Source organism: Amphiprion ocellaris, chromosome 21, assembly GCF_022539595.1.
Source record: "Amphiprion ocellaris isolate individual 3 ecotype Okinawa chromosome 21, ASM2253959v1, whole genome shotgun sequence".
Classification (NCBI taxonomy): domain Eukaryota; kingdom Metazoa; phylum Chordata; class Actinopteri; family Pomacentridae; genus Amphiprion; species Amphiprion ocellaris.
Genome location: NC_072786.1, coordinates 26,243,052 through 26,315,140, shown reverse-complemented (window position 1 = coordinate 26,315,140; position 72,089 = coordinate 26,243,052). Strand labels below are relative to the sequence as shown.

The following is a 72,089-nucleotide window of genomic DNA, read 5'->3' as shown; positions in this document are numbered from 1 at the left end:
TTGTCCAGCTAAGTTGATGCTAGCTTGCTAATTTTGACTTTGTCGAGCTAATGCTAGCTTGCTAGTATAGCAAGAAAAGAGTTAATAATTTGGAATAATTGGCTCCACAACATGATAGTTAATATTAGGGACGAGTTGTGTTGATGTGTAAAAGGTACAGAAACATGTTCTGGATGAAGGACCAGCAGAGCAGCTGAGCCTTCGCTGTAAGTAGATTTATCTGTGTGTTTTCATGATGTAAAACTGAAGCATATTTGAGAAACATTGTTTTATGAGGCACACGTAAACAGCAGCTTGGAGAGTTTTTGAATGTTGTAGAAAATCACCCGCCGGTACCGATGCTTCTACCAGCGTCACAGTTTGTGTTTCTACCATTGTATACCAGTTTGTACATCAAATACGACTTTCCCATTGTTTATTCTTGTAACACGGTTGTAGGAAACACACGGTTTGAATGGACTGGACCAAGTGTAGACTTTGAAATGGACACAAACGGCACAACCAGTAGCCAGAACTGGTCTGGACTGGACTGAAGCCCAAATCGGTGACTCTTCCGAGGAGAAGTGGGCTGAAAATCCAGATCTAGGAAGTCCAAATATCCAATAAAAGATGTTTATACAAATGGAAAGTGACCTCCTGCTGTTTGATTTTGCTTCATGAATAAACACGTGACCATATGTTTTATTTTAAGGTCAAATCAGGGTTAAAAATGATTCAAAGCTGAGATGAATACAATTACAAGACCAATACTTCTGACGGCCTTAGATCTCGAAGAAGTACTTCATTTCAAGTGTCTGTATGAGAACATTGAGGCAACAAGCCTCTTATGTTGTTAGATTTCAGCATAAAGACAACATGGAAGCAGCTTGTAATTATTCAGATAAAATGAAAACATATAGACCCATATACACACCAGTTCTTTCTACTAAAATCTAAAAAACATGTTTTTTTCTGGTGATCATTTTCTTAATTGTCTACAAAATAACAATATCTGAAACCCTTTGTATCATTGTTAAGAAATGTTCTATATAAATAAAGCTCATTACTCTTTATATTCTAAAACTGGTGCACAGCAGCAAAAATAGACCTTATATTATGTGAACTTTTATATATTTTTATTTCTTTATTGGATTTATGGCTGTTTCATTCTTGTTTTTTTAAATTCTTTTCTGGAACACATTGTAAAAGTAATAGGACACATACTATATAAATGAAGCTGTTATTATTGTCATTATTATTATTATTATTGCAAAACTGATGTACAATATCAGCAAAGTGCAGATTAGTCGATATGAAAGAAGCTATTAATTTATGAGTGGACAACTAATCGGTTAATGCTGCTCTATTTGCTGAATGATAAAAAGATATATATTAAATATTTTTTTTAGATTGTATATACCTCTCACTCCAATATATTTTAACAAACAGCAGCTGGCTTCATTCAGTGATTTATGTTTCTGTTCTAAAAATGAATTTAAATTAGGGCGTTTTCAATATATAATACCTCATTTGTACATTTAAGCATACATCTTCAGTTCAGAAAATCATTGTGTTCATATAAATGAGCAGCTGGGTGAGTTTCACGGTGAAATCTGTTAGTTTATCGATTATTTATGCAGCAAAAATAAACAATCTGCTATTTTGAGGAAACTGTCGGAGGATCTTACGTCACGCTCACGCATGCGCAGCTCACACTGTGTCGTGACGAAGCAGTGACGCGGACCGAAGCGGGATTATCGGTAAGTTTGTGTTTTAAAAGCTAAATTAATTAGAATTAAAGTTACAGCTAATAATTAATAACATAACCAGCCCGTGGGTTGGTGTAACTGGTCGCTAACTAACTAATTACACAGCTGGCGGCTAGTAATAATAATTAGCTAAACTCCGACAGTTAGCTTCGTGCTAACATTAGCAGGTGTCCGCTGATTGGCCTGATAGCAGCGCATACAGTCAGTTAAGGAACTCAGTGAAGCTGACCCCCCCACTGGGGTTGTCACCTTTCAGACATGGAGATAAAGTACCCTCACCACGGCTCCTCGGGGCCACAGTTCAGTAAAGTTGGAAAGATATTCACAGATTCAGAATTCCAGCATCAATAACTCTTTAGATAAATGTTGTGAAAACATAAACGATGCCTCTTTTCCATCATTATAAGGTACACAATGTGCTACTTGATAAAACTGGGCTTGTAGCACATTGTGTACCTACAGAGAACAAGATTGAAGTTATTGAATATTTGTGTCTCTTTGCTGTTGCAGTGGTTTTGCAGACAGTTCCTGTGCATTCGTCACACAGCAGGCTGCTCATAGACATCAGTGTTATTTGTGTAGCTTGAAAGACAGCTACTTTTGATAAAACTGGGCTTGTAGCACATTGTCTGCCTTGCAACAATGGGAAAGAGGCACCGTTTATGTTTTGACAACCTATATCTAATGAGTTATTGATGCTGGAAGTCCCAATCTGTGAATATCTTTCCAACTTTACTGAACTTGGGGCCACTACCACCTAAGGAGTGATATATTTAATTTTGAAAAAAGCATTTAGCCATACTTAAAGCTTTAAGTGCTTTATTAACACGAAACTAAGAGTTTTGTATTGTTTTATGATCACAGGTTCTGTCTGAACAGAAGTGGCATCATTTTAAACAGTGAAATCAAACTAATGAAATGTAACGAGCAACCAGTGAGCAATACTGGATTCTGCAAAACCATTAATGACTGAATGCAGAGAACTGGACAAAGAAATTCTCTACAGACATTTTTTTAATCTAAATCTTATCTTAACACAGTTAATGTATTAACTTATTTATGTGTGTGTGCATCTATTTGTTGATTTATTTAGTGCTGTTAGCATATCAGAGTTCTGAGTGAGTTTTTCTATAGATAGGCAAAGGCTATTTATTGATTACATATAGGCTGTTATATAAATGTTTATTAAAAACTATAAAAGCATAAAAAAATACTAAACAACTTAGGCATTTATTGAGTCACTAAAATACTGTAGAGTACAGACCACATCAGCATGATTCTAAGCATCCTCTGGTAAATGAACAACCAGATACTGATGTCTCTCACCATATGGACTTCAGGAGATGATTAGATGATGATAAACTGTGACCTACTGGTTGGGTTCTCTCTGTTCTCATGTTTCTTACATGTTGATGCTGCTTTACTTCAGCCAGTCCAAGAGCAACAGAAAACACAGTTTGCCTCGTACTGCCAGGGGTTCCAGTCTTCCCACTCACGTCTGTACATTTGCAAACATTTTTGCTTCTGTGGACGTGGTGGAGTTTCGGGTGTAAACATTTTTAAACACGCGGCTGCAGCGTGATCTGCTGGACCTGGCATCGGATCCTCGCTACGTGGGTCCTACGAAGTTTAAATTGGCTGCCCTTAGTATTTCCTGTGTTTTATTTTGGTCCTTATGCAGTTTTGATGGCTGTGTGACAGACGTGTATGGGGTGTTTATGAAAATACGGAACAATTAATTGTCAAATAAAGGACGATTCCGTATTATAAGGGACAGGTGGCAACCCTACCCCCCACCCACAAAAAAAATCAGAGCAAACCATGTTTGAGTCTTTTTGTATCATTTTAAAGTCATTTTGTACTATTTTAAAGTCATTTTGTACAATTGTTCAGTCATTTTGTACCATTTTTGAGTCATTTTGTACAATTTTTGAGTCATTTTGGATCATTTGGGGTCATTTTGTACAATTTTTGAGTCATTTTGAACCTTTTTAGGGTCATTTTGAATCATTTCTGAGTCATTTTGTACAATTTGAGTCATTCTGTACTTTTCTAGAGTCATTTTGTATCATTTTGAGTCATTTTGTACCATTTTTGATTCATTTTGGATCATTTAAGTAGATTTTGGATCAGATTTGGGTATTTTGGGGCAACTTGGATACATTGGAGATATTTTAGTAAATTTCTGGCTCAGTTTGAACAACTTTCCAGTTACTGTGGACACTGTTTGGTAACATTGCTTTATTTTTACCTCATTTTCAGATAGGTTTAGAATATATTTGGACAGTTTGTGGCATTTGAATGAATTTTCAAGTCATTTTTGACCTCTTTGACATGTTTTTGTTAAATTGCAGTTCTTGTTTGAGCAAAATATGTTAGAATAGAAGATCTTTATTGTCATTGTACATTAAATTATCTGCAAAACAGCAAAGTGCATCAGTCTGAGGTATCTAAAAATAAATAAGTAAATAAAATTGCTTTTAAAACTTCAAATAAAAAGATTATTTTTTTTAAAAAGGACAGACTTTAGAAAGAAAAGCTCCATTCTCACTCCTCTCAGGATAAACTGTCATTAAAATTGACTTTAAATTTAGCTTCAACACAAGATAAAAACATTTACTTTCATTACTGATGTCAAGTTTTAATAAAGTTCATGCTACTTTTATAAAATGATGAAAGTGAATAAATTGTATTTCTGTGATCTGTGTTTGATTTTAGTCTTTTCTCCCATCATCCAGATGTTCAGAGGGAGATGATGCCACATCTGGTCCAGGTGATGGAAGGTCTTGAAGTTCTCTGACTGGCCTGGACTGAAGATGGTCGTCTCACTGGATTTAAGGTTCAGATGCTCAGTAACAAACTCCACCAATGAGCCAACAGGGAAGCTTTAGGTTTATTAAATGTTGCTATGAAGGTTTCGCTGTTTTTCTTTGTGAATGCAATGTGCTCCAGCTGAAACTTGAATTAGAACTTAGAAGTAAATCCTTCCATCTGAAAGGATTTAGTTGCATTAATAACCTCATAACATTCTAATTTTTATTCCAGTCTTGGTTGGAAATAGAATCTCTGTATTGATTCAGGTAAAAACTGAACTTCACAGCATGTTGGAGCAAAACAACCAGATGAAAACTGTGATGGTGTTGGATTGTCAGACCGTAATGTTGCAGCTCAAAGCAGCTTTTCTAGCTCAGTTCATTCTGACATTCAGCTATGAATCAACACAGCAGATGGTGATCCATGCTGTGGAAATCTCACATCTCCTGATTTAATGGAGCTGCTTTACACTTTTTGCACTGTTTATTCACCAACACTTTATTTGATAAAAGTCCCATCTAGTTTTCATGAGGAATGTGATGTTTTAATTTCTCTGTGAATAACTGCAGTCTAATGGAACAGCTGGAGTTGTAACATCTGTCCTGATAATGATCATGAAGTATTGATCAGAATACTTATGGTCAGCAGTCATCCCTGAAGTTTTACATTCAAATCTTTACTTGTGTTGTGAACTTTGGTAAGAAGCATAAACTTTAGTGTTGCCATGGATACATGAGTGTTAAATTCTGTCCATGTTTCCATTTTGGGAAATTCAGTCCAGCAGATGAGTTTGTTTTTACTGCCAGCTACCATTCAGTCTGAGATATTAAGAATAAATAAATGTGCATAATGTGGAAATGAACAGATTCTATTTTTATTTATTCCTACAGCTGCTGCAGGGAAAGACCAGGCTTAAAACCTTCCTTTTTGACAAAGCTTATAGTTAGGGCTGACTGGGGGACCCTGACGGGGTATGCTGGTGTTTTCATTTGCAAAACTGACTTCCCCTCTTGACGTCCCTTTAGTTTGCCCCTAGTTATGCTGCTATAGGCCTAGACTGCTGGGGAACCTCTCTGGATGCACTGAGCTCTTCTCTAACTACCTATGTATTTACTACATATACCATTATTGCATTACACTCACTCTGTTTCTCCCTGTGTCCTTTATCTGCATGTCCCTGGTCCCCTCTACCTCCACCTCTCTATCTCTACCCCTCTATCTCTACCTCTATCCCTCTATCTCTACCTTTCTACCTCTTCTGTCCCTCTCAACCCGCCTGGCCAGCAGCAGATGGTTCCCCCACATTAGAGCCGGGTTCTGCTCGAGGTTTTTTTCCCTGTTAAAGGGTGTTTTCCTGCCACTGTCTCCTGAGGGCTGCTCTGGGGGTTCAGGCATATGGGTTCTGTAAAGCGTCTTGTGACAATTTGACTGTAATTTGTGCTATATAAATAAAATTGAATTGAAGTAAAGTTCCACAATGTGCGGGAATTTAGTCTCACAATCACAGACTATAAATATTATTTCAAAGTCGGGTTATTGTTGTTTATCAGCACAATACAAAAAGATTAATGTTGGACATATTCCAGTTAAGACTCTAGAATATCATGATTTATATAAATTTACCTCAATAATATGAATGTTCAGGTTAAGATTGTGCAGTGATATTTATTATGTAAGTTTAGCTGATTAAAGTTTATGACTCTGCACTACAATATTATTTATTACTTAGATTTACATCATTATTATAATATTTAGGGTCAGACTCTACAGGATTGAGATTAAGAAATCAAATATTCTATAAAATGTAGATACACAACTCATTTGGATATATTTAAGTGAGACTCAACAATATTATTTGAGACACAAATCTATCTAACTAATCCAAATTTTACTCATTTTTACTCCAAACATTTACTGGACTGATTTAAATATTAAAATCACTCCTTTCTAATCCTCTGCTGTACGTTCAAACCTGAGGCCTTAAATAGAAACACACAAGTATCTGATTGAAGGAACTTCTGCAGAGTCCTGGTTCCAGAACATGATAGAATTATAGACAAACTTTAACAAAAGCTGCCTGAGAGTTTACAGGTTTTTATGTTGGATTTCTTCAGTAATTTAATGAGTTATCAGCAAAAATCAAGTGTTCATTTGATGAACTTCATTTCCTAAAACATCCAGAATTGGAGCTCATATCTTTGGCAGCTGTAAAGTTTCTGCTCCTTCAAAGTTCACAACACAATGAATGAATTCCTAAAACACTCTCAATGCTGGAGAGCGTTTGTGATGCTGAAGCAGTGATCAGTTTTTCTGTTTCTTCTCTGGAGATGCACAATGAGGGACGTCTGCAGAGACTGAGAAAGAGTCTCACCACATCCTGACATGAGGAAAAAGACTTTATTGAAGACTACAAGGAGAAAAACTATCAGACAGCAGACGGCTGCATTCAAGGTGAGCTCTGAACATTTGATCTGGAACAGGAATTCAGTAACGGCAGCATGAGCTTCATTTTAGTCTGTAGCTGCTGAATTCATGGATGAATCATCTGGCACTAGAGAGGAAGACCATCAAACATCCACGTCAGCTGATGGAGGTCCAAGAGTCTCACCCAACAAACAACCTACAGAGTGAAGACCTCCAATCTGATTGGACGGCCTCCTATTCAGACACGTGTGAACAAATGCCTCTAAGCTGATTTGTTTTCAAAAATAAATCTAGTTTGAGTCCTAATCTATGCCTGTGTGTTTGCTTCTTTACATCGCTGTTAACAGTTTAGGCTGTTAGATTGTTCCAGATAAGACAAGTACAAGATTCTTCAGAGCTGTTCTACCACGAGCCTGACAGGAAGAACTCCAACAGCTACTGAATGTTCCTGTGGTTCCCTCAATGCTACAGGAGGAGCCCTACGAGGACGAGCCGGTCCACCTGATGGCGGCCAGTCGCTGCGGTTCAAAGCCAACACCGACTACGTGGACTTCTACTGGACCACATGGAGGCCTTCAAACCGGACCAACAAGTTCAGCGACTCCCCGACTCGTGGGTCTGAGGACGCCGCCGAGCCTCGGTCCAGCCGGCCTCCTGTCTGTGGGTGTTTGAGTGCTGAGAGGTTTGTGGATGTAAGTGAACGTTCTGTGTTGAAACAGCAGCTTTGGACTCAGTAACGCTGGGAAAAACCAAGAGCTCCTTTATTTGTGACTTCCACTAAAAAAACTGAAGAAAATAAGTTTGCCAGGGTTCTGACTGATAACAGATTATTAAATAATGAAAATAATAGTTTAAATATTCCTTTAAACAATCCTTTTAGGTCAACATTTCCTTTACACTGACTTCTTGGTATATGTACAAGTATTTTGGGTGGAATATACCATTAAGCCCAATGTTCAAGGGTTCTTCTGGGAATATACCATTAAACCAACCTCTTAGGTAAATGTTCCAGAATGTTGGGTAGAATATACCATCAGATAAACCTTTTAGGTCTACAATGGAAGATTTTAAAGTAGAATATTACTCCAAACCATCCTTTAGGTCTACAGTTAAGGTGGAATACTCCTTTACACCAAGATTTTTTGGTCTACATTGAAGGATTTTAGGTGGAATATTCCTTTTAACAAACTTTTTAAGTTTATGTTCAAGGATGTTGGGTGGAATATACCATCAGACCAACCTCCAAGGTCTACAGTAGTGAATTTTAGGTGGAATATACCATTAAACTCATCTTTTAGGTCTACATTGGAGGATTTTAGGTGGAATTTTCTTCCAAACCGTCTTTCAGTCTACATGTAAGGATGTTTAGGATGGTATATTCTTCCAAACCAACTTCTCAGGTCTACATTTCAGGTGGAATATTCCTCCATAATAACTTTTTTTGTCTACATTGAAGGATTTTTTCTAAACCACCCTTTGGGGTCTATATTTGAGGTTTTAGGTGGAATATTCCTTTTAACCAGCCCCTCAGGTCTCTGAGGATTTTGGATGGAATACTCGGTTAAACCAACATTTTAGGTGCATGTCCAAGGATTTTTGGTGGAATGTTCCTTTAAGGTGGATGTGTGAGGACCTTGTACGTGGAATACTTCCTGAAACCAACCTAAATTTCATGTTTTTTCAAACATCAAGTGAAAAACCTCCATCCAGACTCCTCATAATGATGTTTGAGATTTATGCTGCTGTTATTTGTTTAGTCCAGACTAAATGACAGAAATCTTTGTCAGTTTGCATCAGTTCTATTCAGATATTTGACGCCACAGCCCAAAAAAACACGGCAGCTAAAGGTCAACATGTCCATGGAGATGAGGTAAACGCATCGTGTTACAAACTGCATTTGACGTTTCAGATGTGTTTCTGTCTTTGTGCTTGTTGGGAATGTCTAATTATTCCAGGAAGTGAAAACTGGATGCAACAGGTTTGGACTTCTACCCCCAAAGACGATCCCACAGACCTGGCAGTGGTAGATCTGAGGTCCATGTCGGTACGAGGACTAACTTTAAAGCTTTATTCTTTCTGGAAAAAAACATCTTTGACCTGCTGTCCCTGTTCAGCTGTTTGTTGTGGAAACCTTTGGAAGAACATCAGATTTTCCTCCTGCTGATGGTAAGACGTGCAGTTTACTAATTTAAACTTTCAGGAATGATGTGTTCATGGGTCCGTCAGTGAATCTAACTGGTTGGTTTGTTCTGTGATGAGGAATGAGGAACCCGGGTTATTACCCAGATTACAATGATGGTTCTACTATGGAACCAGTTTGACATGTTCAGGTGTTCTTTGTGTGAAAACTCAGAGATTTCAGGGATCAGAAGGTGGTTTTCAACTTTCTTTGTTAACTTTCTGCTTCAACTTTAAACTAAATTTCCTTCAGTAACCCAGCCCTCTGGACTTCCAGGAAGCTGTGCTCCGATTGGCTGTCCAGGTGGCTGTGTTCCTATTGGCTGTCCAGGTGGCTGCTTGGTGTTATCAGTAACACCTGAGCAGCTCAGTGTCTTCCTGCTTTATTTAGCTGCAGACAAACATTTCCTCTGTTTCTCTTCACCAGTGAACTGGGTTTGGCTCCATTGCTTCAGTTTGTTCTTTAGGTGTTGGCTTGCAGCTTCCAGCAGTAAAATCATCTTTAATGTGTTTCTTGGTGTGTTTTAGGGCTTTGTACTGGATAGTTGTCTTGGTAAATGTGGTTCTTCAGCCACAGTTAGCACATGGTGCTAATGTGTGCAGTGATTAGTGGATTTGGTGCAGCTGAGTTGTGTCTTTATCTCGGCTGTAGTGAGTCTTTAGAGGTTTTTGCTCAGACACATTCTGTATTCTTGTGAACCAGCGTTGGTTGTCCAGAAGGTAAGAGTTCCTGTCCTGATTCTCTGTTCTCAGAGGTTCTCTGGTAGGCTGCAGGAGACTTTAGCGTTTGGGTTGTGCTAGTTTGGTTTTTGTATGGTTTCATTTGGACGATTATCTTGAGGCCCCTCCATGTGGTTTAGTGAGGTTTTCTGGAACAGTTCTACAAAGCAACCTGCAGCAGAAGAGACTTTGAGAGTTTTTAGGAAGTTCTGGAGACCAGACTTTAGAGCAGCAGAAACATTTGTCAGCAGTTTGAGCAGGAGAAGGTGATCTTCAGAGTAGAAATGAGACAGAAACCTTCTTGACCCGTGTGGTGAGGTCCTGTACCAAGAGTTTGAGCAGGTTGTGAAGAGTCTGTAGTTCTTTGTTCTGAAAGCACAAGAAGAGTCGACTCATTAAAGGAGAAAACAGGAGATATTGTTGGTTCTTCTGTCGCTCTGCTGTTTCCTTAGACTGAATATCAAGTTTATATGTTAAATGATTTCCCATGTGAGCCCAAGAAGACTTCAATAAACTCCCTCCATCCCCTGAACACATTTTATTACCATGTTAAATTTTTTATTTAAAAATGTTACTGAGTTTTAATCCTAGTTTTAGCATAGTTTTTTCTCTTTGCTTGTTTAGTTTTGTCATCTGTGTAAAAGGTGCTAAACAAATAAAGCTGAATTGATAAACAGAATTATTGACTAACTCATGATTGTGGCAACAAAAGTATTTTCTTTGTGATTTAAGGGTTTATTTCATTTTTAAGGTTGGGGTTAAAATCTTGACAGAAAAAAAATGAAAGAAATAAACTACATTAAAAAAGCAATTAAATCAAAGGGAAAAAGCATTTAATACAACAAAACTTTTATAAAGAAAATTAAGCATTAAAAACAATTCAATTATATTAAACAGACAGAATATTTAATTAGATAAAGAAGATACAAAACATGTAATTCTGAAAATAAATTTTTTCAAACAAAATATTAAACATTAAAGATGAAATATTTTAGATAATTAAACATTTAAAAAATACAATTAAACAAGAAGAATATTACACATTTAATTAGATTATTAAACCTTTAAAAAGACAAAACATTTAATTAAAAAATTGTGTTTAATTAGAAAATTAAATCTTAAAGACAATAAAACTTTTAATAGGAATTAAACAGAAATACAATGAAGCATTTAAAAAGAAAATTAAACATTAAAAAGTGGTAAAACATTTAAAAAGAAAAACCTTAATGATTTAATCGAAAAATTAAACATTGGGAAAGAAAAGGAAATTTTTCAAACGAGCCCATAAAACATTTGAAAAAACAACAATTAAACATTAAAAAGACAAAACATTTGGAAATCAAATCAGACATAAGAAAACAATAAAAGGTGAGAAAAGAGCAAAACTAAACATTTAAGAAGAATCAAACTAAAGACAAAACATTTGAAAAGACACCAGTTAGACTTTAGAAGATCAAATTAAACAGAAGAGACAATAAAACGATCAAAAAGAGCAACAACAGATAAAGTTCTTAAAGCGTTTTCTAGTCTGAAATGAAAACATCAAGTTGTTTTTTCAAATGTTTCCTCTTTCTATGTTCTTGGTTTGATTGTAGACAGATTTACTAAGAACTCATTTCAGAAAACTCCTTTCCAGATAAAGTCTACTAGTAGTTGAAGGCATTGATCAAACTAATGTTACCTTCTGATCTCCACAAACTTTACTGTTCAGTGAAGAGAATCAAAGTTTGTTGAGGATTTCTAAAAAACCCACAGGTGAAGGTCTGAGAAGAACTCAGATGGATGATCTAAATGTGAAATCAAGACTCATGGTTACAAGTTTTAAGGCTTCTGTTAAACATAAAGTTCAAACTAACAGAGAAGTACTGAGAAACTTTTAAAATTTCAGTCCTCAGACTGTCTAAAGGTTCAAACTAACAGAGAACTACTCAAGAACTTAGAGGACATCAGCCCTCAGACTGTCTGAAGGTTCAAACTAACAGAGAACTACTCAGGAACTTAGAGGACATCAGCCCTCAGACTGTCTGAAGGTTCAAACTAACAGAGAACTACTCAGGAACTTAGAGGACATCAGCCCTCAGACTGTCTGAAGGTTCAATCTAACAGAGAACTACTGTGGGACTTAGAAAATTTCAGCCCTCAGACTGTGTGAAAGCTCAGATCCTGAGGACTCGGGAGGTGTGGAGGCTTTGGAAAGTCTTGGAACTGAGGGTTCCACCCTCCAGAACAAAGGCTGAAGTCCCACCTCCTGAGAGAAACGGTCGAGTCGAGACTCGAGTTAAAAAAAAAACTCGAAAACGACAAAAAATAGATGATAAATGCGCAAAAAAAAGAAGAATTAGTATCTGAGCGAGTAGTTCAGGGGGATAAGAGGAGAGACTGCAGAGCGGGAGGTCGCAGGATCGAGACCCGCCAGAGGCAGTTTTCTTTCTTTGTCTTTGTCAGGATTTTGATAAAACTTAAGAAGTGTCTGGTCTTGAACCAGCGACCTGCAGCTCCATAGGCAAATCCTTAACTCACTGAGCTACAGATCAGATGAAAAGAAATAAATTCGTCGTCCCTTTGGCATCGTAGTTCCTCAAGTGACCACATGGGTGGAGCCAAGGCGGAGTCTGGGTGGAGTCAGGGCGGAGAGTAGGCGGGGAGGTGGGAGGAGTAGAGAGGGGGAGTCGGCCACCCACCTCCCCGCCTACTCTCCGCCTACTCTCCGCCCTGACTCCACCCAGACTCCCCCACCACCCACCACACCTTCCCCCGCCCGACGAGTTTTTCGAGTCTCCACGAGTTCCTCGAGTCTCCACGAGTTCTTCGAGTCTCCACAGGTTTTCCCGAGTTTCTGGAGTTTCCACCAGGTCAGAGGCAGAACAAGTTGTCATGAAGAGGTGTTGAAGTCGGCCAGGATGGACTGACTTTTTACAGCGACTAGAAGGAAGATGACTTGAAGAGCAGGTCTTTAACCACCATCCATAAAATCCATGGAGTCGCTCCAGAGAAATGAAGGGAGGTCAACTTTTATCAACCTCCATCCAGATGTTCAACTTGATATCTTTGACATTTTTAGTACCACAAACCTTTAGTATCACATTTTATTATCATTTATTAGGACTTTCATGGAATCCACCAGCAGATTTACTTTTTGTTGACAAACTTTATTCTTGTCGTCGTGGGACTGCAGTATTTAAAACTCTTCCTTCTATTTGACCTCATGTTTATTAGTTTTAGTGGAGAAAGTTATTTTAATTGTCCATTAGTCTCTTAAAAACCAAATAATAAATTGGATTAGTCAAGAGCTTTAAATTTCTTACTTTGTCATATTTTAAATATGACAAAAAAATATAAAAATAAAGCGTCTTCAGACAATTTGACCTGTAATTGGCATTATATAAATAAAATAGAATTAAAATTGTATGTATCTTGTAATGTTGGAGTAATTCAGCCATATATGTTGGAAAACACATTTTCTTTGTCCATTAATCTGTTGATTGTTTTCTCCAGTAATTCATTTGTTTTGGTTTATAAAATGTCAAACCCAAATATATTCAGTTTACTGTCATAAAAACCAAAAAGATTTACATTCATGATGCAGGAATAAGGCAGTTTTTTACTTTTTATCTTAGTTTAGTCAGAAACATAGTTGATAATGTGTGAATTGTTGCAGCTTGTGAGCCGTAAAAGGTTTTAATCTTTGGGGCCGAGTGTCAGAAAACATTTAGAAACCAACATCAACAAAACACTCAACAAAGATTTGAACATCATTAAAGGGAAATCCAACTTTTGCATGACAATGTTTAATTAAAGGACATTTATTTCCAACGTAAATGTGTGATATTCATCCTCTGGAGCTTTCTCTTCACATCGTCTTCCACCTGGACTGGTTCAGTCGGGAGCATGTGCAACAAACATTTGAAAAACTGCACTTTAACATCAATGAATGACACTGAAGTTTAATCTCTACATAAATGAGACTGAGTCTGGATGTGCTGCTCTGTCATTAACTCCTAAGTTTAGGGAAAGTTCAAACAAAAGAGGACAGTTCAGATCAGACTTGAGAATGAGCTTATTCTGAACAAACATCTCAGACTTTCTGAGCTTCAGCACCTTTAGCAAGATATTTTAACAACAAGCAACTCAAGAGATCCAGAAGTTGGAGAGAGTTAGCTTTAGCTGAGCCAAAGAACATGTGGGATGCTAACCTAGCAAACATTTCAGACTTTTCTCTGTGAATTCTGAGAAATAATTTCCTATTTAATGACAGAGCTACACATCTTAACTCAGTCTCATTAAAACAGACTCTAATTCAGTGTCATCCATCCATATTAAAGTGCAGTTACCCAAAATGTTTGTTGCATGAGCTCCAACAAAACCTGTCCAGGTAGAAGGCCACTTTGACAAACAGGAAGTGGAAGATTCCAAGCAGATTTATAGAAGGGGGAACCGGACTGTACTAAGTGTGGTCCAGTATAGAGGGGTGTTCTGTGGGTTTTTAAGGCTGATAATGATTATTAGTGAGACATTTGGAGTAGATATTCATTTGCAGTAAATGAAAGTATTTAAAATCTTGTTGTTAAACTTAGAAGAACTTTAACAGAAAACTTTGTTGTTACCGTGTTGTTTATTCATGTTTTACAGATGTTAAGGTAAAGGAGACTTTTTGTGACGTATAACCAATCAAATCACTCCAGAAGACAGAGCGACCACAGGTAGATAAAGGTTCAGAGCCAAAGTAAATGTATTTATTACCGGTAAAAAATACCAATAATCAGAAAATCAGTCAGCCCACAATTACTACAATTCTACAGTGTATGTCTCTTTGCTTTGACTTGTTATTTATACAATATACTATGTATATTTTATACTATACTACTACGTTTGTTTCCTCCTCCACTGTTGTTTTCTGGATTGTACTCAGCTTCATGCCTTCGTCCACCAGGCCTCCGTTGACTCGTCCCGCCTGCCGTCTCTGGAGCTGAAGCTGGATTGGAACAGACCAAAGTACAGTCCAATCACGATGCCAGCTGCCTCTCAAAAGGCTCCTTCATCTGGCAGGTGGCGCCACTTCTTCTGAGGTGAAGCTGAGCTGGTCCAGCAGAACTTTGGAGATGTGTTCCAGTGGCTGGTGGATGTGTGGGGAGATAGAGAGGGACCTTTGAATTGTTCACAAAGGAAAACAGGGAACACATTAGTAGTTTTAGTTTAGGCTGCTACTGCGGTGTGTTTTTGGGTTTTAAGAGGTGAACAGGAAGAGGTTTTTTCATATTGATTATCTTTTACTTTATTCCTGGTTGGAATGTCCATCAATGTCAACGTGAAGTTCACTTTTAGTTCTGTTTATTTATTTTGATTTTACTAACACCCATTTGCTTTTAACCCCCTCACATGTTCTGTTGTTGTAAACTTACTCTTTCAAATAAATTCTCATCTAACCCTCTGCAAACCAGCATTTGGACTGTTTTTGTGTTGCTCCTCACCTACTTCAGACAACTGGGACAAAACGTTTTGTGGACTAAAGGCTAACCTATGACATTTTTAGAACGACATGATAATGTCGACAAAAAAATGGTATTTTTCAAACATGTTGTAAAAAGGTGCCATAAGATGAAATAATGTAAAGGGGGGCGTGAAAAACACTCAAGAAAGGTTTTCTTTGAAAAAAAAATCATCATGAATTTTGCCGCAAAAAAACGCCTTACTATACTATGTGGAAAAAAAATGTGATTTTTCAACATGTTGTAAAAACGTGCCATATGATGAAATAATGTAAAGGAGTCCGTGAAAAACACTCCAGAAAGGTTTTCTTTAAAAAAAAAATCATCATGAATTTTGCCGCAAAAAAACGCCTTACTATACTATGTGGAAAAAAAATGTGATTTTTCAACATGTTGTAAAAACGTGCCATATGATGAAATAATGTAAAGGAGTCCGTGAAAAACACTCCAGAAAGGTTTTCTTTAAAAAAAAATCATCATGAATTTTGCCGGAAAAAAACGCCTTACTATACTATGTCGAAAAAAAATGTGATTTTTCAAACATGTTGTAAAAACGTGCCATATGAAGAAATAATGTAAAGGGGGGCGTGAAAAACACTCCAGAAAGGTTTTCTTTGAATAAAAAATCATCATGAATTTTGGCGCAAAAAAACGCCTTACTATACTATGTCGAAAAAAAATGCGATTTTTTCAACATCTTGTAAAAACGTGCCATATGATGAAATAATGTAAAGGAGGCCATGAAAAACACTCCAGAAAGGTTTTCTTTGAAAAAAAAAATCATCATGAATTTTGGCGCAACAAAAAACGCCTTACTATACTATGTCGAAAAAAAATGTGATTTTTCAAACATGTTGTAAAAACGTGCCATATGATGAAATAATGTAAAGGAGGCCATGAAAAACACTCCAGAAAGGTTTTCTTTGAAAAAAAAAATCATCATGAATTTTGCCGCAAAAAAAGCGCCTTACTATACTATGTCGAAAAAAAATATGATTTTTCAAACATGTTGTAAAAACGTGCCATATGATGAAATAATGTAAAGCGGGGCGTGAAAAACACTCCAGAAAGGTTTTCTTTGAAAAAAAATCATCATGAATTTTGGCGCAACAAAAAACGCCTTACTATACTATGTCGAAAAAAAATGTGATTTTTCAAACATGTTGTAAAAACGTGCCATATGATGAAATAATGTAAAGGAGGCCATGAAAAACACTCCAGAAAGGTTTTCTTTGAAAAAAAAAATCATCATGAATTTTGCCGCAAAAAAATGCCTTACTATACTATGTCGAAAAAAAATATGATTTTTCAAACATGTTGTAAAAACGTGCCATATGATGAAATAATGTAAAGGAGGGCGTGAAAAACACTCCAGAAAGGTTTTCTTTGAAAAAAAAATCATCATGAATTTTGGCGCAAAAAAACGCCTTACTATACTATGTCGAAAAAAAATGTGATTTTTCAAACATGTTGTAAAAACGTGCCATATGATGAAATGATGTAAAGGAGGCCATGAAAAACACTCCAGAAAGGTTTTCTTTGAAAAAAAATCATCATGAATTTTGGCGCAAAAAAAACGCCTTACTATACTATGTCGAAAAAAAATGTGATTTTTCAAGCATGTTGTAAAAACGTGCCATATGATGAAATGATGTAAAGGAGGCCATGAAAAACACTCCAGAAAGGTTTTCTTTGAATAAAAAATCATCATGAATTTTGGCGCAAAAAAAACGCCTTACTATACTATGTCGAAAAAAAAATGTGATTTTTCAAACATGTTGTAAAAACGTGCCATATGATGAAATAATGTAAAGGGGGGCGTGAAAAACACTCCAGAAAGTTTTTCTTTGAAAAAAAAAAAATCATGAATTTTGGCGCAAAAAAACGCCTTACTATACTATGTCGAAAAAAAATTTGATTTTTCAAACATGTTGTAAAAACGTGCCATATGATGAAATAATGTAAAGGAGTCCGTCAAAAACACTCCAGAAAGGATTTCTTTGAAAAAAAAATCATCATGAATTTTGGCGCAAAAAAACGCCTTACTATACTATGTCGAAAAAAAATATGATTTTTCAACATGTTGTAAAAACGTGCCATATGATGAAATAATGTAAAGGAGTCCGTGAAAAACACTCCAGAAAGGTTTTCTTTGAAAAAAAAAATCATCATGAATTTTGCCGGAAAAAAACGCCTTACTATACTATGTCGAAAAAAAATGTGATTTTTCAAACATGTTGTAAAAACGTGCCACATGAAGAAATAATGTAAAGGGGGGCGTGAAAAACACTCCAGAAAGGTTTTCTTTGAAAAAAAAAATCATCATGAATTTTGCCGGAAAAAAACGCCTTACTATACTATGTCGAAAAAAAATATGATTTTTCAACATGTTGTAAAAACGTGCCATATGATGAAATAATGTAAAGGAGGCCATGAAAAACACTCCAGAAAGGTTTTCTTTGAAAAAAAAAATCATCATGAATTTTGGCGCAAAAAAACGCCTTACTATACTATGTTGAAAAAAAATGTGATTTTTCAAACATGTTGTAAAAACGTGCCACATGAAGAAATAATGTAAAGGGGGGCATGAAAAACACTCCAGAAAGGTTTTCTTTGAATAAAAAATCATCATGAATTTTGGCGCAAAAAAACGCCTTACTATACTATGTCGAAAAAAAATATGATTTTTCAATATGTTGTAAAAACGTGCCATATAATGAAATAATGTAAAGGAGTCCGTGAAAAACACTCCAGAAAAGTTTTCTTTGAAAAAAAAATCATCATGAATTTTGGCGCAAAAAAACGCCTTACTATACTATGTCGAAAAAAAATGCGATTTTTCAAACATGTTGTAAAAACGTGCCACATGAAGAAATAATGTAAAGGGGGGCATGAAAAACACTCCAGAAAGGTTTTCTTTGAATAAAAAATCATCATGAATTTTGGCGCAAAAAAACGCCTTACTATACTATGTCGAAAAAAAATATGATTTTTCAACATGTTGTAAAAACGTGCCATATAATGAAATAATGTAAAGGAGTCCGTGAAAAACACTCCAGAAAGGTTTTCTTTGAAAAAAAAATCATCATGAATTTTGGCGCAAAAAAACGCCTTACTATACTATGTCGAAAAAAAATGCGATTTTTTCAACATCTTGTAAAAACGTGCCATATGATGAAATAATGTAAAGGAGGCCATAAAAAACACTATGGAAAGGTTTTCTCTGAAAAAAAAAAAATCACGAATTTTGGCGCAAAAAAACGCCTTACTATACTATGTCGAAAAAAAATGTGATTTTTCAAACATGTTGTAAAAACGTGCCATATGATGAAATAATGCAAAGGAGGCCATGAAAAACACTCCAGAAAGGTTTTCTTTGAAAAAAAAAAATCATGAATTTTGGCGCAAAAAAACGCCTTACTATACTATGTCGAAAAAAAATGTGATTTTTCAAACATGTTGTAAAAACGTGCCATATGATGAAATAATGCAAAAGAGGCCATGAAAAACACTCCAGAAAGGTTTTCTTTGAAAAAAAAATCATCATGAATTTTGGCGCAAAAAAACGCCTTACTATACTATGTCGAAAAAAAATGTGATTTTTCAAACATGTTGTAAAAACGTGCCATATGATGAAATAATGTAAAGGGGGGCGTGAAAAACACTCCAGAAAGGTTTTCTTTGAAAAAAAAAATCACCATGAATTTTGGCGCAACAAAAAACGCCTTACTATACTATGTCGAAAAAAAATGGTATTTTTCAAACATGTTGTAAAAACGTGCCATATGATGAAATAATGTAAAGGAAGGCGTGAAAAACACTCCAGAAAGGTTTTCTTTGAAAAAAAAAAACATCATGAATTTTGGCGCAAAAAAACGCTTTACTATACTATGTCGAAAAAAAATATGATTTTTCAACATGTTGTAAAAACGCGCCATATGATGAAATAATGTAAAGGAGGCCATGAAAAACACTCCAGAAAGGTTTTCTTTGAAAAAAAAAATCATCATGAATTTTGGCGCAAAAAAACGCCTTACTATACTATGTCGAAAAAAAATGTGATTTTTCAAACATGTTGTAAAAACGTGCCATATGATGAAATAATGTAAAGGAGGCCATGAAAAACACTCCAGAAAGGTTTTCTTTGAAAAAAAAAATCATCATGAATTTTGCCGCAAAAAAAGCGCCTTACTATACTATGTCGAAAAACAATATGATTTTTCAAACATGTTGTAAAAACGTGCCATATGATGAAATAATGTAAAGCGGGGCGTGAAAAACACTCCAGAAAGGTTTTCTTTGAAAAAAAATCATCATGAATTTTGGCGCAACAAAAAACGCCTTACTATACTATGTCGAAAAAAAATGTGATTTTTCAAACATGTTGTAAAAACGTGCCATATGATGAAATAATGTAAAGGAGGCCATGAAAAACACTCCAGAAAGGTTTTCTTTGAAAAAAAAAATCATCATGAATTTTGCCGCAAAAAAACGCCTTACTATACTATGTCGAAAAAAAATATGATTTTTCAAACATGTTGTAAAAACGTGCCATATGATGAAATAATGTAAAGCGGGGCGTGAAAAACACTCCAGAAAGGTTTTCTTTGAAAAAAAATCATCATGAATTTTGGCGCAAAAAAACGCCTTACTATACTATGTCGAAAAAAAATGTGATTTTTCAAGCATGTTGTAAAAACGTGCCATATGATGAAATGATGTAAAGGAGGCCATGAAAAACACTCCAGAAAGGTTTTCTTTGAAAAAAAATCATCATGAATTTTGGCGCAAAAAAAACGCCTTACTATACTATGTCGAAAAAAAATGTGATTTTTCAAGCATGTTGTAAAAACGTGCCATATGATGAAATAATGTAAAGGAGTCCGTGAAAAACACTCCAGAAAGGATTTCTTTGAAAAAAAAATCATCATGAATTTTGGCGCAAAAAAAACGCCTTACTATACTATGTCGAAAAAGAAATGTGATTTTTCAAACATGTTGTAAAAATGTGCCATATGATGAAATAATGTAAAGGAGGCCATGAAAAACACTATGGAAAGGTTTTCTCTGAAAAAAAAAAAAATCATGAATTTTGGCGCAAAAAAACGCCTTACTATACTATGTCGAAAAAAAATGCGATTTTTCAAACGTGGTAAAAACGTGCCATATGATGAAATAATGCAAAAGAGGCCATGAAAAACACTCCAGAAAGGTTTTCTTTGAAAAAAAAAAATCATGAATTTTGGCGCAAAAAACGCTTTACTATACTATGTCGAAAAAAAATGTGATTTTTCAAACATGTTGTAAAAACGTGCCATATGATGAAATAATGCAAAAGAGGCCATGAAAAACACTCCAGAAAGGTTTTCTTTGAAAAAAAAATCATCATGAATTTTGGCGCCAAAAAAACGCCTTACTATACTATGTCGAAAAAAATATGTGATTTTTCAAACATGTTGTAAAAACGTGCCATATGATGAAATAATGTAAAGGGGGGCGTGAAAAACACTCCAGAAAGGTTTTCTTTGAAAAAAAAATCATCATGAATTTTGGCGCAAAAAAAACGCCTTACTATACTATGTCGAAAAAAAAATGTGATTTTTCAAACATGTTGTAAAAACGTGCCATATGATGAAATAATGTAAAGGGGGGCGTGAAAAACACTCCAGAAAGGTTTTCTTTGAAAAAAAAATCACCATGAATTTTGGCGCAACAAAAAACGCCTTACTATACTATGTCGAAAAAAATATGTGATTTTTCAAACATGTTGTAAAAACGTGCCATATGATGAAATAATGTAAAGGGGGGGCGTGAAAAACACTCCAGAAAGGTTTTCTTTGAAAAAAAAAATCATCATGAATTTTGGCGCAAAAAAAAAACGCCTTACTATACTATGTCGAAAAAAAATGTGATTTTTCAAACATGTTGTAAAAACGTGCCATATGATGAAATGATGTAAAGTAGGCCATGAAAAACACTCCAGAACGGTTTTCTTTGAAAAAAAAATCATCATGAATTTTGGCGCAAAAAAAACGCCTTACTATACTATGTCGAAAAAAAATGTGATTTTTCAAACATGTTGTAAAAACGTGCCATATGATGAAATAATGTAAAGGAGGCTGTGAAAAACACTCCAGAAAGGTTTTCTTTGAAAAAAAAAAATCATCATGAATTTTGGCGCAGAAAAACGCCTTACTATACTATGTCGAAAAAAAATATGATTTTTCAACATGTTGTAAAAACGTGCCATATAATGAAATAATGTAAAGGAGTCCGTGAAAAACACTCCAGAAAGGTTTTCTTTGAAAAAAAAATCATTATGAATTTTGGCGCAAAAAAAACGCCTTACTATACTATGTCGAAAAAAAATATGATTTTTCAACATGTAAAAACGTGCCATATTATGAAATAATGTAAAGGAGGCCGTGAAAAACACTATGGAAAGGTTTTCTTTGAAAAAAAAAAATCATGAATTTTGGCGCAAAAAAACGCCTCGAAAAAAAATGCGATTTTTTCAACATGTTGTAAAAACGTGCCATATGATGAAATAATGTAAAGGAGGCCATGAAAAACACTCCAGAAAGGTTTTCTTTGAAAAATAATCATCATGAATTTTGGCGCAAAAAAACGCCTTACTATACTATGTCGAAAAAAAATATGATTTTTCAACATGTTGTAAAAATGTGCCATATGATGAAATAATGTGAAGTAGGCCATGAAAAAGTATGTCGTCCAAAATATGACAAAAATGTCATCGTTTAGTATGTCGTCCAAAATTTCTTGGCCGTGGTCTTTCTGGTCTTGCTCCAGAACACCTTCATCAACTGTGTTTTCCTTTGAAGAGGCCTTCAGATGCTTCTGTCTCTGACAACTAATATTTTCAGCTGAACTAAAGACAGACTTTGTGATTTTTCTGCTCACATGTTGTGTTATTGTAAACTTCCTCTTTCAAATAAATATCCTCCTAACCCCCTGGAAACCAACAATTGTCCTGTTTTTGTGTTGCTCCTCAGTGACCCTAGACAGCTGGGTCCTAATGTTTTTTGAGCAACACACCATAATATGACGTTTTTACAATGATGGTTCTACTACGGAACCAGTTTGACATGTTCAGGTGTTCTTTGTGTGAAAACTCAGAGATTTCAGGTATCAGAAGGTGGTTTTCAACTTTCTTTGTTAACTTTCTGCTTCAACTTTAAACTAAATTTCCTTGACTAACCCCGCCCTCTGGACTTCCAGGAAGCTGTGTTCCTATTGGCTGTCCAGGTGGCTGCTAGGTGTTATCAGGAACACCTGAGCAGCTCAGTGTCTTCCTGCTTTATTTAGCTGCAGACAAACATTTCCTCTGTTTCTCTTCACCACAGAACTGGGTTTGGCTGCCTTCAGTCTTGCCATAGGCTTTTTACAAACACACTGACTGCAACTCAGGAATAATGTCCACATGTGGCATCACATTTCTTTATAAAAAGCAAATTTTAAAAAAAAGTGCTTTAGTGCATAACCACCTAGTGCATGTAAACCTCTACACATTCTATGCTCGTTTTTGTGTATTGCTGGATAGATTTTACGGCCTGACAACCTGTATTATGAACCTGGAACATTTCAGTTTATGAACTTCTTTTATGTAAACTTAAGAACAGCAGTGAAATATTTTCTGCTTGATATTTCATACCTTGGCTCCAGAGATTGTAGCGTTTTTAGAAACCCTTCATTGTTGACCACAGTGTGCGGGTGGAGGTCCTTACAGATGAACCCAGAGATGGACGTAGTAATGCTGGGAAATGCAGCTTTGCTTTAAACGCCTGCAGGCTGAATGAAACCATAGACTGCATAGAAAGATAGATACAGTCTGTATAGAAAGATAGATACACAGACTGTAGGAGGATTCAGGATGGTGGCGCTGCAGGTAGTTTTGTAGGTAGTTTTGCAGGTAGTTTTGCAGGTTCCTGGTGTCGCCTTTCTTCTCTACTTTTACGAGGCACTTCTTGCATATCGCATCGTCTTTGGGGAGCTGTGCTTCTTCCCTCGGTGTTGCTGAAGCCACAATGGATCCACATGTTGGACTTAAACGCGGACAGGACGTCTCTTGCTGTCCGCTGTTTACCTGAACAAACTCTTCTTCAGCCGGTTCATTTCCGCCTCGTCCATGTGATTAATGCCGCTGTGTGGAGGCATGAAGTAGTGACGCTGGGAAATAGCAGCTGGCAGGGTTTACAGCGCATTATTATATTAATATTATTATTAATTATATCCATATTTGGCTCCAGCGCATCGACACTCATATGACACGAGGAAGAACGACGATATATCGCTGTATGGATATTTTAAAGGCAGACAGGGAACTCAACCTTCTTCCTCAATAGTTCCCCCTTTGTTTGGTGGTGTGTCAGGATTACTACATAGATGTGTAAATGACTGTAAGTTTAAAATAATCTGTCGATGTTGACAACTTGTTTTGATCATAGAGTTCTAAACTATATGGTTCAGTTCCAGATGACTAAATGTTGTGTTCCTTTGTAGACACTCTGTTCTGCTGTTGTCTAATAAATGAAACACTGGATGGTAGAACATCATCTGGACATTATATTCCTACAGTCTGACAGAATGAGTGTCCTCCTGAAACTTCTGCTACAAAGAATAAACTTCTTATTCCCTGAAGTTACTCAGTATATTGTGGAATATCTGCAGAATGCAACACTTGCTGGGTGGACAGAGTCTGAACACAGAATGAGTGATTCTAACTTCATCCTGGAAAGAAAAAACTTTTAAATCTAAATTCTCTGCAAAATAAAACAGCTGATGGAAGGACGGAGTAGCAGGTCCAGCCATGAACGAGTCTCTTTATTTCTTTATGTTGTGGAAAAAACTGAATAAATGCATGATGATTATTCTGAATATCAAATTATTATATATTCAAATAGGGAAATGAGTCACTGAGACACTAAAGAGCTGCAGCTCATTAATCAGGTTTACTCCAGTTATTCAAGAAGGAGGAGGAGGAGAAGAAGAAGAAGAAGAAGAAGAAGAAGAAGGAGGAAGAGGAGGAGAAGGAGGAAGGAGAAGAAGAAGAAGGAGGAGGAGGAGGAGGAGGAGGAGGAAGGAGAAGAGACTGAACCTCTACTGAGTTTTACTGCTGCTTATAGAAACTAAAAACATCTGCTCTAAACACATTATAATAATAGTAATTTAAACTAATAAAACACATAATTACACTGATTGCTTTTTTCTCTCAGAACTTCCACCTGACAAACCCAAGGATCAGACTCCTGCTCGTGCACATGAGTAAATATTTGTACTTTTACATTTATTTCTCTAATTTTACTAGAAAGTTTCACTATATTGAGGTGTTTATTCAGATTTAAAAGCTCAATATATTAGTTTATTATTGAGTAAGAAAACTTCTTAAAGCTGATATTTCTAAATTATTAATCAGGCAAAATGTAGAGATAAATGTGACAACGCTGCCTCTCTGCGTTCATAATAAGCAACTACACCTCTTTTATTTACTATTTACAATCAGTTGTCAACTATTAATCTCCAGCTATTTTGACAGATAATTCATCAGTTTGAGTCATTTTTTTAAGGAACAAAACTCTAAATTCTCTGACTCCAGCTTCTTAAATGTAAATAGTCTCTGGTTTATTTCCTTCTGTGTGACAGTAAACTGAGTATCTTTGGACAAAACATTTGTCATCTTTCATAAACGTTTCATCAACCAAACAACAAATCAGTAAATGGGAAAATATCAACAGATTAATTGATGTTGCTAATTTCGCTGCTTCCATCCTTATATACGTCTCATCTTTACTTCAGTCCTCATTAATAATATGCACTGATCTGCACTTTTCTGCTGCTGTGCACCAATTTTATATTATTAATAATAATTAGCTTTATTTATAGAACATATTTCTATCTGTAAGATCAGAAAAGATTTGAATGTTAGAATTTTATTTTTTATGTTCTTCATGTTTGGAGCCTCAGATTTATCTTCTAAATATACAACCGGATTTAAAGTCATTTGAGCTTTTAATAATCTAATAATACATCAGTCAGAGGGAACAAACCAGGACTTCAATGCCTCAACTACATGTTGCTGCTAATCTTAAGATACTTTTACTTCACAGTATTAAAAGATCTGAATCTTTCTAGGAAACCACTGACTTAATGTGCTGAATTTTAAAGTCAGATTTTAATCTTGAAAGTAACTAAAGCTGTCAGATAAATGCAGTGGAAGGACATAAAGTAGCAGAAAATGGAAATACTCACGTAAAGTACCTCAAAGTTGTACTTCAGTAAATAAATATACAGCACTGATTTCATTTCACCAATTTGCCAAAATGTAAACGAAAATAGGCTTTACCTGAACAAGCTGTAACTCTTATTTCCTGTTGATGTTCCCAAAGCATTATGGGAACTGTAGGCCCAAACCCGAAGCACAATTACCTCCAAATATAAATACACAAAGAGAAAAATAACTTTATAGTGTTTAAAATCCAGAAAAATGACCGACAGGTTAACGATGAGATCATAAACTTTAATCAGTTTCACAGAAAACATTAGAAATCTCCACTTCTTATTCTTATTGTCATTTCAAGAGCTCTTAGAAAAGCGTCTTAAATAAACTCAAGCATCTTAAATAAACAAATAATAAATAAAACTGTTCTTGGCTCACGCTTTATTTTAACGGCAGTAACTTTCTAGGAAATTTCCTGCAAATTAAACAAGACAGCATTTGGTACCAATAAAACAGAAAATAGAGAAATGTTCCAATATACTCGTATATTACACGGCTGATAAATTATACATGGAAATTTACTTCTTTCTTTGAAAGAACTGAAACGCCGGTAAAATAAAGCGTTGCCAGAAGTTGGAACGAGATTTAAAGCAACATTTTCAAAGAGAGCAGACATCAGAATGTTTATTTGCTCATTTTTAGAGAAACTAAACACAAAACATTCTGGTCATCTGAGCTTAGATGACTCAGGAGTGTGTGAGCAAGTTCAGCTGAGGCAGAAAAATATTTAATGATTTTTACTTTCAAGCGCAATTTAATAGGTAACTGCTGGTTTTCTATATTTTAGATCTCTATTTTTAGAAATTAAAATAAAAATGATTGTAAAAGGGTTGTGCATGTGTCCGAAGCCTTCAAGATGTGCCTACGGACCAAACTGGTGTTTGGTAAATGTAAATCTATGGAACTGGGTTAGATCTGTGTCCTGCAGGAACACTAGACCTTCATTATCTGCTGTCTGCGGGTTGAGGACCACCGGGGGTCTCAGCTGAGGTAGGTGAGGACCACGGACTGGATGGGCAGCCTGCAGACCGGACACAGCTTGTTCCTCTTCTTCAGCTTCCTGGCGCAGACGTAGCAGGACATGAGGTGTCCGGTCCGGCCGTGGACGATGCAGCCGTTCTTGGGCCGGGACTGGCAGATGAGGCAGGGGTCCAGACACGAGTCCGGCAGCCGCCACTCGGCCGACACGCTGCGCTCCAGATCTGGGACCGACGACGGAGCAGGAGGCGAGGATGGGAGGAGCTCCTGGGAGTCCATGGAGGATGACGGCTGAGAGTCGGGAGTCCAGAGCTTCTCCTGTGAGGAGGAGGAGGAGGAGGAAGGTTCTGAGAAGAGATCCTGGGAGTTTGGAGCAGAGGAGGTGGAGTCTGACACACACTGGGATTGGACAGGAGTTTTAGCTCTTTTCCCATCTGGAACATCAACTCCTTCAGTCTCCTCGACGTCAGAACCTTCAGGAGACGAGAAACACAACAGTAAGACAGTTTAATAAGAACTTCATTTAAACTAAAGGTAGTAAGTCCTTTATCATAAAACAATGAAAACAAATTCAACAAATCAGGACCACAAACATGCAGAACAAACAAGACAAACAGTTTGACTCACAACTTCTGTGTACTTTTTATAATGTGCTTTTATTGTGAGCTATTGTCCCATGTTTCACTGTTTTTTTCTGCCTAGGGACCGACGATGTGATGGTGAAGCTTTTTCTGGGTGTCTGGTTTTTATTTGGACTTTGGCTGCTGCTTCCACAACAGACGTTACTAAAATTTAGAAAGTCCTCCTTTGCACAGAATGCCTTATCTATTAAAGGTTAAACAAACTGGAATACTTTACCTACAGCTTTCAGAGAAAACTCTACCTTTGTCAGTTTTCAGAGACAGTTTAAGACATTAAGACATTAAGTTAAATGTCAAATAAAGGTTCTTCAATAAATACTAGCCTCACTGTGTTATTTATATCTCACTGGATGGAGCAGTGACCCACATAAAACTACTACCTGGACTAAACTAAAACTCACCTGGAGCCTGTTTGGCAGCTGATTGTTTGCTTGGCTTTGTGGGCAGGGCTTTAGGACTGGAGGAGGCGAGGTTGACGGACACCTCGGGCAGCCAATCCTGACGCAGAGTCCAGCAGCGCTGACAGTTTCTGGGTAGAGGAGGGTTGAGCTCGTCACACTTCATACAGCGCCAGTAGTCCTGCAGGGAGAACACAGCCTTAGAGCCACAATAAGTCAATAGTTTCACATATACCATAAAAAACATCACTGCTTCTTCAGTCTGTTAAAGACATTCACACGTTAACGGTCACTTTTACACTAATGTCTGTTAAAGCCACTGTAGTTTCACAATCTCGTCACTCTCTTTAATTATGGCTTTTTCTATTTTTAATGAATGTTTTTATCAATCTAAAGGCTCCAGACTGCAACCAAAAAGCTACGGTGTTAAGCACAGTGGAATAAAGTCTGAAGCAGTTTGTATCTTAAGTAGGAGGCAGCTGGTGGAGACTTAGACACACCTGGTTATCAGAGAGCAGGTGCAGGCAGGAAGACGGCGACTGAACCGGTGGAAGAAAAGATGCATTACATTCAATTACAATGACAGGAGGAGTCACTTCAGCTCACACACCTGTCTGAACACAGCCTGCACTGTGAGGCGTTTAGGGACATCAGGAAATGTTGTGTCCAGTAAGATTCAGGGCTCCACACTAACTTTTTCACTGTATGAACAAGTAACGAATGAAAACTGTTGTTCAGAATTGTGTTAAAAATGACAGAAATTTCCCAGAAAAGGTCGTAACTTTAAGATTACCGCCGGGACTCTTACAGAAAAGTGTCGGACAGAAGTGCGGTTGTGAAATGAGCTTTTGTTCTATCAGAGTTTGGACTCACAGCTTCAGAAATCTCTGTGTCTTCATCGAAGGAGTCGTCATCCTCGGCTTCAAAGATGGTGACCTCGTACACCTGGACAGACAGACAGGTGAGTTTAGCGCAGATACACTAGTCTTCTATTTTAATATTCTACATGTTTAACGCCTCGGTTTGAGACAAAAGCTGCAGCTGATTTGTTTTAAGCCTCCTTTGTTCTTTTGGTTCAGGTAACAAGATGAACGTTTTCCTGATAACTGCGTTTTATTTTCCTCAAGAACAGTAAACAAACAGCAGCTGGCTTCAGCAAACAGCACTGTTTAAACCAGGGGAGTCAAATTCATTCTAGTTCAGGTTCCACATTCAGCCCAGTTTGATCTCCAGTGGGCCGGACCAGTAAAATAACAGCACAACAGTCTATAAATAACCACAACTACAACATGTTTCCTTTGTTTTAGTGCAAAAATGTCCACATTTAAGGAATTATCTTTTTACAAAACATTACGAACAACCTGAAATTTCTTAAGAAAAATAAATTCAATTTCAACAACATTCAGCCTCAGTTTATCATTGAAACATTACAACTTCCAGATCACAGAGTGTCGACAAAGGAACACAACATTTAGTAACTGATATCTGGAACAATATGATAACAGCCAGATTAAAAAAGACAAAAAACAACAAAAACAAGACAAAATATTACAAAAATGAGACACAAAATGACAAAAAAATGTGATAAAAAAATGGACAAACGACAAAAATGAGAATAAAAATGACGAAAGCGAGAAACAAAACGACCAAAAACTAGAAAACACAAGCAAGACAAAAAAAACCACAAAACAACGAATAAAGCAAAACACAAAATGAAAAAAATAAGAAAAAAAACACAAGCGAGACAAAAAGGAAACACAAAATGACATAAACATGAGACAAACGACAAAAGTCAGACAAAAAAAACATCAAAAACAAGACAAAATGTTACAAAAATGAGACACAGAACAACAAAACAACAACGAGCAATCTAGTATTTATGATGAAAACAACTTGTCATGGTCTAGAAATTATTTTTAATTTATAGTTTTACTAATTTACAGTCTTCTCTATAAGTTTTACTCTTTACAAAGTCGTCCTGCGGCCTGATTGGACCCTCTGGAGGGCCGGTTTTGGGCCGGAGGCCGCATGTTTGACACCCCTGGTTTAAAGCTATACTGTTGCTGTGAGGTTTAAAAACGTAGTGAGGATCTGTTTCATCAGGTCTGATGTCATGAACTGTTCTTAATAATCCTCTCAGGTGTTGAACAGAGTTGCTTAAATGTGATTGGCTACAAAAAATCCATTAATCTAGGTCTAAATTAATGACAACATGAATAATAGAAATGTCAACAAATCCCCTGAAAAGTCCAAAACCAACATATTTATTTTATATTCTGCAGCAGAGCTTCCTACTGACAATATAAATCTTTACTAAATTCATTTTAAAACATCATTTTTAGCAAAAATTACCCAAACTGGCAGGAACAAGGATTTAGTTTGGGACTATTTTCTGTGGCGGATTAGAGCACACGTTGCACTTTGACAGTAATTTATCTCTGTAGCAGACATTCTTTGTTGGTTTTGGTCTTTAAATTGGTTTTGTTGCTGATAAAAATGAGTTTTTACCTGATCGTCTGCAGAGAGAGAAGCGTCGTCTTCGTTATAATCGTCTGAATCCACCGACTCGACCTCGAACTCGACGCTGAAATTGTCGCTGTCGGAGTCTGAAGCTGCGACGGTGACCTCCGACCTCCCCGACTGAACACAGAATCCTCGTTAGAAACCAGCGCTGCGTTAATTAACCTGCTCAGGTGTGTTTGTGTTCGTGATGCTCACTGTGCTGTGGGAGTCCGATGAATGGCTGCTGCCTCTGTCCCGCCCTCCTACCAGTCCTCCAATCACACACCAGGACAGGCTGTCGTCAAACGTTAGGGAGTAGCTGTCGGACCTCCTCCTCTTCCTGCCTTCTCCTTCCTCCTCCTCCTCCTCAGACTCCTCCTCATCCTCATCGTCCTCCAGGCTGTGAGACGGACCTGCACACATCAGGTGGGCGGAGCTTAAGATACAGGTGTTTTTATGAAGCTTTAAAGAGGAAGTGATGAAGCCTCAGAGGAGATTCTCACCTGGATCGCTGCTCCTGCAGCTCCTCCTCCTCCTCCTTCTCCTCCTCCTCCTCCTGTCTGGTGACGAACAGCGACTTTCTGTGTCTGCCTCCTAAAAGAACCCAAAAATTTGGATTTAACAGGGAAAATAGTGCAGGTTCTTCCTTCCTGCTGCTGTCAGACTTTAGAAATCACAGAAAAACTGTCAGATCAGAGCATTTAAAACTGCATTATGAACATTTTGTACATTCTTTTCAGCATAACGAAGATTATCAGTATTTTTAATATTAGCATTGTTCCTACTCATGGACCAAGAATTGCAAAATCAATGTTTTTCTCCTTTTAGAATAAACCTGCGCAATAGTTTTTTACCCACATTGAGAGGATTTTGTGCAAAATCAACAATATTTATGTTTATTTCCAGTTTATTTCTTATTTTTCTACTGGTTTTTGAAGCTGTGATGCTGCTAATTTCTCTGCTGCTAGATAAATAAATCTCATCTGAAACACAAACTCAGTCCCTCATTCAAACACTAAATGGACAAATTACTTTATCACCAAACTTCATTTAAAAATGAGTGATTTTTAATTTTCCTTGCTGTTGTCCAGACCTAACAGACCTGTAGTACAACACATGCAACAAGTTCTTAAACAATACTGTGTTAGAATAAACGCAGCATGAAAAGACGTTACTTCATGCTGTTTCTTTTAATTTTCACAACATATTTAACCCAAATCCTGCAACAATTACAACACAGACTGTTGGATAAATGTTTTAAATGTGGTGCAGTTAAACAGCTGTATTATCTAACCTCTGTTCCTCTGTCTGGCTGGCTGTTGCTGTGAGCTTCACTGGAGTTTGTTGTTGACTCTGAGGAGAAAAAAGACAAAAACGGGTTTGTTTAGTCAGAATCTGAGCAGCAGGATGGTTCACCTATAGTCTAATGTCTGTATGTTGGATTGATTCATTCCACCCTCTGCTGCCGCCGTCTGTTAACCCCAAAACCAGCTAGTAAGGCTAATAGGCATGTTATTTTTAAATAAAAATGCTGAAAATCGCTAATGACACCATTTATCAGAACCAGAAACCATAAAAAAAGACAAAATTATCGATTTCCAATTTTCTGACATTTCTGGAACGAATCATGTAAAAAAAAACAAACAAATCTGAATCTGAAATATCACAAAACTGTGATATTTCCTCAAAATCACTTATTTCTACAGGTCTCATTTTTTAATCGATGCAATTGCGAAGCCATAAGTGATTAAAAAATTCATTTCTTTCGGCTGAACTGCAGGCAGTGTTTTTACAGAGCAGAGGGGAGACAAATATAGCGACAAAATAAAAACGGAAAATATAAATAATTAGTGTCTTATTTTATTGGTACTTGGATAAATGTTGGGCGTGTTACGTTTTAGTAAAATGAATAATCAAGGAAATTCATTCACTTTATGGTATTCTAACTTCCTTTCACTATAAGAAAATGTGAATTCTGAGTTCTCTCTACTTGTTCTGTTTCCACAGAGGTGCAGGATTATATTGCAGTGAAAAATGAACCACAGTGAGTTAAAACTAAGAATGAATCTAAATTTATTCCTCTGTAAACAATCAGTTTGTTCTGTGGGTTCATGAGTTTAGCAGTTTTATGTGATGTTAGGAAAAATGAGCCCACAGTGAGAGAAAATGAACCAAATGTGTCTAAAATCAGGGAAATTGGAGGAAAGTTTTTTTTTTTTTTCTGAACATCTGGCACTAGAATATGCTTCTGGATTAATGACATTTTGTCTTTTATCTTAAAAGTCTACAACAAAAAGAAACGTTTTGAAGAAGCAGCAGACCGTAAATATTAACGCTGCTGTTGGTAAAATAAAAGCGTCTTTAGAAGCTCTGAGGTTTTTCACCATCAGCTGGAGGCGACGCGACAAACAACAAACTCAGAGCTTTCAGTTACAGAAGGTCGATTCTTCCCACAGAACAGACTTTAAATGTCTTGAAACGCACATTCTGCACATTTAACATTCAGTTCTGTACATTAATACGAACATCTGATTCTAAGGGAACAAGTCCGTTTTTATCTGCTACAGGAGTTTCTCTATAGTTTGTGAATTTTTCTGAATCCTGCTGCAACACTGGAATCTCCCCTCCTCACAAATAAAACAACAAACCATTTTTAACATCTTTAATAGGCTGAACAGATAATATTAATATTAGAAATCCCATTTTACTTAGGTTTGTTTTCTAAATATGCACTCTTAAAAGTACTTTAAGGGCCTGCTTCCACCTGATCCAAGCTAGAAATCTAATTTACTGATTTAGATTAATTATTCAAACATTATTTTGATGGGTTGGGTGACGTAATAATTCTGCATCAACTTAATATTGCGTAATTTAAACTTAAATTTAGGTTGAAGTAATTTAATGAAACTGGCTCAGTAACTTTTCTTCACATCGAAGCAACTTCATTTTTTAAAATTTGTCAACTTAAAGACTTAGAAATACGCAACACTTGAAAATCCTTTTAAATAACACAGAATGACTATTTGGAACGACTAAATTTTACAAACAACATAAAACTTGTGTTTATGGTACCAACAATTAAAAATACCTTTGATTGTAGAGGAAAAGTTAATTATTCTAACTTAATATCGTTTATTGTTTGGGCACAATTTCATTAGAAGCTGTTATAATTGATGCTCAAACAATATTTTCAGCTAAATATTGAGTTCATTTTCTTGGAACAAGAATTAATTAATAAGAGGTTCTCAAGTGTAGTTGACAAAATATCAGGGCTTTTTTTTGTCTGAGTGTCGACTTGTGATAAAAAAATGCTGAAAAGAGGAGAATAGGAGGAAAATCTAAATAAAGAACATAAAGTGTGCTTACCTTGGGTTCTTACAGTCACCAGGTTCTTGGTTATCATGGCAAACAGAACTCTGAAACAGAAACAAGATTTATTCATCTCAGTGGGGAAGAAAAAAAAAAGATTCTTTCCCCTTAAGAATCTGAACTAAACAATCGTTTTTCTTTCTCCTCACCGAGGCTCTTTGACGGAGAAGCTGTCGACCCCCAGGACTCGCCCCAGTGCATCCTGGGAACAGTGGACGATGTGCTGCTGCTTCTGGTCGTACAGCTGCTTCTGGATGATGTACTGACCCAGGTAGAACATCACCTGCAGAGAGGCCAGCACAGATGCATCATGGGAGAAATGTACAGCCAATCAGCTCCTCAGAGACCAGGAGACTTTATTTAGAGTCGAACACGTCTGTACACGTTTACAGACAACAGGAAGTGGAAGCTTTTAACTCTTAGATGCATAAGTGGGTCAAAAATGACTCAGTGAGGTCGTTTTTTTTTAAATGTCTTTGTAATGAAAAGTTTTTATCATTTCATATTCCAGCTATTCTTAAAAAAAGCTTGCTTTTGACATCACATCATTTACATTTTTAACTTCCTTTGTATACTTAAAAAAATATATATATATATTTGCATTAGGGCTGGACCCAAACATCTGAATATTCAGTTGTGGTGGTACCCGAATAATCATTTTGAGATCAGAATAAACCAAGAAGTAATTCAATTTTTTCTTTTCTGAAGGTAATAAAAAGTGCATAAAAATCAGTTTATTTGCTTATTATCATTTATCTGAGTGGGACTACTGCTCCCAAACACAATTACTCCTTCAACTATGATGACTAAACATAAAAAGTAGCTCAGAAAATTTGGACTAAATCACAGAAAGTATCGGTTAAATCCACAGTTTTTACCTCCTTCATGGTGAAAACATCTTTCGTGGCTCCGGCATGTTGAAGTAACGAACAAAACTCTACTTTTGGTCGTACCTGAAAACACAAACAGGGAAACAAGAAGTTAGTAAACAGTCAGTAAACATCAGGGATGGAAAGAGAACTGCAGTGTTGAAGAATAAAAGTATTCTTCTCAAAAACTACTGACAGTGTTGGTAACTTTTTAACTCCAGATGTTTAACCCTTGTGTCGTCCTGTGGGTCAAACTGACCCGTATTAAAGTTCGAAAATATGGAGAAAAAAAATATATTTTCACAGTGAAACGTCTGATGTCCACATTTTCAACATTTTCGGGAAATCTTTGAACAGTTTTGGTGGAAAAAAAGAAATGTTAAAAATGTTTCTTAAGAATATTCACATAAAAATCAACGAATTTTCTGAAATTTGGGGATTTTTTTGCTGAATTTTTGGATTTTTTTCAGACAAGGAAACAATATTTTTTGGTGCCTGTAAATGAAGACAACAGGAGGGTTAATGTATAATAAGACAACATAATAAAAAGGTATAAGTTGACCAAACTAAGACAGACGTAGCAGGATTTTTTCTTTTAAACCTCTGAACTCGAGGGGGCTTTAAAAGTTTTCCTTAATTAAAAAAAAAAAAAAAAAGCCACAATGACACATTTATGAGTCACAAACAGAGTGAGTCATTGGACTTTTTTACTTCCCGACAGTCCTTGAACTGTGGTTAGTGGTAAGAACAACCAAGAATATGCTCAGAATCACTTCATTCTACGTGTCAGTTCACTAAAAATGAACGGTTTTAACCAGATACTGTTAAAAAAAAAAAAAAACTAAAATTCTGCGCTCCTCTGCACAACTAAAAAGGCACGACTGACTGAGCTGAGACCTACAGTGACGAGACTAAAATTCAGTAAATATTCACATGAACTGCAGGCAGTGTTTCTACAGAGAGGAAAATCAAAGCTACTGGATGAATAAAATAAATGCATCATGGCTCAGAACCAGTGAACAGAGGAGAAAGTTGTTGGAGATACATTCAGCATGGTGAAACATCTTTCTACAGATGATGAGCAGAGTAGAGAAGAAAAGTTTTTAGAGGTAGCGAAAATGCAAAAAGTTCTGATCAAACAGCTTCTCTACAGTATTTAGTTACCATTTTTTTTTATTATATAACACTTTGCAGCTTTGTCAATTTTTTAGAAAGTAAACATTCAAAGAAATTCCAACTATACTCGATTTTTAGTGACTCTCTAACTGCTGCACCGACGACAGGTTCTTTCAATCTAGTCGTGGCTGTTGTTTCCATGGAGGTTCAGGATTTTATATTGCAGTGAAAAATGAACCACAGTGAGGAAAAATGAAACAGGAGCAAAAAACACTGAACTGTCTGGAGTTCAGAGAGTTAAAAGAAAACTAAAACTGCATTTTAACCGGCTCTATAAACTCTATAAATTTCTGCCAACGTGATGCAAATAAGAAAGCGACGGCCTCCAAGTGCTAGCTTACCTCCATTTTCTAAACTGTTTTTTAGGTTTAGCAGGAGATTATTTTCTGGGTAAACAAAGTCTACCTAACTTTGTAGAGAAGTTAGTTTTTTTAAATCCTAAACTGTGCCTGCAACAGTATTTTTTTGCAGTCGGTGTGTCAATATTTCCATTAGCCTTTTTGCTAACTGACAGCCTTGTTAGCTATAAAAAGGCAGGTAAAACGTTCAGATATTGTACCTGCTCAGTAGCAAATAATGACTTTAAATGCAGCGACGTAGACTACAAAGTGTAATGCATGCTTTAGTAAAACTACAGATCAAAAATACTCATAAATTCATCCAAAATATGTCTATTTCCACCTCTGTTGAACAGCTAGCAGCCGGTAAAGAAGCTCCTCACCAGTTTGTTGTCGTCGGCCATGTCGGCGTTGACCTCCCTGTCAGCTGACATGGTGAAGGTGACCGATCCTGCAAACAAACAAACAAACAAACAAACAAACAACAGGTCACCACACATTACAGACTAATGTGAAGATCAATACAGTGAACAGGAGTCATGTGTCAAACAGCTGAGTTTCACCCTCCTACTCTGCTTCAGTTAACACTTCCTGTTTCATTTTTTTGGTTATTTCTTCCTCTCTGGCAAAGTATCGGACAGAAAACAAGCTGGAAATATTACAAATTCACACCTCAAAACTGTAGAAAACATCAGCTGTGGCCATATTAGCTTTACATGTAGTTGTACATTTTGTACTGAGCCCGACAGCTAGTACTACCAGAACTGCAGTATTTGGAGTTATATTCAGCAGATAATCCACTGCAACAGTTGGCGAACCAATTTACAAAAATATATAATAAGTTGAATAAAACATCACATTTGCAGGACCTGCTTTTATGGCTCAACTTAAAAAGATGATTTTAATGACTAACCTGTCGAACTAAAGCAGAAATGACTCATTTTAAGTTGCTTTTTCTTAAAATCTTTAACTCACACCAGGGGTACAACTGATTATTTTAATTATTGACTATTTAAAAACACAAAAAATTCATTTGTCAAACTTTCTCAGGCAAACAAAACAAGAACATGTGAAAAATCCCTGTACAAAGCCTTTATATAGCCAAATTATTTCGTTTTTTTTTTTTTTATATTGTTAACTTTCTGTTAATGTCTTGTTTCACACACATTTAACTCAGGAAGGCCTTTAAAATGTTGAATTTCTGTCTTACAACTGCATAAAAATGACTTGAATTTTAATGTAATTTCAGATAAGCTTTTATTCATGCCACAGCGGTGAAAATTGCAGTTTTATAGCATCAAAGTTCACAGTGCAAAAGTGCAGAAACATCGGAGGAAAAAATAAAAATAAACATATTGTACAAATTCTTCTATATGTACAACTTCAGATATTGCAGAGGATGATATTGTAAATAATATATTTAAGACGCTGCTGGAAGTGACTCATGTTTATGCTAGAAGAATAAGTGAACTCTGCAGTTTTTAACAACAAAAATGTGTAAAATAACGTGATAAAAAGTGAGTTTTCACAGCAGTTTTTAACATTTACTTATCATGTGCCGTGAATAAATAAAAAGAAAATTTCTTACCAGTATTTACAGAGAAAACTGTATCAGCAGCTCATCCTGTGCAAGAAAAGCAGATAAAGTGCAGTGAGAGCAGAGCAGCAGTGGTTCAGCCTCTTATAGAGACGCTCAGACATGTCAAGACTAGACTGGCCTGGCTGTCACAGTCTAAGCTAACTGGGCCTATCAGGGCCGACCAGGGCTGGGTCAGCAGCAGCCTATGTTCATGTCTGAACCCACAGCAGCAGCTGATTTTATCATAGGGCTCCTACAGAACATGCCAGGACTAGTCCAGTGTGAGTCATGGCTGAGTAAAACAGGAACCAGCTAACCAGGGGAGTAGTAACCGTAGTAACCACACTAACCAACCAGGTTTAAACGAGAATAGCTCACCGGTTTAACACTGGACTGATCTGAAACACTTTTAGGGAAGTGAGTAAAATTCATCCTGGTGCACTTTTTCCTTTTTAGTCCCTCCCAAAAACATTTCAAACCTTTTTTAAACTATTTTTAGTCTTTTTTCAAGAAGGCAAAAAGGTAAGTTTAAAAACAGACTTTTATGTGGAAAACTGTTCAAAAGTTTTGGGTCATTTAGAAATGTCCTTATTTTTGAAAGAAAAGCATTTTTTTTTTTGCAATGAAGATGACATTAAATGAATGATAAATCCAGTCTAGATGTTGTTAATGTGGTAAATGACTATTGTAGCTGGAAACAGCTGATTTTTAATGGAATATCTCCATAGAGGTACAGAGGAACATTTCCAGCAACCATCACTCCTGTGTTCTAATGCTACATTGTGTTAGCTAATGGTGCTGAAAGGCTCATTGATGATTAGAAAACCCTTGTGCAGTTATGTTAGTACATGGATAAAAGTGGGAGTTTTCATGGAAAACATGAAATTGTCTGAGTGACCCCAAACTTTTGAACGGTAGTGTAGAATATCAGACAGACTAAATATATGCAATAATAATAATAATAATAATAATAATAATAATAATAATAATAATAATAATACATTTTATTTCTGGGCATTCAGAGATACTTTACAGGTAAAAGACAAATAATAAAAGCAAACAAATATAAAAGAACATTAAACATTAAAAACAGAATTAAAAAAAGCACAAATATATATATCTACTGGCACATCAGTCTGATGAGGAATTGATCAGAGACACTGAGAAACAAACCAAAGACAGTCGATGATGAAAGGTTTATGAGAAGATCTAATCAAATGTATTGATTAATGATGATTAGAAAATAAAACTGGATTGATTGAATTATAGTTGGGGCTGAACTATGTGAGAAAAAAAGCCACATTGTGTTTATTTTGACATATATACAAAATGAGTCATGACTCAAATAAATCTAAAAACAAAGATTTTTACTGTGATCTTTACCAAACGCCTTTTGCCCTGATATCTGGAGAATATTTACAGGCAGCAGGCTGTTATTTAACTTAAGACATTTCTGCTCCTGTGATTTCAGATTTTGGATACTGTACTTTCAATAATATTCAATGCTATTTCAATTAATTGCTCAGCTGTAACAGAGAAAAATTCATTTTTATAAGGACTTCTACTAAAACACTATTCCTGGATTATACTTCCACATTGAATGCAATGACTAAACTACTAAATTAATCACCAACTATTTTAACAATCAATTAATTGGTCTGAGTACCTTTTTAGGTCTAAATTCTTTGATTCCAGCAACTTAAATGTGAATATTTTCTGGTTTCTTTAACTTCTTTATGACAGTAAATTGAATATTTTATAGGTTATGGACAAAATGAGACACGTGAGGATGACATCTCAGGCTTTGGGAAACACTGATCGACATTTTCTGACATTTTACAAATCAAACAACTCATTAATTAATCAATAAAAGAATAGATGGATTAATCAGAAATTAAAATAACCATGATTTTGCAGCTCTAGCAGCAGAATAACCCTTCACCTACAAACAGAAGACACTCAACGACCACACAAAATCATTCCTACAGAGGCTGATGTTTACAAAACCAACAACACAGTCGTAGCTATAACAAATTAAAATGGATAACTATTAAATAACTAATAAAAAAACTGACTTGATCCAAATTACAAGCAGCCACAACCTCTTCTTGTTCAGTCTTTTCTCTCAAATTTAATTTAAAAAAAATTAACATTTGCGCAAAATTCATTAAAATTCAGGTGTTAAACTCCTCAAAAATTATTAAATAAAACTGATTCCAAGCTTTAAATAGTACAACAAACACTAGTAAACTAATAAATAACTTGTTAAACCTCACTTTAATTGCTTAGATGAGTAAATTCAATGTATATCGTCTGCTTTCATTGTTTACTGTGTAACTTGCTTTGCAACACTAGTTTTGTAAACAAATAAAACAAATTATCGTTGTTATTTTTAATGTAAAACACAGTCAAATGTTGTTCTTTCACACACTGGTCAAGTTTGAGTTGTGTCCCTTGAACAAGTCTTACAAACTAGCAGAAAAAAACATTTACACGTTCATTATGCTACGCAACATCTACTGCTTCATTACGTTTCAATTACAAATCATGTCTGTAAAATCTCTTCTAAAAACCATGTTTTCTCTCAAACTCTGGAGAAGAAATCGCCATTCAGCAGCTACACAAAGAGGTTCATTCATATCAGCTGCAGCCTCACGTAGAGAACATTGTGTTCCGTAAAACTTGGCAAAAATAGACTTCTTTTCCCAGCTGCTGTCAGTGTTTCCTTATTCATGAATTGGGCTGCAACCAATGTTTGTTTTCTCCTTTGATGGACCAGTTGTGTCTGTAAAATGTTAAAAAATGCTGAAAAATGTTGAATATGATGCAACAACGATGATGCATTTTTTTAGGTATAATATTATTTATCACTGTGTTGTTGCCTGCATTACTTTTCACTTTTCTCATCTAGTCTTATTTTAGCTTATTTATTTAAATTTTTAGCACTTTTAGTATTTGTATCTTACTGCTTTTCTACCAGGAATCACTTAATTTCTTATGTCATTTAGTTTTTTTTCTGAGCAACATCTGGCAAAAGAACTTCCTTCAAGAATAATAAAGTTTTATTTTATCTTGTCATCTACAACTCAAAGATATTCAGATTATGATCACAGAGGAGGAAAGAAATAATATGCAGAGTTATGTAGCCGGAAAAGCAGATATTTAACTTGTCGATGATTAAAATCCCTGCTGATTGATTTAACAGTTGACAAGTAATCGATAAATTGCTGCAGAGATTTAAAAAAGAGATATAAAAACCTTGTCTAATGCAAATTAACATTAAATTTGTAACTCAGAATAGAAATTAAGTTCCACATTTTAGTTTCACAAATACATATTTTTTATTTAATAAATGAAACTGTTAAATTTCTGATTAATATTGTAAATATATTCCCAAAACTAGATGCAATTACTGACAATCAAAAGAAAAATAATCGGTTCTGTAATTTTACACAATTAATAAATATAAACACAGGAGTTTTCACAGCAAAAATGTTGTAAAAGTAAAAACAAACACTAAATATCTTTGTCTAATATCTTGACAAAAACTTGATAATTTGTGCATTTTTAATTAGATGAAGCCTCTTTTGCTTATTTAAAAATGGACTTGGAGGAAACTTGCAATATAAACAATAATCGTTTTAACATGAATAATCAACCGGGGAAGTTTAACAGTGATGTTTATTAGTCTAAATTTTTACCCTGTTCACTTGTGCAGGTTTTAGTCCTCCTATTTAGCCTGGTTTGGCCTTCTTTGCACCCTGAATGTGTGAATATGTCCAGGCATCGGTCTGAGTGACTGTACAGAGAGAATGACATGTTCCCAAACAGCTGACGGCCAGCATGAGTCAGCTGTTCTGTTGCTGTTACAACACTCACATGCAGGGAAAATATGCCCAGACTTGTTCTGCTCTCTGGGTTTTTTACTGCATAAACACAACCTCCACGTCTTTCACCACCTCTGGATCCGTTAAACTTTCACACACATCACTGGGAGGTTAACGAGATTAAGTTTGGACAGCTCAGAGACTTTAAATACTTTGATTATTGACATTTTTGTCTGCACACTTATAGTCTCTGCAGGATAATTTAATGTGCTGCTGCCAACTTTCTCCTTGCAAGAGTTCATGCAAAAATAGGTTAAAGTCTAGTTAATACTGCTTTTATTCAAACAAATACACATTACATTATACCCAAGGTGTGTCTTCATGAAACTCTCCTATATCTGAATAACCAAAGTAATATTTGCAGATTATGGTGTAATCAAGCATTATATTATAGAAGTATTTCTGATGTTTGAGCCCTAGATTCTTACTTATATTTAGAAACTAGACTGTAAGCAATATGGTGAGGTTTTATATATATATAAAAATTAAGAAATTATCTCTTTTGCAAGTATCCTATGTGCTCTGATGCTAAAAATATAACCCCTTATTAATAAAATCAAGCAGTTTTAATGCATTATTAACATTTTAGCCAGTGTTTTTAAACTATTTTAACTGCTGAAAAGGACAGGATTGGATATAATTTAGTCAGATTAGGTAAAATCATACAGAGACAAGAGGATAACTGCAATCAGTTCTTGACCCAAAACTGTAAATACAAATAAACGTTAAAGTTGGTGTCTAACGGTTATAACAATAAAACCATCATGGAAGCATGGAAATGTTTTTTATTACTACTCTTGTGTATCAGCCAAGAGGTTAAAACAGCAGTACTCACTACTAACTAGCATTCACAATGATTTATAATTTCTAAATGCTTCCAGCCGGTTCAAAACACTTAAATCCAGTTAGCTAACTACAGCTAACTGCAGAACTTCACACCTGTTTAACAGTTTACCGTTAAGACAACATACAGACTTTCCCCGCGAATAAACCAATCACTATCGTTCATTTTCACACTTAATTGTACACATTATGGCTTTTTATTCCACCTAAATTTCGCTTTCAAACCAGCTAGCGCGCAAACAAACAAATGTTACCGCGTCGCTACTCCTCGTTCCGCGCAGTCAGGAAAGCCCGAGGCTCCGCGGCCTGCTAGCATGCAGCTAGCCACCCGCTAACCAACTCGTGCTTCTTTCTGCTCAGTTAACAGTGTTAAAGTCATAAATAATTAAGTTCAATTGTTGTTTACGTACCTGTTGTTATACTGTGGGTAAAATAATATTCCAAAGCGACGGCTATTTACAGGTCATCCAGTTAGTTCTGCGTCGTCGTACTTCACTGTTCGGTTTGTTACTGGGATGCGTCGGTTTGGAGGTTCGGTTAGTTGGACCCCCTGCTGACCGGAAAGTGACACTACGGTTATGAATAACAGGGAAATTGTCTCATCATCATCATCATCATCATCATCATCATCATCATCATCATCATCATCATCATCATCATCACTATTATTATTATTATTATTATTATTATTATTATTATTATTATTATTATTATTATTATTATTATTATTATTATTATTACTACTATTATTATTATTATTATTATTATTACTATTATTATTACTATTATTGAGTGTTAATAATTAAAGCTGCAAATACTGGTCTAGCAGCTGCAGCTTCAACTAATTCCGTTAATTGGTGATCATTTACTGTAACAAAAATTTAAATAATCAAATAATGCAATGCTATTAATAATATCAATAATAATAAGTCGAGGGTCCTTTTGCATCATAATTCAAGTCATTTTCACAAAGGGAAAGAACACGTTTTGCAGGGCTGCAGCAATTTGTTTCGAATTAATGAGTAATCTGCTGACTCACCTGTCGTTTCTTTTTTTTTGACAAATGTTGAGCATGTTCGCTTTTTGAGACAGAAGACAAACTACTTCTGTCCAGTTGAGCTGTTTATTTTGTTAATATCAGTGTCTCAAAAGAGTCTTGTACAAGGACCTTTTCTGTTAAGAAGAGCCTCCTACTAAAGGATAAAGTCTGATATGAACAGAACACATTATTCAGTATGGTGAAATGTGATTGGTTATAGAACACAAACACATAATTCAAATATTGAAATGTGATTGGCTAAAGGTGGGGATAAACCGTGGTTTAGACTTCGCTCTTCCATTAGTTGGTGTCCATATCTCTTGGCACACGATTCATCCAATCCCCAGGAGCCGAACCCTGGAAAAACAACTTCCTGCAAACTTCTTCCCGCTTTCTACCAGTTTGTATAATTCCTTTGTTAGCTGAGATGTGATGGAGCCATTAGCGATATCTCATAGGGAGGATGCACACTGCAAAAACTCTAAATCTTACCAAGTCTATTTGTCTTATTCAATTCAATTCAATTTATATAGCACCAATTGCAGTCAAATTGTCTCGAGACGCTTTACAGAACCCATATGCCTGACCCCCAGAGCAGCCCTAAGGCGACAGTGGCAGGAAAACACCCTTTTAACAGGGAAAAACACCTCGAGCAGAACCTGGCTCTAATGTGGGGGAACCATCTGCTGCTGGCTGGACGGGTTGAGAGGGACAGAAGAGGTAGAGAGGTAGAGATAGAGGTAGAGGGACAGAGATAGAGGGATAGAGATAGAGGGATAGAGATAGAGGGATAGAGATAGAGGGATAGAGGTAGAGATAGAGGGATAGAGGTAGAGATAGAGGGATAGAGGTAGAGATAGAGGGATAGAGATAGAGGGATAGAGATAGAGGGATAGAGATAGAGGGATAGAGGTAGAGATAGAGGGATAGAGGTAGAGGGGAAGAGGTAGAGATAGAGAGGTGGAGGGGGACACAAGGACCATAAAACACACAGTATAATACATGCATGATAAGACAGATGATACATGCAAAGTACAACTAACATGGAAACTAATTATAATTTACTGCTATGGTGTATGGCTCTGGCAGTAAATATACTACATATATAGCTGGTGGTAAATTCAAAAATATCTAGATGAGCAAATCAAGTATAGTAAGGGCAATGCAGAGTAGATCGGTGGAAATGGGCAGCTGGAGGTGGAAGAACTCGCTGGAAATGGGCAGCTGGAGGTGGAAGAACAACTACACGTCTGACATTTTTCACTTGTTCTATTGGCAGATTTTTTCACGTATTTCAAGGTAAAAGTTCCTTGAAATAAGTTTTTTTCTTGTTTTGACAGGAGCATTTTTCCAGTGCAGGTGTCCCTTAGAGAGGATTATTATGGTTTTCTCCCTCAACTAACCTTGAGTTAGCAGTTTCAGTACAATTAGCTGTTACATTATAAGGAAATAGGAATGTGCTGTGAATTTGTGTATTTTGGGGAAAAAACTACTTTTACTCCTGAAATTTTTTTTTTTTGTCAAAATATCGACACTTTTCCCCCAAAATTTCCTCAAAACATGTTTGTTTCATGAAAAATTACAACTGTTTTCCAAAAAGAATGACATCTTTACTCATGAAATATTACCTTTAAAAAGATAGAAACTATTTAATCACAAATTTGCAGTCTAATAATTCAATATCCTTTGCATTATCAAATATATCACTTGCACATATCCTTTTCACAATAAATGTAAAGTCTTTACCATTTCATTAATTGGAAATAATCAGATACTGTGAGGTTTTATCTACTTTAAGTGATGTTTGCATTTTTAACCCTAAAATCTGAACTGGCAGCAATAACAGCTCGACTGTTCAGATCTACTAAATAAAACTCAATAAGCTGCTACAGATAACAGGCTTTTATTTTGAAAAAGAAAAAAAGAGACAAACGCATTCTGAAAAAGAGCAGCGGTTTAAAAGCTGCTCTGTGACTTTAGTTTGTGTTCACGGCTGTAACTCGTAGCCCAGCGGGTCGAGGCCTCGGTCCAGCAGAGCGAGCGACGACTCCCTGAGCTTCTGGAGGAACCTCCTGAGATCCTCTTTGGAGAAAACCTGAAAACGTAGAGAGACGAAGGCACAAAGGAGAAAAGAAACAACAGAAACTGTGAACTGATGCAGAGACAGAACCAGCACATAATCAACAGCACAAAAGGAAAAAAGAACCTGAAAGAACATCACCCTGAATGGTTAAACTGCAGTAAATTCTGATGTCTTCAGGAGGACAGAAAAAGTATTTACAGCTCCGTAAATAAGAGTCATGAGTCGCTTCTCTCCATCTTTTTAAATGTCTGTTTACGATCTGGTGACTAGATTCCATCATTATTTTACCTAATTAATTACACAAACTGGTCAACATGCAACTCTTTTCAATCACAGAAAGTTGAATTTTGGATTGAATGAACCTTCAAAACTGTAATTTGCTAGACAGAATGTACTATTTGGGTTGAATAAACCATTAAAAACCATAACTTGTGTGATAGAAAGTACTATTTGAGGTAGAACAAATCTTTAAAACTGTAAGTATTTAGACAAAAAGTACTATTTGAAGTGGAATTAATCTTTAAAACAATGACTTATGTGCTTAAAAGGACTATTTGGAAAAGTACTTAAACACAAAGTAATATTTGGGTAGAATAATCCTTTAAAACTAAAATTACCTAGTTAGAAAATATCTTTAGGTGAAATAAACCTTAAAAACTATGAGTACTTAGACAAAAAGTAGTACTTTAAGTGGAATTAAGCTTTAAAACAGTAACTTGTGCGTCTAAAATTATTATTTGGATGAAAAGTATTTAAACAAAAAGTATTGTTTGGGTTGGAATAAACCATTAAAACCAGAACTTGTGTTATAAAGTACTATTTAGGTGGAATAAATCTTTAAAAATACAAGTACTTGGACAGAAAGTTGCATCTGTGGCTGAATAAACTTTTAAAACCATAATTTCTGTGTTTAAAGCTACTATTTGAGGTAGAATAAACCTTTGAAACTATGAGTGTTTAGATAAAATTTATAATTTTGGGTGGAATAAACCTTTAAAACTAGAATAACCAATACAAAAAGTACTATTTGGGTTGGAGAAAACATTTAAAAATACAAGTACATCAACAGAAAGTTGCATTTGGGGTTGAATAAACCATTAAAAGCATAACTTGTGTGATAGAAAGTACGATTTAAGGGAGAATAAATCTTTAAAACTATGAGAACCTAAATAAAAACTATTTGGGTTGGAATAAACTGTTAAAAGCATAACTTGTGTGATAGAAAGTACTATTTAAGGGAGAATAAACATTTAAAACTAAAACTAGTTAGAAGATAATTTGGGGTAAAATAAACTTTTAAAACTCTGAGTATTTAAATTTACTCTTCAGATGGATTCAACCTCTAAAACTTTGACAAAAAGTACTATTTAAGGTGGAAGAAGCTTTTAAAACTTTAAGTAAATCTACAGAAAATTACATTCTGGTGGAATTTGGGCAGATTTTAGCGATCAGCCGATTAGTAGATGGGTCATGGTGGAAAACAAGGTCCTAGAAGAGTGTCGTATCTCAGACCACACAAACACTCAATAAGCAGCTGTACTACGAACTGAAAGTACGAACTTTCTGATGTACCTGGTAGAGTCGGTGCTGGTCGGACGAGACGATGTCGGCGAGTCGCAGCGCCTCCTGGTGTCTGGATGAACTCTGCAGGACGCTGAGCAGCAGGAAGCTGAGTCGAGGCAGACAGAGAGAACGCAGTGACGCCATCTGGTGGCCGCGATCCGAATCCTGCTCAGAGTCCTGAAACAGAAACCAGTTTAATCAATCAGCCACCAATTAATCAATACTAGGAGTCTGTGACTGTTTCAGAGCTGCTGTTCGTGTTCTTTATAGGTTCAGTTGTTGTTTTATTTATTGTTAATTTATCTGGAAAAATTTACAGCAAAACTAACTTCTAATGAAAAAGACGCACCAGATTTTGCAAAATATATTTTCAAAAAGTTAACAGAGGGACATTTTAAAGCTTAACAAATGTTTTTTTTATTGCTATTTCAAAATATTAATAATAGTTATCATCATTAACTATTCAGCTTATGTCAAAACACAATTATCAATTATTAATACTTCCTATAGTTAAGTATTATAATCAATAATCATAATAAAAATATCAAATATTCTAATTATTGCTACAAATGATTTATCCTAATATTTATGTAAAAGAAAAATTGTCAATCGCTATTATTATTAATACTTATAACTGTTAACTATTATTATCAATAATCTCAATAATAAAAAATATTAAATATTCAAATTATTGTCACTAATTATTTATCCTCATATTTATATAAAGGCAAAATGATCAATCATTATTATTATTATCATTATTAATATTTATTATTGTTAACTATTATCAATAATCCCAATAATAATAAATATTAAATATTCAAATTATTGTTACTTACTAATTATTTATCCTAATATTTACATAAAAACTAAATTATCATTATTAATATTAACACTATTAACACTATTAATACTTATTAATACTTATTGATAATTATTATTATCAATAATAAGGTTTTTATTAAATATTCTAAATATTGTTACCAGTTATTTACCTTACTAAGTACATAAAAGCAAAATTCTCACAACTTATATTATTAATATTATCATTATTAAGCACAAATATTTAGCTTTATAGCGGCATTTATGCTTTTTTTCCCAAATAATCTTTTTAATTCTATAAAATTTGTGTGCATTTTAATCAACTTGTCTCTATTGTTTTTTGGTTTATTTAATTTAATCATTTTATTTTCTCCATGTTTTATTTTTGAACAAGCTCTGTGTATAATAAGACACCAGACAAACTATGTTGCTCTGAACAGATCCAGGTTAGCGGCTACTTCCAGTCTTTATGCTAAGCTAAGCTAACTAGCTGCGCGCTGTAGCTTCACACTGAATCAACTTAGAACCAAATTTTCATCAACTTTTCGACCCTAAATATCCTAGATGTTCAACTAGTTCCATCATACAGAGTGAGTGTTTCATGTTGACATCTCCTACCTGTCTGTTGTCGACCATCCAGCCTCCGTCTACGAACAGCAGAACGTTGTAGATTCTTTCTTTCACGTCTTCGGTCAGAACGTCCAGACGACACGACCAGGCGGACAGAGAGGCCTGAAGAACACCACACAGGAAGATTTAAGTGAACCAAACCAAACAGAAAAGTAGGTGCAACTACATGAACATGGACTTTTATACCAATAAACCTGTATGGATACTTAAAGGTGTCCTTTGGAGTTATATTTTGGGTTGAATAAACCTTTAAAACCGTAATTTGTTAGGTAGAAAGTACTATTAGGGTGGAATAAACACATCAAACCATAGGTACTTAGATATAAAGTAGTATTTTGGGTGGAATAAACCTTTAAAATCATAACTTGTGTGTTTTAAAGTACTAGTTGGATCAAATGAACCCTTGAAACTGTAAGTACTTGAACAGAAAAGTAGCATTTTGGATGAAATAAACCTTTAAAATCTATAATTTGTTAGTTAGAATCTACTATTGGGGTGGAATACACCCTTAAAACCATAGGTACCCCTTACAACTATAAGTACCTGAATGGAAAAGTAGTATTTTGCATTAAGTCTTTAAAGTACTATTTGGATGAAACAAACCCTTAAAACTATAAGCACTTCAACAGAAAAGTAGTATTTTGAGTTGAATAAACCTTTAAAACCATAACTTGTGTGTTTTAAAGTATTATTTGGATGAAATAAACCCTTAAAACTGCAAGTAAAAGTACATGTGTACCTGGTACTCCTTCTCTCGCATCTCATTGGCCACCTTCTCAGTGAATTTGGCCTCAGGGGCGGGCGCTGGCTTTTGGGGGGCGGAGCTACTGTGGCTGAACCAATCGGTGAAAGCCTCGTGGGCTTCCTGTAGGACCAATAAATAGATTTCTGAAAACCCATCTAACATTTACAAGATACAGCATCCAGAGTTGATTAAAAACTGAAAATTTTATGTAGTCGATGCATTAGAGCGCCATCTACCGGTGTCCAAAGGAAGTACAAATAAAATAGTACGATTAGAACGTCTATATCATCTTTTTAAACCGATAAATCCTCTTGAGAGCAGATTAAAGCAACGCTGCAGGGTCTGGGTATCAAAATGTTATTTATTTTCTCATCAAATACCAAAAACAAACAAAAAAGTGTTTTTTTTTTTGTTGTTTCTTCATTTTAAATCAATTTTTCCCATTGTCTCTGTGTTATTAATGAGAATCTAATGCAACAAAGTGTAAACAGCTCATTCTAGGTTTGGTATTTGATTTTTATTTAATTTCAATAATAATTACAATCATTTGGCTGTGAAGAAGAAGGATGATGACAGTATGTTTTGCTTTATTTTTAATGCAGATTTCACACTATTAACTTACATAATATCGCACAAACAAGCTAACTTCAGCTTATTCTGAAGCAGAAGGCAACAGATCCTTTCTCGAAGTTTAATTAACCGACTAATTTAACATTAAAAACAATTACAGGGAAGGAGAATTTAGGTTTCAATACACTTCATTTCCTTGGAATTCTAATGACAGTAACGTTTTCACACTTTTATTTTGATGGTTTAACTTTTCAGCCTGTTAATCTGTGGTTTTTCTTTCACAATCAGCAGAAACATTAATTTTTGGTTTAAAACTGGAACCAAACTAAAACTGAGCTGCGTTTTCCATTTTTTTTACATGTGATTCTCAATGAAAAACTGGGAAAAAAGGGTTTATTTTCTAATTTTTTAATATTTCACGGGACACCAGATCATGATTTAACACCCAAACCTGACAGTTAAGAGTCCCTTATGATTATTTTAGAATATTAACACGGTTATAATAACATTTAGAGGTATTATCACCAGTAACTGACCAGGTAGGCTCTGATGCACAGGTGTTCTCTGATGGCGTTCTCGTCCTCGGCAGGTAAAGGTGTCGTCTGACCAACGCCCGACCACTGGCAGTAGATCTCCCTCATCGAATCCTCAGGAACTTTAGAAAACACAGCTTTGGCTGCGTCGTGTTTCTGCAGAGCTGGAAGAAAAAGCACAAAAACTGTCATTTTAATCTTCATTTCTGAGAGGAAATACTAAATAAACAAGTAAATAAAACACAAAGGTACCCAGAAACTTCCTCATGATGGCGTTGGACTGTTTCAGGGCTTCGGCTCGATGTGTCGGATCAAACAGCAGCCAGTCGATGATGTCGATCTTCGTCTGGTCCTCCTGAAGAAAAATAGCATCGCAGTAAATCCACAAGGTTCAATCAACACGTCTGTGCTGATTTAGACCCATCATTAAGAGTTCAATGTTCGAGCTTTTGGTTTAGTCAACAAATAAAAAAGGCAATAATTAGCATCTTTCACATTTTTTTTATGTCTCCATCAGATTAGCGTTTCTTCTTTAACAACAAAAAACATCCTTACTAATTTGTCAGTAAAAAAGAAACGCTAATCTAGCATAAAAAGACGACAAAATAAAACAGCGCAGTACTCCTCCAACGCTGTTCATTCCCCATATGGCATTGTCAGAAAAGCAGCATTTGTTTATTAGTTATTGATGATCACAAATCACATCCATTTAATATAGATGTACCCACAAACAAAATGACGTTGCACTGAGCACAGGCCTGTGTTATACATGTGTACTTTATGTACGGATACCGAATCACGTGACCTAAATATGTAGCGGGCGGCGGGAATTGATGGGACTCAGAAACACCCCCACAATTTAATCAGTTGCCCCTTGGATCATTTCCGATGGATAAGTCTCAATAAGTCTCCAGCAGTGAATTTGTAGTAGGATCACAATCATGTGATCGTCAGCAGGCAGCTGACGTAGTGTTCACTTGTTGTCATGGTTACAGAGACGTCGTGCTGTTATCTGGCAATGATACAGAAATCTTTCACAAATCCGTGGATCCAGACTATAAGCTGCATCACTGCCAAAATCTAAACACTTGGTCCTTGTGTCATTTCTGACCTTCTCTGAAAATTTCATCCAAATCTGTTAGTCTGTTTTTGAGTAACGTTGCAGACAGACAGACAGACAGACAGACAGACAGACAGACGCCGATTGTTTAGAACTCTGCCACATTCCTTGGCAGAGTTCTAAACAATCTTTTGTGTCTCCAGTTATTCAGAGGATAAAAACATCACAACTTTGAGGTGCACAGTTGAAAAACAAAATGTCTGAACTGATCCCGACTAGGTTAAACTGACGAGGTCATTAAGCATCACAGAAGTCTTTGTCATGGTGCCTGTTAGATAAACTCTCTGCTAGCCAACACAGACAAACCTCCTTGTCATTAATAAAAAGGCGACACCTGGTGGAACAATCAGGTACTGCACCAGAGCTACAATACCTGAAGTGTGTGACATCAAGGAAAATTGTGAGTTATCAGTGGATGTTAAATACTAAATGACTTTGATCGGATAGCAGAAAAAGGTTCTTTTTCTAAGAAGTAAAAGCTGTTTGGTTTCTACCTTGTTAGTTGTCGTCTCCAGCGTCTGGCTGTGATGTGTGAACTCTGTGTCGTCTCCTTCTCTAACGGTCTCCACCACCAGCTTTGTTATTGCAGAAACATCCAGACCTAAAATAATGAAAGCAAAATATTCAGATTTCTGTTCATAATAATATTTGTTGTCTCACTGGCCTCAGTTTTCCAACTAACCGGCCTCCGTGGCGAGCTGCAGGCAGTGTGGGCGGAGCTCCGGCTGGGTGACGGCCTCTAAGAAAGCGGCGTATTGAGCCGTGGCGACCTCAGCTGGGAGCTGACCGACGTAACTCGCCACGAGGTCGGTCTGCTGATCCCGGATCAGGAGGGAAACGTAGGACTTCAGCACGTCAACACAAACCTCCTCCTGGAAGACATTAACATGAAATATTCAGAAATCTGCCCGAATAAAACACTCAAATCTGAAAAAACGTGCCCCAAACAACATCGAAACCTCATGAGTAACATCAAGACACAAAAAAGTCAAAGTTTAAATGACTTTTAAAAAAACATTAATTGAATCTATGAATCTGAAAAGCAATGAGCAGCAACTGCAAGATAAGATGTGAAGCCAGTGGTTTCATCTCTGGGCGGTCAGAGAAAAAAATTCTTCACACATAAGTCGATACCAAAATTCTGCAGACATGACGACATATAATGTCCATGGCATTAAAGACACCAGAAGTACATCAGATATTAAATTTTAAAATAAAAATAATAACAACAATAACATAAATATATGTAATATATGATAAAATAATAAAAATTAAAAATATTTAGCATATTTATTTATTTACTGGTCCATTGGATTTATTTTTAAATGTCGTCATTTTCAAAAACAGTAACTTCTTTGTTTATTACTACATTCTGAGTTTTCACACATTAATTAATACAGTAAATAAAATGCAAAAATATTTATCATATTGATTTAACTATTGGTGCACTGGATTTATTTTTATTTTAGTCATTTTACATAACAGTAATTTCTTTTTATTACTACATTCCAAGTTTTTATAAATGAATTAATATATAAAATTAAATATTTATAAGAATGTTTTATTTATTGGTACAATGGATTTATTTTCTATTTTTTTTGTCATTTTATATAACACTAATGTTTCTTCTTGTTTCTACATTCTGAGTTATTATAAAATTAATTAATATATAAAATAAAATGTAAAAACATTTATCATATCTATTTATTGTACATTGGATTCATTTTTTTTAATCTTTGTCATTTTAAATAACAGTAATTTCTTTTTATTAGTACAATCCAAGTTTTTATAAATTAATTAATATAAGAAAGAAATAATATTTATCATTTTTATTTATTTATTGATACATTGGATTTATTTTTTTCGTTTGTAATTTAAAAAACTGTAATTTCTCATTTTATTACTACAATCCAAGGTTCTCTAAATTAATTAATATATAAAATATTTTTTTTAAATCATATTTGTTTATTTATTGGTATATTGGACTTTTTTTGTCATTTTAAATAAAATAATGTCTCTTTTTATTAGTATAATCCAAGTTTCTATATTCTACAAAATTGCCGAAATTACACCTTTTGTCAGAGCCAGAAGCTGTGAAAAGAAAAACGATCAGTTTTTCTACTTCCTGCTGGTCTTCCAATGAATCATCTGTGATACGAGGTTCTGTCAGACAACTGTTTAAAATCGCATTTCATCAAACTTTAGTCTTATATACTTCGTTACCAAAAATAAACCTCTTGATCTAAGCAGATCCTGCAAAAAATAAAAAAATTCTGTACAAACTTGATGCCATGATTGACTCAGCTGTGACCAACAGTCATGGAACAGAAATTCAGACTTTTGGATGAACTGCAGGCAGCGTTTATAAAGCAAGTCGTAAAATATCTACAGGATCTATAGTCACCATCATTTTCCAGTCCTGGTAACACAAGTGGGCACTTAGAAAAAACAGCTGTATGCATTGACATAGGTTTTTTAATTTTTTTTGCAAAATTTATAATCAGAAGCTTTTAGTCTGTGAATTTTACCTTTAGTGCCAAACCCAGAGATCTGAAGAACAGCACAAGGTGAGTCATGAAGCGCAGCAGGTGGGAGGGGAGGGGCTTAGAGGCCGTCAGCCAATCAGAAAACTCTTCCAACAGACCTGAGCGAGACATAATGGTAGACTATCAGAGGTGACAAAAACAATACCAAACAATAAAATAACATTGCCTGTGTTTTTCTGAGAGTCTGAAATGAGGCAGTCTTACCGTCCAGATCTCCCAGGATGATGAACTTCTGGATGACGTGATAATGTTCTTTAGTCTCCTCCAAAACTCTCTGAAAACAGAAAAATATTCATATATTCTGGGTTCAGTCATCTGACTTCAATATTTATCGGTCACATTCGATCAGTTTCACCTTCGATTCTGCAGCTTGAAGCTCCTCAAACACTTTTTCCATCGTCCAGCTGAGGAGGGAGACGGACAGAAACACGTTTAGAGATCAATCAGGTGTTTTGACTCTCAGGTTTAACGATAAAATCAGTGTTTCTACGACTGTTTCACTTGAAGAAACAGTGTGAAGCTAAGGTTTAAATGGGGTCGTACTTGGCCTCCAGGTATTCCCGAGGCAGCGTCTCCACTTCCTGGTGCGCCATCCCCGATGACATCAGATCCTTTTCAACCAGCGAGTCGACCATCACTCTGAAATACGCCCAAACACAGTCCTCCCACGACTCACACACCGCCAGGAGCTGAAACACAAATTTACAAACTGATTTATGTGTCTATTTCTCTAATAACAAGTCAAACTGAACACATTTAGACGTTAAAAACAGAGACAACAAGCTTTTTTTTTTCCCCCCTCTGAAACCCAAAACATCTTAAAAAAAATCTAAAACAGCCAAAATTTCAGCATTTATCACAATAAAAAATCACTGGATTTTTAACTGGAATTACTTCAACAGAAAAGTAGTATTTTGGGTTAAATAAATCTTTATAATTACAACTTGTGTTTTAAAGCACTATTTGGATGAAATAAATCTTTGAAACTGTAAGTACTTGAACAGAAAAGTAGCATTTTTGTTTGAATAAATCTGAAAAAACATAATTTGTGTGTTGATAAGTATTATTTAGGGCGAATAAACCCATAAAACTTTAAGTACTTGAAGAGAAAAGTATTATTTTGGGTAGAATAAACCTTTAAAACAATAACTTGTGTGTTTTAAAGTACTATTTGGATGAAACAAACCCTTAAAACTGTAAGTACTTCAAGAGAAAAGTATCATTTTGGGTGGAGAAAATTGTGTTAAAAAGTACTTGATAAGACACATGAACACTTTTAAAAATATTCTTAAAGACATTAAACTCCCTCTGTGCACCTCCAGGTTTTGGTTTCTTTCCTTCTTTAGTGCATCTCAGTGTGAAATAAGTGTTTTATCTTTATTCATGTGTTTAAATTAATTTGTGTGCTTGTAATTGTTGTGTTCACATTGAAAATATGACCTTAAACATTACCTTAAAAAACAGGCAGTTAAAATCAGAATAATTCAAAACAAACCCTTTTCCTGCTGGTCGACATTAAAAATAAGTCCTTAAAATGATTAATAATTATTAATACTGAATGAAATTAAACCTTTAATGCTGTTTTTTTATGTTGTGTATTCATATTCTTGTCACTCGGCTGATTTCTTATCCTAAAACTACACAAACTAGTAAACATAAACTCATTTCATTACCGGTTTGAGGTTCCCGCTGAGGCTGGCGTAGATCGCTCTCTCATATCTGTTTAGCTGCTCCTAAAACACACAAAGCAGTAAATACGATGCTTTAATGCTTTTATTTTTGAAGTTTTGCTGAGTGTAAGGTCATGTTTCCTGTGTTTTACCTCCTCAGCCATCCTCCAGCAGCAGGCCTTCCAGATTCCTCTGTGTGGGTTTCCTTCAACGGGCTGCAGCTCTATACTGCCTGCAGAGAGACGACAAAAACACTGATGTTCTGCTTTATTTACTTTGAAACTACCAACTTTTTTTTAGTGCATCACCCTAATAACTTTATCCTGGTGTTCTGGAATACGGTTCCGCCAAACTGCGTTCACCAGAAAGAGACGAAAAGACGACCTGAACACGTTATTACCAGTGCAAAAGTAAAACAAAGAATTAAAAAAGAAGGACAAGTAGCTCCTTCTGCAGTAAGCTGCTCTGAATGGGATTTAAATTACTGAACAGAACCGGACCGGACCGGGTTAGCTTCACGGCATCAGTAACCATGGTGATCTAGCTCCACGGCATCAGTAACCATGGTGATCTAGCTCCACAGCATCAGTAACCATGGTGATCTAGCTCCACGGCATCAGTAACCATGGTGATCTAGCTCCACGGCATCAGTTACCATGGTGATCTAGCTCCACGGCATCAGTTACCATGGTGATCTAGCTCCACGGCATCAGTTACCACGGTGATCTAGCGCCACAGCATCAGTAACCATGGTGATCTAGCTCCACGGCATCAGTTACCACGGTGATCTAGCTCCACGGCATCAGTTACCATGGAGATCTAGCTCCACGGCATCAGTTACCATGGAGATCTAGCTCCACGGCATCAGTTACCATGGAGATCTAGCTCCGCAGCATCAGTTACCACGGTGATCTAGCGCCACAGCATCAGTAACCATGGTGATCTAGCTCCACGGCATCAGTTACCACGGTGATCTAGCTCCACGGCATCAGTTACCATGGAGATCTAGCTCCACGGCATCAGTTACCATGGAGCTCTAGCTCCACGGCATAAGTTACCATGGAGATCTAGCTCCGCAGCATCAGTTACCATGGAGATCTAGCTCCACAGCATCAGTTACCATGGAGATCTAGCAGGTTAAAGAGAGACTCCTTCATGAGACTGAAAACTCTGACTTCCAGCTCAACATACCTGCTAACACGCTAATCTCACTTCGCAGCACGAGCCTCACGACAGGGGAGATTTTGTTATTTTAGTCGTCTAAAGGATAACCACCTACTACGTCGACAACTGTGCCTTCAAATTCACTCAAACTCGATTAAAAGTAACGTTGTGTGTTTGGTAAATAACAAAAAATGAAACTCTCGGCTGTTTTCTAGGCCAAAGAAAGTTCTAATCCTGCCATTGGTTTCACATTTTAACCAGTTTTTTCCTCTTCTTTTTCGACTATCTGCATTTTAATGTGTACAGAATCCACTTTACTACAGGAAACAACAAATACAACCTCTTAGCAGCAACCTAAAGGCTGAAATTTAAAAGTTTTTGAAGCAGTCCTGCTAGACTTTGGACATTTAAATCAGTGTTCGTCTTCTTGCTGCAAATATTCCACCCGACACTATTCTGAGGAAACATCAAAGCCACATCCCTCACTCAAGATGACAATCCAGAGTCTTTTCCCCCTGACAGCAGACTGATAATACACTGCAGCCAGACCATAATGTCCTACAGCACGGTTTGGCAGAGCGAGACGACATCGAGGTTACCTGAGGTCATGTTGGGATCGTGGTAGAGCTTCCAGCCTTCCAGAGTCGCTGCTCTCCAGGCCTGACCACAGCGTTTACACAACCGCTGAGCCTGAAAACGACACAAAAACAGCTGAGGATCGACGAGCTGCGACGATAAATCAATCCGCTGTTTAATCGCCAACTGTTCCAACAGCTGATTAACTAGTCTGAGTAATTTTTTAAAGAGAAAAATATGAAAAATTGTTCATTTCAGCTTGTTAAATGTGAATATTGACAACAAACTGAACATCTTTGCACAAAAGAAGGCATTTGTCATGTTGGAGCTTTAGGAAACACACATTTTCTGACATTTTATAGATCAAACAACTAATCGATTGAAACAAAAACATTCGACAGATTTATCGACAATTAAAATAATCATCTGCAGGATGGCGTTTTCGGACACCCCATACATATTGCATTAAGAATCACTCTTAGGTCTTTTAGTACAGTCACAGCCATAATATCAAACAAATCCTAAAAAAACATTAAAACTTAAAATTGATTGGTTCCATAAAAATAAGAAATTTTGACTATTGGGTCATTTTGGTACAATTTAGTTTTCTTAGTTTTTCTTGTAAACAAACAAAAAAAAACATCATTTGTATTTGTTTGTGTCTGTCTAATGCAGCCACAACTTTGAAACACAAAAAAGACTTTTCCAAAGAGATGAAAATAGAGATAACAGAGGAAATGTGGAACACAATATGGGAAACACAAATCTCCTCCACAAACTCACTAACATGGAGAGACTTCTGTTGGAAGAACATTATTCGCTTTTTCATAACCCCTAAACAAAAATCCAGACAAATGAAGACCCCACTGCCATGCTGGAGGTGCGGTAGAATAATGGTGGCCCACGCCCAGATATTCTCGTCTTGTCCCCTTATCCAATTATTTTGGGAGGAAGTGTCCAAAACAATCTCCAAAGCACTTGGCTTTGAGGTTAATATGTCTTTCCCCACACTATACCTCGGACTTCCCCCAGGGGATCTAAACAAGAATGACACATATCTACTAAAGATCTTTAAGGCTGCCAGCAAGAAAGCTATCACAAGATGCTGGCTTCAAGAACACAGCCGTCTGTGGACACCTTTATAAATACTGTGAATCAGTTACATCATATGGAGCACATCACTTATAATCTGAGGCTGCAAAAGGACATAAGGGAAGGATACTGGGAAAAATGGACCCTTTTCTTAACCCAATAACTTTAAAAACTCTATCTGCTTTAATCCGCCTAAGCAGACGTATACACAGACAGATCGATAGGCTGTGTGCACATGGGTAGACAAATGAGGATGAATGTATGTATCTGTTTTATTTTTTCCTAAGTTGTGACTCCCTGACCTTGTTGTTTGTGTTATGTACAAGTGTGTTTGTAATAAAAAATAGGAAAAATAAAGTTTAAAAAAAGATTTTTCCACGAATATTTCATGATAATATTTGAGATCATGTAAAATTTTATGGGTGTCCAGAACTTTTTTCCACCACTGTATTTATATCTCTTGAAGTGCAATAGCAGAGCTTCATAACTTTTATGTGCATCCGATAATTCAAGTACAATCTCAAATCATATATCTGCATGTGAAAAGTGCAGTGTGTTATCTTTATTGTCATCTTTATCCTACTTTTTTAGGCTTCTTTTTTATCCTGCTGCTTTAAATGTGAATTTCCTCAATAAGGATTCAATAAAGTGTATCTAAACTCATCAAAGCCGCTGTATTGTAATCAATAAGTCTGATTTATTGATCGGTACCTCCTCGGTCATCCCGGCTCTGATCAGGGTGAACAGGTTCTTCAGCAGCCGGGCGTCGTCCTCCCTGTCCAGGTCCGCTAGGGGGCGCTGTTGTCTGAAAGGAGCGTCTGGGTCCTGAAGACACAAAGTTTACATAACTGAACGCACAACGCATGAGGAAGTGTTTGTTTCCATGGTAACAGGCCTCACCAGTTCAGTGACCAGAGGGACGGTGAAGGTGCCGCCGCTCTTCCTCCTCATCTTCAGAGTGTGGAGGGTGTTCTCCCTGAAAAACAAACACAAAAAAACACACCTCTGATGATCCGAACACACGACGACGGAGGTTTTAGAGCCGAAAACACACAGATGGAAACTCACCAGCACACGTTTTTAGCATAGTACTCGATGTTGTCAGAAAAGTCTCCGATCTGGTCCTTGGCGATGCTCTCCAGCCAATCAACGACCAACTGCAACACAACAGACGACAAAAACAAACCGGTTTCACTACAAAGGCTCTAACAGGAAGTAAGATTAGTAGGTAAGCAGCCATCTTGGATCTCAAGTCCACGAGGCTGATGGTGAACATCTGTAAAACATCAGTAAAACATCTGTAAAACACTGAACCACCAGTCGGTCAGAGACTTACCTGACTTTGTCGTATGACTGCATCTCTCTGGAAAAGCTGCTCCACAACAACCTTCTCGCTCTCACTGGGAACCTGCAGACAAAAACAAACACAACTTCATCTCAACAGCTTCCAGAAGCATCTGATTCACGTTTGTGTTTTTATTTGTGAGGACTGTTTAATGTGCATCTTAAGATATGAAAGTAGCAGTGAAGTGTAATTATATAACAACACGACTAAGTGCATTAAGATTATTCTGATGGAAACTCTACATTTATGCTACTACTAGTTCATTTATTCTACTATTCTATGTGAGCTTTTGGGTCTCTTCATCCGTTTATTACTCCGCCAAAGAACGGCGGAGTTATGTGACAATCGGTGTACATTTGTCTGTCTGTCTGTCTGTTAGCAACATAACTCAAAAACAGATTTGGATGAAATTTTCAGGGAAGGTCTGAAATGACACAAGGACCAAGTGATTAGATTTCGGCAGTGATGCAGCTTATAGTCTGCATCCACTGATGTGTTAAAGATTTCTGTATCATTGCCAGACAGCGGCACAGCTTCACTGTAACCATGACAAGTGAACACTACATCAGCTGCCTGCTGATGATCACATGATTGTGATCCTACTACAAATCCACCACTGAGGACTTATCAGGACTTATCCATCAGAAATGATCCAAGGAACAATTGATTAAATTGTGGGGGTGTTTCTGAATCCCATCAATTCCCGCCGCCCGCTACATATTTATGTCACGTGATTCGGTATCCGTACATAAAGTACACATGCAGAACACATGCCTGTGTTCAGTGCAAAGTCATGTTGTTTGTGGGTACATCTATATTAAATGGACACATTCTATGTTGTCATGATTTCTGCCACGAATTTTTTCAAAATTTCTTCCTTCGGAAATGATACATCAACTGAGCAGCCTTGCAGAGTACTGAGCTCTCTGAGGGTTTTTCTTGTTTTTATATCTTGCACTTTTATTCTTTGTGCATCTTATTGTACAGCTGTGCAATGACAATAAAAGGCACTTTATTCTAGTCATACACACTTTAATCTGGGTAGAGAAGCTGGTGCTCTGTCTGTTAACCTGATTGTCGAGGATTTGATAAGAGCCAAAATGTCTTTTCTCAACAACACTCCTCACTGGGAGCCGTTTCAAATGACTTCCTCAACGTCGAGCTAATCTCTGAGGAAAACAGCTTTGCACAGGGACAGAATTCATCAGCTGTTTGTGAAAAGTCACCCCATTTATTAATGAGTCACTAATACTGCCACCTTCTAACAACACTACCCAGTGTAGTTTATTTGCTCCAGAAGTGTTAATGAAAACAAGCCTAATTCACTTTTTTTGCAGCATTTCCAAAGTTCAACTAAAATTCTCTTGACTTAAAATGAAACACAGCTGATGTGAAAACAATCCCTCATCGTAAGTTTCAGTTTACTGTTAGGCTATCTTGGTACAACTTTTGGCTGAAACATGCAGTTATTTTCAGACTAAAGGCTCTAAAAAAAAAAAAAGAAAAGCCACAGCATACAGCAAATACACACAGCTACAAACTACCAAGTGAACAGAGTGGAGCATTTAGCATCTACAGAGCCAGATAATTCCCTCAGGAGGTGGCGCAGACAAACATGGAGCTAAAAGAGGGTGAATGTTGGGCGTATATTCATCTAGTGGACATAAACCCGACTCCAACTGAATGATAATGTTGCTTTGTTAACTGTTGATGTGTAAATAAGCTCACAACTATTTCAAGGCTGAGTTTACAGCTCATTTCTTGAGCGTTTGAGTTTAGTGTGTTTGAACGTTGGCTGTCAGCAGCCTGAAGTCTCAGTAAAGTTTCTCACCACCATGTCTGTCATCATGTCATCTTCCAGCGCCAACTGGACCCGATCCCTGCAGAACCAGACAGGAAGTGTTTCAGTCAACAGATGCTTCGCTCTTGGTCATTAATCTACAAACATCATTTTTCCCCACATAGATACTACATATGGAACAATAAAGACATCATACACAGAAACAAATCCTTATTTTACCCTTTCTGGTTTACTCACAACATACTCTTGGTTCATTGGGTCATTAATGACATAAAGAATTAATTTTAAAATACGTTATCATAATCCCTATTAATGAATTCAATATTGTTATAAATGCAATCCCTAAAGGAGTAATTAAGCTATTTAAAAGTACAGCAGGACAGAATCCAACATTATTACCCACTAATCCAACCAAACTTGTAATTAGTCAAATTAGTTTCTCCTCAACAACAATAGTAATCGTGGTATACGCTCATTATTTCAGAAAGATGTCGTGTCAGTCCCATATGTGGTGTCTTATTGGAACACCTTTATTAATAAGCTTAACTGGAGAAAGACGTGGAACCTGCCAGCTAAATGTATGATAAATAATAAAGTAAAAGAAGTATCTTTTAAAATAATTCACATTTTACCCATCAAAAGTCTTTTTACAGCGATTCAAAAGAGACATAGATTTGCTCTTTCTGTGAAGGACATCCTGAAGACGTATTTCATTTATTTTGGTCTTGCCCCTTCTCTACCTAATTATGGGAAGATATTTGCAAATTGATTTCTACTTGTATTGAATCACATTTTCCTTGTGCTTTGAACATATATTGTTTGGTTTCACTGACTATCCATCTGCCAAAATAAATAAATACAATTAATCTTATTATATATTTAGCCAAATGGCATATCCACAAATGTCAACAAACTAATCAGAAACCACTTCTTTCTGTCTTTGATAATGAAGTCAAACAATATATTAAAACTATAGACATTCCACAAATATGAAAGCCATTAAGACTCTTGATCTGTGTGCTCTTTTTAATATATTTGTGTAGCGTAATGTTCTGAGGTGCTGCCCCTTAATGTTTGTAGCTCCCTGGCGATTGTCTTGACATTGTATTGTGTTGCACTGTACTGCATCGTTTTATTAAATAAAGATTTTTACAAAAAAAAGGAAGTGTTTTAGTCAGACAGGTACCTGTATAAAGACGCAATGAGTCTCCAGGAGCAGTTTTCCTGCTGCAGCAACCAACGAACTCCTGCTGTTTTACTGTTCTGACCTGCTCTGAGGACCACCGACTGCAGAACGTCCACCTTTAGGATCATGACGGAGAGAAACCAGGCAGGTGTGAGAACCAGAACCAGGCTAAAACTTACCCTGATATCCAGTCTTTATGTAAGTTATGCTAAGCAAGTGCTATTCCTTTGACATGCAGATTTGTGCTTGCAGAAACAGTTCAGCATTATGGGAAATATTCTCCTCCTCTCTGAGAATTTAGCTTCGAAGGTTGATACAACTCTAATGTCTGTCCACTTAATATGAAGCTACAGTCAGGAGTTGCTTAGCGTAGCTTAGCACAGACACTGAAAACAGATGGAAACAGCTAGCCTGACCCTTCAAACTGAACTAAACACCAAAACACACAGATTCCGATCATGTTTTTTGTGGATAGGAAAAATTTTCATGGCCCTCAAACAGGTTTCAGTCAACACCACGAGGATAAGAATTAAGAAAATTAAGAAAAATTATAATTTAACTTGATTTATAAGAGATATTATCTTTTAAAAAAAACTGTGAAAATGTCATTATTTATCATAGCCAGAAAAATTTTTAAAAGATATTGGATTTTCAGCTTGTAATACATGTGCTTCTGTCAAGAAAAACAACTAAATCTCGGCATAAAGTTGTGATATTTCATCTAAATCACTTCTTTCTACATGTCTCATTTTTAAAAATGTCCAGTAAGCCGACCTTGTCCTGGCAGAGCGTCTGATAATCCTCCAGCAGCTCGAACACCGCAGAGGAAGAATGTTTCAGGAAGGACGTGAGGAACTCTGGGAAAAGACTGGTAGCGGCTGAAAAACATCAGAAACAACAGTTTTAATTGGAGCGCTGCAAGCCAACACCACAGATTAACGGAGAGGCGTTTGTTTCGCTCACCGGCGTCTCCTGGGTCGTCCTCCTTCAGCAGGGCGGAGCTCAGGTTGGTGGTGTCGTCTCTGAAGAAGCTGGTGTTTTCCAAACCAGAGACAGGAGACGTGAACATGCTGGTGGTCCAGTCACTGTCATCCAGATTCTACATCATTTAACAGCAAATAATCAATTCAAGGTAATCGCAGATTATTTCTCACGTTTTATGTCACTATTTTGCTGAATTTGTTGCAAATGACACAAAAAGTACTGAACCAGAACAATTAATTTTACATTATCGCATTCAATTGGCAGGTTTATAGAAAGCAGTGCATGTCTTTATTTAGATTTTTCTGGGGTTTGTTGTTCGTAATTTCCCTTATTTTTCTTTATTTGCTTGTAATGTCCCGTATTTGTCTTTATTTATTTCTTCCAACCGGGACCCCAGTACTTATTTCCACGTCATATGAATATGTGTGCCGGCACGACAATAAAGAACCTTGACTCCTTGAATATCTGGAACAAACTCCCAGATACTGCAGGTTTGCTGCAACCTTTGCTTCTTTAAAATCAAGGCTGGAGACTTTTTGCTCGCCTCTTTCTCCAAAACTCTACTGTGACTTTTATTTTCCTACCTTTTCTGGTTGTTTTCTATGCAATTAACTAATTTAATTGTGCTGAAATGTCATTTTTATATCGTCTAGTTGTTAAAGTGTGCAGCAGAAGTCTTCTGTTCACCTTCTCTGGTTTGATTGAAACTTTTTTTAACATTCACTACAGATACTACAAATACATATTATGCAAAAAATTAACAAATATCCGTATCTGCTCGTCTCTTTCTTCTAAACTCCACTGTAACTTTTACTTTTCTACTTTTTCTTATGGTTTTCTATGAAATTGGCTCATTTAATTGTCTTGAAATGTCATTTTTATATCGTTTCACACTTCTGCTCGACCGTCTCTGGTTTTTTAACATTTACTACAGATAATAAAAACTGTATCTGTTCGATTTCAGGCTGATATCAAATACTTTTTTAAACTGTAATTTTTTTTTTACATATTTTAACTCATCTTGGAAAGAATTTCATATATTCAGTAAAAAATTTCACAAATACCTTCATAAATATCCATATTTTATGCTATAGAAATCTGATGCAAATCAGAGATGGTCGGGCAGAATTTTTCCTAAAGCCTTAATGATCTGAGACTTGTCTAATACTGATTAGGACTCCTCATCATGAACAAATAATTATTCCATCAGCTCAAAACCAGCCATTAACTAGTGTGTACAGCACTTGTGTTCGTCTCTCACCAGACTGCCGATGGCGTTTCTTGGCGTGTGGGTGTATCGAGGCGTTCGACCTCCAGAAGCCAAAATGGAGGAAACATCTGGAACTCTGGGAGTCACTGAGAGAGAAACAGACACGAGGATTTAACCAAATATCTTTAATATTCGAGGATAATCAATGCTCAGCTTGGATTAGAAGTCTTACCGGCCTGTCTGTACAGCGAAGCAGGAGTGTTCCTCAGCAGGGATCGAGCAGGAGTTACCGAGGAAGCGACGGGGCTGCCGGGTGACGGGACTGAGATGGACGGTCAGAAATACAACAATACTGATAGTTCTGGTGTTTATTGTAGGGTTTCTGCAGAAATCAGCCAGTCAAATTTAATGCTTTTTAATACCATTTTAATGCTATACTGTAAAAATGTTAATGCCACGACCGTGAATTCAACAAATTACACGGGTTTGTTTTTTTTTTTGTAAAAGATAATTTTTATATGAAAACTGTCCCTACATTTCACTATTTCTGAATCCAGAAACCACCCCATACCACCTACAGGCTGCAGTCATTCTCTGAAATCCACGTTTTCTGTACAGTTTTGCTGGAATTTCCATTTCCCCATTTCCCAGCTCTCCTCCTCCTAGTCCAGCCTGCCAGCCACTTTAATCCTCCTGTTGTCTTCATTTACGGGCACCAAAAAATATTGTTTCCTTGTCTGAAAAAAAATCCAAAAATTCAGCAAAAAAAAAATTCCCCAAATTTCTGAAAATTTGCAAAACCTTCAGGAAGAAAATTCCAATAATTCCTGAAAAGTTTTTTTTTTAAAAATAATATCCCCCAAATTTGGCAAGAAAATTCTTGTAAATATTTTCAAAAAATTATTAAAAATTTTTCAAAAAAATCCTAAAAATATCTAAAGTGATAACATTTATATCAGTTAAACTAATTTTTTTAAAAGAACATTCACATAAAATCAACCAAAATCCAGTGAATTTCACTGGATTTTGGTTGAATTTTTTGTGAATGTTCTTAAGAAACATTTTTTTAGCATTTCTTTTTTCCACCAAAAAAAGTTCAAAAATTTTCCAAAAATGTTGAAAATGTGGACATTAGAAGTTTCACTGTGAAAATATTTTTTTTTTCCCACATTTTGTAACTTTAAAACGGGTCAGTTGTGACCCGCAGGACGACACGAGGGTTAAAAACATGCAGGTTTTGGCAACTGTACCCAACCAGCTGGAACAACTATCACAATGCTTTGGCATGTTTATGCAGATGCACATATCTGACGATTAGCAGTCTATAATTACAGATTACTATATAATTATTGTCAAATATTTCCTTGAAAACTGCAGAAAGAATTTTTAATGCCACTGAGAATCAAATTTAATAATTTTTAATACCATTTAAGGCCTTAATTTTCGCAAAATCAATTTAATGATTATTAATGCTTTTTAATGCACTGCAGAAACCCTGTATTAATTTAAATATGTGAAAAAAATACACCTACAGACACCTACAAATAGTTAAAGTTCATTCAGTTCTTTTCCAAAAATCTCCCTCCATTAACCTCTGCTTCTGATGCTATTCCAGATGTTTTATATTTTCTGCTTTTTACATGCTGCCAGAGCTGAAGCCTTGTTTCTTTATAACCTTTCACTAAAACCAATCTGGGCAAACCTCTCACACAGTAACACACAGTATTTTAGTCTGAGGATACAGGCCACCTTCTTCCTCCTCCGGCGGGCAGCGACCGTCACCTCGTCATCTCGAACCACCGGAGACGGAAGATCGCTCAGACCCCTGCAGGAAAACAAACGTATCTGGTAGTGAAAGCATAGAGGGCTGCAATTTATGACTTTTTTCACAGCTGCCTTTGGTGCAGATCAAACAACTTTTAAATCAAGTTTTAACAGACACAAGATCCCTCAAACAGATCAATCTAACATCCAAATTGTTGGCATTAATTAATTTATTATTGCTTGACAAAACCTTCTTCTTCACAAAAAAAGTTTAAGATATCGGTCAGTTGATTATCAAATCTGATATTCGCCATGCGTCTGCTTTTGTGCACTGCTGTTGATAATAAATAAATAAATAAATATAAATATGTGCCACTATTAATCTGACAACCAGTCAACAGTGATGGATAACTGTTAAAATCTTCTCTATTTTTTAAACATGTACTAAACATATATAAACAAATTCATGTCAGTAAAGTGTTGGAGTTTGTGTTGTCAGAATTATGGCACCGAGATTTTTATTTTTAACTTTTTATCAGCCAATTAGATTGCTAAAAACTGATATCAGGCCTCAAAAAGAAAAAAAAAACATAATTCAACCCTTAATTCAGAGGTATAATTGCACTTTTCACGACCATGCATCTATTTCAAAGCTTTAATACTTCATAGATTTAATGTTATATAATTAACAAATAAAATATCATTTGCCATTATGGGTTACAACACGACAAAGGACTTGTAATTTGTGTTTTTAATGATACTGTAAGCTCTCAACTGTGATAGTTAATTAACTGGAGTAAATCTACATAATATTGTAGGGTCTTAACTTTGACATTTACAATTGTTATGTACATTTTAATCGTAGTTCTCTAATTGAATGCACTTTGGTGGTGTTTTAGAGTTTGATATATAAATAACGGTGACCTACCTGTCACTTTACCTGAGTACCACCTTTACTGATGCTGCTAGCTAACATTTAACAAACACTAGTATTTATGCTTTTAAGAGTTGACAACGTTTAATTTCATCTTAGTTTGGTCAATAATTTTTACATATTGTAGCTTAGCTTCTATTACTGACACCGAATGACATTTTCAGCTGCTCTACTGAAACATATCAACACTATACTAGCCGCTAATTAGCCGGTTAGCATCTGCATTGATTACGAACGGGAACGTTAGCAGGATTAGCACGGTTAGCTCCAGCTAGCAGAGTGCAGCCACCTGAAGCAGGCTAGCTGGCTAAATAACAAGCTAACGAACAGAACCGTAGTCCACGCACAGAAATGAACACGCAGAGGTGGAAGAGTTGGTTAAAGTTTAAATAATATAAACTTAGATATTTTACCATTCCATGGCGGCGACCTGTCAGTTCCCGCTTCACGAGGTTCAATAAGCCTCTTCTTCTTCTTGTGTTTTTCTTTTTCTTCTTCTTGTGTTGAATTTCCGGCAGACTGGAGGCCTCGGTGCTCTCTGCTGCCCCCACGGTTCACTGATAGATTACAGCCTGAGAGTACCTCTGCTCTGACCGTGGTAATTGTACTGTTATTGGTGGATATATGACGATAAATTCACAGATCACGAAATTTTGTGATCCATCCATCCATCCATCCATCCATCCATCCATCCATCCATCCATCCATCCATCCATCCATCCATCCATCCATCCATCCATCCATCCATCCATCCATCGTCTTCCTCTTATCGTTATTAACATTTATAAGATAATAAATTTTTTAAGCTTAAATATGAATTGTTCACGTCTCTGAAATTGTTGATATCGATGTTTTTTACTGCTTTTTATGTGTGTCTTGTGGTTTGTAAATAACTGCTGGAATACAGCAAAGAAAGTCATGAAAGTTTTTCGAATTTCCTGTTATTTTACAGATTTTCCCTGTTGAGTTAAATTGTAGATTATATCTAATTAGTTCAGGGATAAATTAATTTACATGTTTACTGTAAAATAAAATAAAACAAAGTAAATAAATAAGTAAATAAATAAAGGACAAAATTGTAAATTACATCATGTCAAAAATCTGTATTTTTACAAACAGTAATTTGTTCTTTTACAGTGTGTGGCTTCAGTTAATTATATACACAACATTACAGTATATCATAGTTTTCAATGTTTTTTTTCTGGCATCCTTACTGTCAGATTTTTTTTCTCTTTTCTTTTTTGCAGAATTGCTTATTACAATGTGATCTTGGTGACCTGATCTGTGATCTGTCCTCTTCCACTCATCCAGTCTGATTCAGATGTTTTTTATGGGATGTGTGGTGACATTTCCATTAATCTGATGTCATCTGAATGTGTCAGCTTTATATCTAAATGAACATCGGGCTTATTTTTCGGTAAAAGTCACGACAACTTCTGTACCACTTTAACACAGTCACATTAATGGATAAGGCAACTTGATGAAGATTTTTTCTGCATTTCAGCACCAATATTAGCCTGAAACATCCTAAAAATAACTATGACAAACTCAAATATCTCTAAAAATCCAAAGTTACTTAAAGTTTCTGTGATGAAAACAGATTCTATAACAGTTCAGAATAATGAGAGTCACCATTAATTAACCCTCCTGTTGTCTTCATCTACGGGCACCAAAAAATATTGTTTCCTTGTGTGAAAAAAACCCCAAAATTCAGCAAAAAAATCCCCAAATTTCTGAAAGTTTGCAAAACCTTCATGAAGAAAATTTCAATAATTCCTTGAAAGTTTCCCTTAAAAATTTTATTTAAAAAAAAAAGAAATCCCTCAAATTTGGCAAGAAAATTCTTGTAAATATTTTTAAAAAATGAGTAAAAATCTTCCAAAAAATCCTAAAAATATCTGAAGTGATTACATATATATCAGTAAAACTTCTAATATTTTATTAAGAACAATATTTTCTTAAGAACATTGACAAAAAAAACTTTTTTTTTTTGACCGACCAACATGGGTGAAGTTGTAAAAACAGGTCAACATATTGTAGTGACCCTCTGTGATGAATGAGTGAGACTTTATCTGGTTCTCTGCTGGTTTATTGAACCTTCACACAGGTTACTGTGGGCCGTAGCCAACGCCAGAATAACTAGAAAAACCCCATAACTTAGCTCCAGAATTAGCTGCTGTTCCCAGCTCTCTCTACTGCTGACTCTCAGCCAATCAGAGGTGAGCTAACTAAACATGGCACGTTCACTGACTTTACATCTGGCTTCAGTTGCTTTATATCTCTTTACATCTCTTTTTGATAATTTTATGTCTGTTTTTAGTCATATAACACTGGTTTATAATTGTTGTACATTGCTTTACTGTTTTTAGCCAAGTAACATCTCTCTGTATTTGTTTTATGTCTTTGTAGTTGTGTAGTCTCATTTTCTAGTCACTTTCCTTCTCTTTGTAGGTAATTCTATTTCTTCTTTAAGTAATTTCATGTTCTTCTGAGTCCTTTAATACTGCTTTTCATTAGTTTTACAGTGATTTAGTTGTTGTCAAGTGTTACATGATTATAAAGTGACCATAAATAACATAAAAAAAAGTAAAACAGCAAGATAGAAATGCTGTATGGCTAAAAGGAGAACTAAAGCAATGCAAATCAATTGAAAAGCAGAGTTAAATGACTAAAAAGAGACATAAAATGATTCAAAAGGCATATTATATATTAAATGCAGCTATAAAGACTTGTTAAAGTGACAAAAAAAGGCACAATGTGCAGAAGACATTTCCTTTCTGACTGATTCTTAAATGATAAAGGAGTAAGTTTTTTTAACCTAAATAACTTCTCAGCTCCATTAAAACATTCTTCTGACGTCTGACTCCATTAAAATGAAAACTTTCAACCCCTGAAGCTCCTCCTCATTCAACGATATCAATCTGAACATTAACAGCCTGTTTTATTCAACAAGAAGATGATAAATGTGGGAAACCAACAAGTTCTAGGAGCAGTTAGAAGTATTTTTACGAGTACAAGTACTGCAAACACAAATACTGAAGTTGAACAGATCTTAGTCACAGTGACTCGGCATGAAAACAAAGATTTTACAGCCATCATGAAAGTGCATTTGTTAATAATTAATGACATTTTCTTCATACACACCTCAAACATACACCTTTAATCGTTATTTAAATACACAGACCAAATGTTTCTCCATCAAAACAGATGTTAAACATACAAACTGTTGAAGAAAAATTCTGCTTTCCTGTATTTTTAAATGTATTAGTTTGATTTAAGAAATGAGACAGCAATAAATATGGAAATCTTATCTTATGGAAACATTTTAATGCATTCATATATTTAACATTATTATTTGCAGGATCTCCATCTCAGTATTTAAATTTGTCAGGTAATAAGTAACACTGTACAATCTTAACTACAATATTCAGTTTAGTCAGTTAAATGTGTACTTTGGAGTTTAATCAAATACATGTGTATTAAATAGAATATACAGGTCTTAATCTTAATATTTAATTTAATCACATATAGTTGTTTAGAATTAAAATCCTCAAATTTAATCCAGGTAATTTGTATAATTTATCTTTATTTAGTCGGTTCAGTTTGCATAATATATATGTTTTTAACTTCAACAGTGAATTTATTCAGGGAAGTTTGTGCAATTTATTTGAATTTGTCAGATGAATTTGTGTGATAAATAATATATTGTAATAATAATAATAATAATAATAATAATAATAATAATAATAATAATAATAATAATAATAATAATAATAATAATAATAATAATAATAATAATAATAATAATAATAATAATAATAATAATAATAATAAATCAAAGGTTGTTAAACTTATTATTCAATTTTGTCCAGTAAATTTAAATAATTTGCTTAATTTATTCATGTAAATTTGCATGACTTTTTACAAAATTTAGCAAAGTAATTGTGTGTCTAAATTAATCACTTAAATGTGTACAATTTAGTTAAATTAGTCACATTAATTTAGGTAATGAATAATATATAGGATTTCAACCTTCATATTTAAATTAGTCTGGTATTTTTTACAAATAGTTTATTGAATTCAGGCATATAAATTTATGCAATTTATTTGAGGCAAATTTACTTAACAGATAATATGTAGGATTTTTAAAAATTTATTAAATTTAGTTATATAAATTTGTATCATTTATTTTTATTTAGTCAGGTCAGTCTGTATAATATATAATATATAGTTTTAACCTTAATAACGAAATCAGCCAGGTGAATCTGTGTAATTTATTTGGATTTGTCAGATAAATTTGTATCACAAATAATATCGTTGGGTCTTAATCTTATTATTCAATTTATTTGGTTATTTTTTTATTTTTTTTAGAATTTATTTAACTTAGACAAATTAATTTGCACAATAGATAATATGCAGGATCTTAACGATAATATTTAAAATTAAACTGCAGCTAATTTAGTTATGT

The 72,089-nt window shown here is 35.7% G+C and overlaps 3 protein-coding genes and 2 long non-coding RNA genes across 9 annotated transcripts in view; 2 read left to right on the top strand and 3 right to left on the bottom strand.

Annotated features, from left to right (window-relative positions):
• The window catches only part of LOC111581796 (plexin-B2-like), a 272,748-nt gene extending 272,120 nt beyond the window's left edge, over positions 1–628 (top strand). For all 3 annotated transcript variants that reach the window (XM_055006285.1, XM_055006284.1, XM_055006283.1), the window contains one exon: positions 1–628. This exon is cut by the window's left edge and continues 3,255 nt beyond it. The gene's annotated coding sequence lies outside the window, so the exon portion shown is untranslated.
• A 1,067-nt stretch (positions 629–1,695) lies between these two features.
• Positions 1,696–10,563, top strand: LOC129347937 (uncharacterized). Its single transcript, XR_008600287.1, has 3 exons — positions 1,696–1,739; positions 4,487–7,013; positions 7,077–10,563. It is a non-coding gene; the product is annotated as an uncharacterized LOC129347937 (long non-coding RNA).
• A 3,959-nt stretch (positions 10,564–14,522) lies between these two features.
• On the bottom strand, positions 14,523–23,688 carry LOC129347936 (uncharacterized). Its single transcript, XR_008600286.1, has 2 exons — positions 23,043–23,688; positions 14,523–15,028 (listed from the first exon to the last, which is right to left on the bottom strand). It is a non-coding gene; the product is annotated as an uncharacterized LOC129347936 (long non-coding RNA).
• A 2,195-nt stretch (positions 23,689–25,883) lies between these two features.
• On the bottom strand, positions 25,884–42,802 carry mdm2 (MDM2 proto-oncogene). Of its 3 annotated transcripts, XM_023296102.3 has the most exons (14): positions 42,655–42,802; positions 37,524–37,559; positions 36,319–36,386; positions 34,431–34,505; positions 33,702–33,835; positions 33,550–33,599; positions 31,478–31,536; positions 30,687–30,777; positions 30,400–30,596; positions 30,190–30,321; positions 28,555–28,626; positions 28,182–28,220; positions 27,685–27,862; positions 25,884–27,115 (listed from the first exon to the last, which is right to left on the bottom strand). In XM_023296102.3, the coding sequence occupies exons 3-14, from the start codon at positions 36,367–36,369 to the stop codon at positions 26,646–26,648; spliced, it is 1,548 nt and encodes a 515-aa protein (XP_023151870.2). In that variant the 5' UTR covers positions 36,370–36,386; positions 37,524–37,559; positions 42,655–42,802; the 3' UTR covers positions 25,884–26,645. The 3 variants fall into 3 exon arrangements, with proteins under 3 accessions (XP_023151870.2, XP_023151871.2, XP_035797812.2); XM_023296103.3 differs by lacking the exon at positions 28,182–28,220; XM_035941919.2 differs by lacking the exon at positions 37,524–37,559 and having other exon boundaries at positions 42,655–42,791.
• A 2,368-nt stretch (positions 42,803–45,170) lies between these two features.
• On the bottom strand, positions 45,171–68,165 carry nup107 (nucleoporin 107). Its single transcript, XM_023296104.3, has 27 exons — positions 68,035–68,165; positions 66,666–66,748; positions 65,156–65,245; positions 64,975–65,069; positions 63,693–63,828; positions 63,504–63,607; positions 62,730–62,845; positions 61,574–61,622; positions 59,734–59,805; positions 59,466–59,554; positions 59,298–59,373; positions 59,109–59,222; positions 57,329–57,419; positions 55,718–55,797; positions 55,569–55,628; positions 54,439–54,584; positions 54,251–54,299; positions 54,100–54,169; positions 53,878–53,993; positions 52,032–52,221; positions 51,844–51,950; positions 50,482–50,584; positions 50,233–50,393; positions 49,121–49,246; positions 48,370–48,483; positions 46,939–47,106; positions 45,171–45,378 (listed from the first exon to the last, which is right to left on the bottom strand). The coding sequence occupies exons 1-27, from the start codon at positions 68,040–68,042 to the stop codon at positions 45,271–45,273; spliced, it is 2,721 nt and encodes a 906-aa protein (XP_023151872.2). The 5' UTR covers positions 68,043–68,165; the 3' UTR covers positions 45,171–45,270.
• Positions 68,166–72,089: the final 3,924 nt, after the last annotated feature.

Bases quoted from the DNA above. Each gene is read 5' to 3' on its own strand.
- nup107 (XM_023296104.3), bottom strand. The intron at 63,608-63,692 runs GTGAGCGAAACA...GATGTTTTTCAG, and splicing joins GGACGACCCAGGAGACGCCG to CCGCTACCAGTCTTTTCCCA. The intron at 61,623-62,729 runs GTACCTGTCTGA...CTGGTTCTGCAG, and splicing joins CTCATTGCGTCTTTATACAG to GGATCGGGTCCAGTTGGCGC.
- mdm2 (XM_023296102.3), bottom strand. From the start codon at position 36,369: ATGTCAGCTGACAGGGAGGTCAACGCCGACATGGCCGACGACAACAAA. The intron at 33,836-34,430 runs GTAAAAACTGTG...GCCTCTCTGCAG, and splicing joins ATGTTTTCACCATGAAGGAG to GTGATGTTCTACCTGGGTCA. The intron at 30,778-31,477 runs GTTAGATAATAC...GGGTTCTTTTAG, and splicing joins AGCCAGACAGAGGAACAGAG to GAGGCAGACACAGAAAGTCG.